This window comes from Mustela erminea, chromosome 3, assembly GCF_009829155.1.
Source record: "Mustela erminea isolate mMusErm1 chromosome 3, mMusErm1.Pri, whole genome shotgun sequence".
Classification (NCBI taxonomy): domain Eukaryota; kingdom Metazoa; phylum Chordata; class Mammalia; order Carnivora; family Mustelidae; genus Mustela; species Mustela erminea.
In genome coordinates this window covers 127,327,286-127,399,374 of record NC_045616.1, presented here as the reverse complement: position 1 = coordinate 127,399,374, position 72,089 = coordinate 127,327,286, and positions in this window count along the sequence as shown.

Sequence of the window (72,089 nt, the reverse complement as noted above, 5' to 3'; positions counted from 1 at the left end):
ATTAGCCTTCCTGGGAATATTAGTGGTTGCTAGAGTCTGAACTTATGTGGATGTTCATTACCATTGAATTTCTAATATATGCCTCAATAATTGTGAATAATAATAACAAAAGCTAAATAGACAGCCTTTGTTTATTTAGAATAGTATAGATTGGGGGGTATCTTCAAAGATGATCTTTGAGGCCCTAATGGCTCACGAATAAGTTCTCAGAAGATTTGTTTTGAATGTTGAAAACCTAGGTAAATATGGAAGGATTTTCTTTCTATCACAAAAAAATTTCTAGGGCATACTTAATTATAACACCTCCTTGTGTATTTATTTAAAGTTGGTTTTTACCTCCTTGACAGCATGATTGGCTGTTGAGAAATAAAAAATTTCAGTTTATAAACCTCTGTAATAAAGATCAGTCTGAAGTAACAATGAGAAAAATATGCTGACATTGACAAAAACTACATTAACGTGTATCTCTCAGAGCACATTTTCAGTTGAAGTTGGCTTTATCTGAACCTGCTGGTGGAGGAGGAGATGTTAAAAAAGTTATGGGGAGATTCTGGGTTATTGTGAGTCATCATATATTCTTTTCAAGTGAGGTGTACTTTTTTTCTTAATGTGATTCTTTCATGAGAAAATCTTCGGGGGGTTTCCAGCCTCTTCTGGTGTGTCTCTTTCATCTGCCATCCTATTACCACCAAATCATCATTCAAATAAAACAGCAGAACCATGATTCTTAATCTGTTTCTTAGCTCACACAAACTGTTGTTTCACCAATACTTCAAATCCATTAAATGCACAAAAATTAAATTATATATATATACACATACGTATATATGTATGGATATTGGTGTCACTTCACAAAGTCCCTGGAATTGGACACTAACTGCTGTGCAATGGAGCATTTTATCAGAGTGGTAGCAATTTGTCTTCATTGGCAATTATTATTATTATTACTCATTTCATTCCATCGTGTTCTGCTATCTTAGCCTAGACTCATTGGCTCCCAACATTACTTCTGATAATGAAATTTCTAATAATAGAAGATGCTCCCAAGATGTGAAATTCTCATGAATGAAGACTTGATTGTTCTTCTCAATGGAGCCTGATAGCTCTGTGCACCAGGTCTTCTGGAAAGTAAAAAGTTCTTTCTTTGTTCCTGCCCTAAATCCTCACAATCAATCAAAACTTTACACAGTTCCTAAAGACATTGTTCCTGCAGACAAACTTCCATATAAGATCACTAAGCAAAAACTTTTCTGCTTGCAAAGATGTCCAGTGGGCCTGGTGTGCCCAGAACTCTATTAGGAACAGGTCTTTGAGGGTGAGGCTAAGACTCAGTTACAACAGCTTTCAGCAGGCTGACTTTGTTTCCTTCCTACTTTGGAGTATAGATTTTCATCATTTTTAATAATTACATAGTCTCCCACACACTGATTATTTATTTATTTATTTGACTTCTCATTGTTGGGACATCTTTATACATAAACTACTTTGAGTAGTTTCGGCAAACTACTCTTATTATTTCCTTGAATTCTTTTCCAGACTTGTAGTTGCTGAGTCAAAGAATATAGTTGTAAGGTCTTTGGTTTATACTGTCAAACTGCCTTCTAGAAATGTATCAATTTATAGTTGTGCTAGTCATGATCGATCAGACAATATTCTGTATCTTGCTCTAAAACATATTTTTTTAACAGATTCACACTTAATAAACAATAAACTATTCACAATTGTTTCACAATAATTTAGTAAAGATTATGTCACCATATCTTTTCTTATTTGGAAGAAATCCAAAATTTATAGTAGACCTTATATGAAAACAAATGAAAAATTAACTACTTTTTGAAAAAGTGATATGCTCTGATTTCAGAATCGAAAAAGACAGCAGGAATCCTGGAAGAACCTGCCTTGTGGAAATTCTCGTGTTTTCAGTATTTGTTTCAGTTTCTCTATTTATTATGGGTGTCTCAAATTTTTAAAAATTTTTTATTTAAATTCCAGTCAGTTAACACGTAGTGTAATATTAGTTTCAGGTACACAATATAGTGGTTCAATACTTCCATACATCACCCCGTGTTCATCACAAGTGCCCTCCTTAATTCCCATCACCTATTCAATCCAAGCCCCCACCCACCTCCTTGGTAACCATCAGTTTGTTCTCCAGCATTAAGAGACTCTTTTTTTTCCTTCTCTTGTTTCTTTCGTTTCTTAGATTCCACCTGCGAGTGAAGTCATATGGTATTTGACTTTCTCTGACAGACTTATTTCGCTTAGCATAATATCCCTCCAGCACCAATTGTTGCAAATGGCAAGATTTCATTCATTTTTATGGCTGAACAATATTCCAGTGTGCATATATCCCACATCTTCTTTTTCCATTCTTCAATCAGTGGACACTTGAGCTGTTTCTATAATTTGGCTATTGTAGATAATGCTGCTATAAACATAGGGGTGCATGCCTCTCTTTGAATTTGTATTTTTTTTAGTCTTTGGATACATACCCAGTAGTTCAATTGCTGGATCATAGGGTGGTTCTTTTTTTTTTTTTTTTTTTTTTTTTAATATTTTTATTTATTTATTTGACAGAGATTACAAGTAAGCAGAGAAGGTAGGCAGAGAGAGAGGAGGAAACAGGCTCCCCGTCGAACAGAGAGCCTGATGTGGGGCTCGATCCCAGGACTCTGGGACCATGACCTGAGTCGAAGGCAGAGGCTCTAACCCACTGAGCCACCCAGGAGCCCCTACGGTGGTTCTATTTTTAACTTTTTGAGCAATCTTCATGCTGTTTTCCACAGTGTCTGCACCGGTTTGCATTTCCACCAACAGTGCAAGAGGGTTCCTCTTTCTCCACATCCTCGCCAACACTTGTTGTTTCTTGTGTTGTTGATTTTAGCCATTCTGAAAGGTGTGAGGTGATATCACACTATAGTTTTGATTTGCATTTTCCTTATGATAAGCGATATTGAGCATCTTTTCATGTGTTTATTGGTCATTCATATGTCGTCTTTGGTGGCATGTCTTTTCATGAACATTTTAAAACTGGGTTATTTGTTTTTTGGGTATTGAGTTTTGTAAGTTCTTTATACTTTCCTCTAAGAACTGCTTTTGCTACCAGAGGTTTTGGATGTGTTTTCATTTTCATTTGTTTCCATGTACTTTTTCTTTTCTATTTTTATTTCCTGGTTGACCCAGTCATTGTGTAGTTGCATGTTATCTAACTCCATATATTTGTGGTCTTTCCTTTTTTTTTTTTTTCTTGTGGTTGACTTCTAATTTCAAAGCATTGTGGTCAGAAAAAATCGTATTATCTTGATTTTCTTTACTTTGTTGAGGCTGGTTTTATGGGCTAATATGTGATTTATTCTGGAAATGTTCCATGTGCACCTGAAAAGAATGTGTATTCTGCTGCTTGGACAGAATATTCTGAATATATCTGTTAAATCCATCTGTTTCAGTATGTTATTCAAAGCCATTGTTTCTCTGTTGATTCTGTTTAGATGAGCCAACCATTGATGTAAGTGGGGTGTTGAAGACCCCTAGTATTATTGTATTATTATTTATTTGCTCTTTTGTTTGTTATTACCTCTTTTATGTATTTGGATATTCCTATATTGGGCACATACATATTTATAATTGTAATATCTTCTTGTTAGATGGTCCCTTTTATGATATAGTGTCCTTTGTCTCTTACAGTATCCCTCTTTGGCTCTTTGTTCTAAAGTCTGTTTTGTTTGATGTAAGTATTGCTACTCTGGCTTTCTCTTGACATTCATTTGCATGATAGATGTTTTTCCATCCTCACTTTCAATCTGTCTTTAGGTCTAAAAGGAGTCTCTTGTAGATAGCATATAGATGGGTCTTATTTTTTTATCCATTCTGTCACCTATGTCTTTTTATTGATTGGAGCATTTAGTCCATTTACTTTCAAAGTAATTATTGGTGTATATATGTATACACACACACACACATATATATATATGTGTGTGTATATATATATATATATATATATATATATATATACACCAATTTGTTCTCTTCTTTCCATATATATATAAAGCCATCTTATTACTTGTTTTGTGATTTTTTCTGAAGATTTTCTTTGATCCTTTCTTGTCTTTCATTCATGTTTTGCTAATTTTCTTTAGTGATATTTGGATATTCCTATGTGGTTCCCAAATATTCCTATTTGGGTTTCTTTCTCTTTATTATTTGCATGTTTATTAGTGATTTTTGATATATGGTCACCATTCAGTTTGGTAACCTTGTCTGCATATAGCAGTCTATATTAAGTTGATGATCATTTAAGTTTGAACTCGTTCTTTTTTTCCCCCTGAATAATCTCTATGCCCAACTTGGAGAATGAACATTTGACCCTGAGATCAAACATCACATGCTGTACTGACTGAGCCAGCCTCATGAACCCATTCTTTAGTCCTGCCTCCCTATGTTTTAAGTAGGTGTTAATATATTTTATACCCTTTTTCTTTAGTGAGTTCCTTGACTGGTTCTTTTCAGAAATATTAACTTTTACGGCTTTTATGTTTCCTCCCTTTATCCTGTCACTTTTGTTCTCTCCTTTCCATTCAGAGTGTCCCCTTTAACATTTCTTGCAGGGCTGGTTTCCTGGTCATGAACTCCTTTAGTTTTTGTCTGTCTGGAAAATTCTTTCTCTCATCCTTTATTCTGAATGATAGCCCTTCTGGATAGAATATTCTTGGCTATAGACTTTTCCCATTTAGCACTTTGAATATATCATGCCACTCCTTTCTGGCTAGCAAAATTTCTGTTAAAAAAAAAAAAAATCTGCTAGCCTTATGGGTTTTCTCTTGTAGTTTACTGACTTCTTTTGTTTTCCTGCTTTTAAGATTTTTAAATTTAATTACCATATGTCTTAGTGTGGGTCTGCCTTTGTTGATTTTGATGGGACTCCTCTGTGCCTCCTGAATATGGATATCATTTCATTCCACAGATTAGGAAAGTTTTAGGTATTTTTGTATTCAAATAAATTTTCTGTCCCTCTTTCCCCTCTTCTTCTTCTGGGACTCCTATAATGTCACTACATTTGATGGAGTCACTGAGTTCCCCTGTCTCTTCTCCTTTTGTGTAATTCTTTTTTCTCTCCATTGTTTAGTTCAATTAGTGTCTATTACTCTATCTTCTAGGTCACCAATGCGTTCCTCTGCCTCTTCCACCTGCTACTCATTCCTCCAAGTATGTTTCTCATTTTATTTATTGAATGCTTTATCTCTGGTATGTTATTCCTTATCTCTGTGTCAAAGGTCTCACTCATATCTTCTATTCTTTTCTCAAGTCCATTTAGTACCCTTATGATCATTGCTTTATATTCTGTCGCAAGCATGTTACTTATATCGGTTTTGCTTATATGGCTTTGTCTTATTCTTTAATTCGGGATAATTTTCTCTGTCTACTCAGTTTATCTGCCTCTCTGTGTTTGTGTCTGTGTGTTAACGAGGTCAGCTGTGTTTTCTGCTCTTGAGAGTAGTAACTTTATGCAGAGGAGGCTCAAGTGCCCTGCAGTGCAGTCTCCCCTGTTCACCAGAACCTGGTACCCCAGGAGAGTATCCTATGTGCATTGCTCAGGCCTTGCTGCTGTGTCTGAGTCACTTTTACTTTCAGTGCAGTTGTCTGCACTGACTCTCTGCCTGTTGTAGGCTGTGTTTGCTCTCTCTGGTATTTTTTTTTAATTTTATTTATTTATTTGATAGAGAGAGATTACAAGTAGGCAGAGAGACAGGCAGAAAGGGGGGGGGGGAGCAGGCTCCCTGCTGAGCAGAGAACCCAGTGCAGGACTCGATCCCAGGACCCTGAGATCAGGACCTGAGCTGAAGGCAGGGGCTTAACCCTCTGAGCCACACAGGTACCCTGCTCTCTCAGGTATTAGTGGGACCCAGGCAGGCCAGATCTGATGGGGGGGGGGTGTATCCTCTGTGGAATTTGTTACGGGGTGGCAGTTTTAGCAAAATTTGCATTGGGCCACTAGTCCTATACTAGATCCCCCAAAGCACTGTGGTGGCTGAAGGCTGTGCACCAGGATGGATGATAGCATGAGGCTAGGAGCAGCATGTGACCATGGCTGGGCATGTGGCTGGGTACTATGCTGCAGCTGGCTAGGGCATGCAGACGCATGTGTACCTGGCTGCTTGGTGGGGCAAGTGTACAGCTTTACTAACATTTTTCCTGAGCCCTGGGCCAAAGCTAAAAGTGACTGGGCATCCCTTCCTCCCACAGATGGTTCTGTGTTTATGCTGGGCTAGAGGAGAAGAATGGCACCTGACAGCTCCCTTGATTTCAAAGAAGTTCTCTAACACTCTCTGAAGTCAGTATGAAGAGATCTTTCTCCAGTTTGGCCCCAGTGCTGTGTAAATTATCATTTTCATGTTTCCTTTCCATACAGGCTCCTGTCTCTTTAAGGGTAATGACCCAGCTATCACTCACCCTCTTGGCTTGCTCAGTGGTGAGTCAGATGTCTTTTAAAGCTCCAGGTTCCAAGTCCTAATGGTTTTACAAACTCATGGAATTCAGTACTTCTGGTTTTTGTGTTTTTTGTTTAAGATTTATTTATTTATTTAAGAGAGAGAGAAAGAGAGTAAGAGGGAGAGAAACAGACTCCCCAGTGAGTGGGGAGCCCAACACAGGTCTTGATCTCACAACCCTGGATCTTGATCTCAAGACCCAGGGACCCTGACCTGAGCTAAAATCAAGAGTCAGTTGTTTAAACGACTGAGCCACCCAGGTATCCCAGACCTTTTGACTTTTAAAGCCAAATATTATGAGGATTGTCTTTCCTGTGTGAACTCACTGGTGTAAGGGCCCATTTCTCTGCCCTCTCTGAGCATATAGCTCCCTCCCTCTTGCAGGCAGCCTGCCCTCTGATTTTCTGAACTTTCTAACCTTTTTCTCTATATTTAATTTGGAGTTTGTTCTGCCAGTCTTCAGATCACTCTCTGGCTTATTGGCTTGAATGTGGATGATATCTAGGCATAAATGTAAAACGAGGTAAGCTCAGGGTCCTCCTACTCCACCATCTACCCAAGTGGTTTTCTTAATTCACCTTAGAAATTGCATTTCTTAAGTCAGTCTATTGAACATCATTATAATCTTTGTATATTAAGCTATGCCAGTTTCAGTGGCATACATTTTACTGAAGTAACTACAGTGCCTCCAAAGAACATCAATACATTGAAGTGAATTGCATCCTGAAAGCTGAAATATACCTGAGATTGACTGATCAGAATAGTCCTTTCAATGCATGCTGAACTCTTAAAGATATAAATGTTATTAATAAAATACTATTTTTGAAAAGTTAGAAAAGTCAATACATAAATTGTAGCCTTCAAGGATGACCCCCTGTTGTGCTAAAATCAGAGTTCCATATTAGATGTGTAATAGAAGACAAAGACAAAGTTCTGATGGGTTTACTTCTCTCCCGCTGGACACATAATTTCCATATATACATTGGAAATTTCATCTCCAACAAATGTGGAAAAACATCTTGAGCCAAATTGTGCATAAGAGAGACAAAAGGAAGTTTGGGCAACCATATAGTCAATGCAGATACCATCTCTACTTTGCTATGTGGCTAAATTATATAGATGATTCAATAAGACATATAGTGTTTTAATATTTTCTTTCTTTTTGCAACATTGTATATGGTTACGTAGACCTCCTATTATTACTGTATTATTTTCATTACTGTATTTTATTATAACTATGATGATGGATAATGAAGATATATCCTATAAAAATATACCTTATTCTCAGTGATAGGGAGCTGAAGAGGGGCAGCGATATGGTATAGAAATAAGTTGCTAAGAGAGACATTTTGAAACACACCATGATGGCAGAGTCACTTATCACTAGGAAGCAGCACAACAAGCAAACCATATTCAAACTGAAAGAAAATATTTTTGAGTCTGTGTGTGTATTTAAGAGAGAAGTTGATACTGAAGACCACACAGTCATAAAATATAGCAAATACTACATTAGTCTTGAATAAAATATTATAACCCTTGTGTTAGAATTATTTTTGCAGACTCAACTAGTAAGGTTGGTTCCTTCAATCATCATCTTTTGACAGGAAGAGCAATTTTAAAAATTCAGTACTTTTTCTTCATGCTATAGATTTAAAGTGAGTTTTATATTCTAAATATGAACAGATATAAGACCATATTTCATATGTGGTGTATTATTTAAATATTTAAATTTTATATATTTTAATATATATGCCACATAAAATAAAAAATCTTATTTTCTTATCATTTAATTGCACTTCCCATTTTCTATGAAAAGTACAAAGAAAAAGTCCCACTAATATCACTCTGCTTGGTACCAAAGCACAGTGCTTATGTGATATATGGGCCATGGTTCACTTGCTCTCTGCATTCTGAGCTAGTTTGGGTTTCCCACAATTTGAAGGATTATCTCAATGGGAGAGCACCACAGGAACCCATCATGCAGTGTCTAGGAGACATTAACTGAGCTGGAGTCATCCCAGACCCTATGGTTTTGTTCTTGGTGTCAATGTCCAAGAGCCAATATAAATATTTAGAGTCTCTCAAGATGACTTGACTCTCATGGTGGGTCTGTCAGCCAGAGAATCTGGGTTGTTGAAGTCTGATGCAAATCCAAATGTCATTGTCACTAACTAGATCTATTATCTCTCTCACTTGCTTTCTCTCTGTCTCCTTGGGTCTCTGTGGTTCTTTGGAGATTCATTGAGGGCTATCAGAAGTATGTGGGATAGGCCTGGCATCAGAATCTGATCACAGTTCTTGTTTGATGTGTTATTTCACTGGAAAATAAAATAAATTGAGAGAAATTACAAAAACCATAAAATTAGATGATATAAAAAACTTATCCAAGTTTTACCCTGTGGTAATTCCATAAGTTTCGGAGAATTTAGTCATTAACTCTTAAGGTTCCAAGGTTTTGAGGGGTGACCCTACTTGTTTTATACAGCAGTAGATGACTGGGAAAAAAAAAAAAAAGCCTTTTTAAAAAATGGATTGGTTCGGCCTTTGATTGGTAGTACAACTATACATGAGACATGTGATTTTGTTTTGCCATGACCTTTTATCCATATTCCTAACATCATAGATATTTGCAGTGTTATGTCGTCTAAGTGAATTCAACTAAGTAATAACAAAAATGTGTGCTTCCTTCAACTGATATATGATACATATAACTATAATATATGTTTGTCGCTTACCATGCCCTAAGCTTCTCTTCCATAGAGAGGAAGAAGGAAGTGATATTCTATTAGGCCTGTAATTTTCTTTGGAAAAACTTCATGTGTTTTTAACCATATATATTAATTTTCTATTAAATGAATCTTTTGTATTCAGAGACAATTTTTCAGGGAGTTACCACAGGGAAGGATGAATGCAATATTTGAGGTTTATTTCATCTGTTCCTAAACTAACCTTCCAAGTCAGGATGGGTTAAATATTAATACTTAAACACCTTGGGGAATTGGACAGAAAATAGAGAAAAACAGATCATTAAACACTAATTTTCAATCTTCCTTCCTCCAGGACTACAACTTGCCTATGCTAGGATCCATGTTCTCCTTTTTAATTTCTGTCACAATGGCGGAAAATTTTCTCCAGCCCCTACCTCAAGTTCTGCATTTCTTTGATGATACAACTATTCTTACATTATTTTCTTTCACTTCCTTCTGCATTATTACTACTAGCGTTCAATCATGTGGTAATATTTCCCAATGCCAAAAATATATTTTTTAAAGTCTCTCTCCTAGTCTGAATAAACTTCTCCAAAGAACTATCTACATGTCTGTATTTTTTTTTTTTACCTCTCATTCACTTCTTGTGATTTTAGTCACACTGAAACTGCTCTAGTCAACATCCCTAATAGCTTGCATGTTTCATATCTAGATTACTCTTCATTCTCAATTTAGTATTTTCCTATTTGATTTATCATCTTTTGTTGGGTTAGAGGGCATGCCTTATTGGATATGCCTCTCTCCTGGTTTTTCTTTTCCATAACTGACCCTTCTCTATCAGTTCCGTTTGCTAGTTTCTCCTTTACCAAAGTTATGAATATTGGCATCCATCTACGTTTATTGCTGGGTTCACTTTTCTACTCTACACTTCTACCATAGATGATCTCTTTAAGTCTGATATATCTGTTTGTTCTGATGACTCCTACATGTATTACTCTAGTCCTCACCTGTTCACATGCATTTTACTGTCTACTTAGCATCTCTTTTAGATGATTTATAGTCACCTCACCCATTTACTTCTCCTAGTCATTTCTGATTCGGTAAGTAGTATCGTCCTCCATTTTGTTGTTGAAACTAGATACAGGAGTCTATGTTGATTTCTTTCTTGTTTCATGCCCTTCTCATCTATTAACAATCTTGCTTATACTCTCTACAAAGCAGATATGGACCCATTCTCTTTTCTCTAGTTCTGCCACTATCACCTTAACGGAGGCCTCTCTTATTTCTCTCCTGAATGACTGCTATAGTCTAATATTGGGTGTCCTCCCCAAAGGCTTTTCCTCTCTTCCAACCCAATTCTGACTTGGTAGGAAAAGTGACTTTATCAAAATGAACATTTGACATTTCATTTTACAAGGAAATGAACATTTTACAAAATGTAAACGTCCTCCACTGATTTCCCACTGTACTTAGAATTACACTGAAACTTCTTACCAGGACTGAAAAATACCTATGTGATCCAACCTTTGCTTAAGAACACTCTCTTCCTCATTTGCCAGGTTGCAATCTAGCTAATCTTTTCCTTTGTTACAAGGTCTAAGCCCTTTCTCTCCAGAGCGTTTGGAGATGTCCTCACCTCTGCCAGGGAAATTGACCCTAGTGCTCATCACCTGAATAGATCTCTTTCTTCCTTCAGGTCTCTGTTTAAATGGTCTGCCTCTAGAGAACCTTCCTGACTACTCTCTATCATTCTTGCCCTCAGACTATTGCTTTTCCTTCACAGCACTTACAACAATGTATTTATTTTTTTCTAATTGTTCTAATTGTCTAAGCTCCATGAGGGTAGAAAAGACGTCTGTATAGTATATTGTTTTATCTTCAATGAGTAGCACATTTCTTTGTACATAGTAGTTGCTTAATAAATGTTGAATAAACAAATATAAGTCACTTTATTTTATTTGGGGATGCACAAAACATATATAATCATGTGAATTTTCTAATTAGAAAAGACTCTGACTCTGATAGAACTAAATGAAATGGGAAGTAGAAAAAAACACATTTCAAGAAGAATTTCAAGAAAAAATTTGCCTTTTTTATTCAGTCTGTCTTTCACTACAAAGCTAATGAATGGTGTTATATATTTGCCATAATTTTAGGAACTTTGAGGGTAAAAAGTATAATGTATATATGATCTATTATGATAAATATTTTATAATCTAGTTTTCTTCAACTAAGTTATTTGTTTTTTAAAAGATTTTATTTATTCATGAGAGAGGAGTGGAGAGAGAGAGCAAGAGAGAGCACAAGCACGGGGAGGGGCAAAAAGAGAGGGAGAAGCAGACTTTCTGCTGAGCAAGGAGCCCGATACAGGACTCATCCCAGGACCTTGGGATCATGACCTGAGCCAATGACAGGCACTTAACTGACTAAGCCATCCAAGGGCCCCATCTGAGTCATTTGTATAAGACGAGTCATTTTTGCTTAAATGGTGTAGGTAATAATTTCAATAAAATATTCATAGATAATCTTTCCATTGGCTTCTGTTTCTCTTTTATACTGGTGGTTTCATACTCTGCTAGGCAGAGGGTGAAGGAGAGTTTCCTGTTACTATAGACCACTCATTAGGTCAGGCACTTTCACTTTCTTTTCTTTCTTTCTTCTTTTTTAAAAAGATTTTATTTATTTTAAGATTTTATTTTATTTATTTATTTATTATTTAATTGAGAGAGAGAGATAGCAAGAGAGAGCACAAGTGGGGATGACAGGGAGAAGCAGGCTCCCTGCTTCTGATGCAAAGCTCCATTGGGATCATAACCCGAGCTGAAGGCAGATGCTTAACTGACTGAGCCACCCAGACACCCCCAGGCACTTTCATTTTCTACTTTAGAAATGTACTTCTGACCCACATCCGGTGGAATGTGGATTTCAAGTCTTTTGTTTGTTTGTTTTGTTTTGTTTTGTTTTTTAGTATAACCATATTTTATTATGGTTTCCATTTGTCCTTCAGTTAGTATTGAGAAGGTGTTGACTGGGGATAAAGTTGTCAGCAAAGGCTGTTATTGCTGCATTTTCCTCCCTGTAAAAATAACTGTATTTTCAACCATAGCACTGACTTTGTTAATAATATGCTCACAGAAACTTCTTTTTAAAGCCAGTCACCTGTATGCTATCCCTTTATTCTCTGTATCATCTGGGAATCAGATACCTCTTGGTGTTCCATCTTCAATGGCTGTAACAAAAGTGGGACTCCTTGAACTCATGAATAAAACAGGTAACTTGTGTTGTTTCTTTGCCATAGTAGGATTTTCAAAAAACATAATTGTGAATTTCATTTATGTGCCTTACATCAGGGAATTTTGGGGGCTTCCCTTATTTTTCCTGGAATTTAAGAGGTGAGTATTGATGGTTTTAAAAATTGCTTTAAATATACAATTATTTGTTCATCATATCACTGATGATAGAAACACCTTGCATGACCATATACTACTGTTCATTTAATGTGTGGCCCAAGGTAAAGAAATAATCCATTTCTATTTTGTTTATCTTTTGCATTTTTGAACAACCAGTCTCTTGAATCTTCTATATTTGTAGAAAAGCAAATATTAGAAAACATTATTTTATAAAATTCTAGGTTACTTTTTAAATGTCAACCTTTTGAGATAGAATTCCCATGCAATAAAATGTACCCATTTAAAAGTACAGTTTAGTGAATTTTGAAAAATGCATCTCACCATGTAACTACTACCATATCAAGATATAGAACATCATTATCCCAAAAAGTTTTTTTTAGCCTCTGCAGCAACCGCTGATCTGCTTTCTTTATGTATACCCATAGTTATTTTTGTTTTATTGCTGAATAGTATCGCATTGTAGGGATATACCACTCTTTGTTCATTCAACTCTTTCGAGTGTATTTTCAGGTTTTGGTTAATATGAATAAAGATTCTGTGGACATTGTGTATAACTCTTTGTGCGTGTATATTCAGAACATCTGGGTAATGCAGTTAGAGAGTAAAAGATATAAAGTGATGGTTTTAAGAACTTCACATTCAAGAAATGGAACTAGATTCAAAATAATTGGCAATAATGCAAACTAGTAAGTTCTCTGAGTATCCATAAAGTGTTGGAGAAGAATAGAGGAGGAAGCTATTAAATTATACAAAATCTTTTTGTGGATAATATTTTCATTTCTTTTGGGTAGATATTTATGATTGAAATGGCTGGGTCATGGCTGCCCTGAACCTGCTCTTCATGCCTCCTGTATAGTGACAGACAGTTCTAGTTGTCACCCTCTGCACGCACTACCAAGTTTGCACAGCAGCTATGTTCTTCAATGCCTTTCCAAGCTTCCTAGCCAGTGACTCATCACAACAGGGGAACTGCAGAGAAGTGGGACTCCTTGAACGCATGAATAAAACAGGTAACTTGTGTGTTTCTTTGCCATGTTAGGATTACATGTGCTTATATGTGGTGTAAGATGTGGGTCTTCTCCAACAGGGGAGTTTGACTTAAGTACTCTTGACTGCTTTTGTTTGGAATTGTACAGTGAGTCAATCCTTTCTTCCTTCCCCTTCTGTTTCGCAGGCATCAGACCTGCATCATGGTTTGAGGGCTCTCCCCACCTTCTATTGGTCCCACCCCTTCATTGTTCTGAGGTGTTTCCCAAACAAATTTCTTGCATCTCTAAACCTGGTTGCAACATCTGCTTCTTAGAGGATCTGAAGTTATACATGGGTCATATCAAAAGTTTATGTTTAATCCATCACAAGTTGCCAGACTCATTGTTGTCTTATCTTACATTTTTCTGGAAACAAATGAGTGCCAGTTGCTCCACATCTTGCCAACATGGAGTATTATCAATCTTTCTTTTATTCATTCTAGTAGTACGTAGTAGTATCTTGTAATGGTATTAAATTCACATGCATCTGATAACTGAAGATGTTAGGAAATGTTCTTCTCTTTGAATTTTATGTAATGTGTAGTGTGTATGTCTGTGAAATACTTTACTGAGAAGTAACAGACAGCAATAATGAGAGATTAAGTAAGAGATTTGTCCAGGGACGAACAGAGGTGGAGCAAAGGTGGAGAAAAGAAAACAGTAAATAATGAGGGTATTTATGGAGTTCCAGCCCCTAAATATTTTTTTTGTTTTCCTGTTGTTGTCTTGGGAAATCTAGAGATAGTCCTAGTTGCTGTGCTTTGTTGATTATGAATGAATGTAAACATTTGAGAAAGTGGTGTGTGTAAATTTCAATATGATGGAAACAAACAGTGCAGATTATTCATTGTGAGAATCTATTCACTGGATGTAAAAAAGAGAGAGCAGACTTCAGATTTCAAAAAGCTAAGCTGTTCCCCACCTCTCTTTAAAATATAAATTTTCATTTCAGTTTTCATAGAAAAATTGCCAATAAATATATTGGCTCTGAGATTAAATGTAGACATTTTGACTCTGACTTCATTTAACCCAGGTTCTGATCAACACTGAGCTTATGCTATTTGAACTTCTGTTAAATATGAATCGAGCAGATATTAAATAATAATATCAACATTTTGAGATACAGTAAAAGCTTGGAATTAAAGAAACATAAAAGAACCACATTGAATTATTGATATAAGATTTTATAATTTATTCTTAGCCAAATGTAGACCCAAATGGGGGGTAGAAATAATTAATGACTTTTAGAAATATCAGGTTTTCATTTTCTCTCCTTTAAGGGAGTATATAGAAAATCAAATGATACATTTTGATTGTAGCATATCTCCTGAGGAGCTTTCACATGTAGATCAATAGAAGAGAATTTCTGTCTACATTCCAGCGTGACATTATGTAGCTTTAGACACTATGTCCTGGCGATTACCACATAACTCAAGAGTCACATAAATTATCTTTATAAATAAAACTTTGCATACATATGCAACATCAGAATGGAGCAATAAATTGGTCATGACTCCTTGTCTCCTATGGCGCCACTTCAGCACTTCCTCTAGCAAGCTGGGACTGAGGGCACAATGGTGAACGCCTCTGTCTAATCTCCTATCATTATGCACCTCATATTTCAATATACAACTGGTATGGTTGGGCTTTGGAGGAAAGAAAGTTCAGTTTCCCGCATGTCAGTCTTTTCACCTTCCTGCCTACAGCAAACTTAAAAAAAAAAAATTACTTGGGAGAAATGTTAAGCAACCAAACCTTTTACAAAACATGTCAAGATTAATTGCTGGTTTCACTCATGAGCTGTGTAGACTGTTTCCTAAGATTCTCATCTTATTAGATACAATGATTCATATTCCCTTTCTTGGCAAAACATCTGCTTCTTTGCAGATACCCCCATCAATAATGTAGGCAGTGTGGGGTTCTGCCAGCACTGAACTCCGTCACAAATACAGAGAATAAAAACGTTTCAAGAATCTCTTTGCTCTTTGGTACCTTAGGCTTCAAATATTTAGTGTTTTGGTAAAATTTAGCGATCTCCTTCTACTTACCTAAATTACAGGAAATACTTGAATCCTTATACTTGTTTTTCATTCAGCCCAAGTGGGAATGATGTTAATATGAGTTACTGAGCATTCTTACCCGGATTCTTCTCTTCCATGACCTTGCAAAGCTAACTCTGAAGCTTCCATGTCTTGAAATTTTGTTCATGTGGTGTTACTGTGGCAGAGTCTTAAGATGGCCATTTTAACATCTATTCTCAATTCCCTTTTCTCTTCTGTGCCAACGCAGTGACAAACTTGAGAATGAGTGAAGTACTGGTTCTTATATCGCTGGGCCTCAGAGCCACGGCCAAGTGCCTCCACCATCTCTAGATTTCTTGTCCTGTGAGAAAAATGCTCACCTATGTGTTCAAGCCTTTCTCTGGCAAGTTTTCTTATCTTTGCAGCTGCAAATTAACTGATATGAATACTATTGGATACATTTGGCCCCCAAATGTCCCACTGAATTGAGAGGGAATCTTTCATCTGAGAATCAGATCTAAAGAGCAGTGAAACAATAAAATAGGTTTTATTTTTAACATTCTTCACACAAAACTTTATGATAGCTGATACTGCATTAGTGCTAAAACCAGACCTCATATTTGCAACTATGATAAAAGCTTATTAAAATCCAAACTTTAGATGGATATTAAAGGTTTTCCCTCCAGTACAGGGTATCTATAGTTTCCTAGAAAAAAAAATATGGATTTTGATTCCTACCTTTTCCTCATGATTTCGTTTTATTTGCTTTGCTCTTATTTCTTCCTTTCATTTAAAACTACTCAAGTCCTACCTCACCTGTCAAGGAGGACTCACACGAGACACAAATTACAATAACCGCTTCCTCTCTTCATGTAGACCTTGCTTACTTAACCATTCACTTAGTGTTTTTCATACTTCATCTCTTATTGCTCTTTATTCTGTTATGTTTTTAATATTCAACTAGATTAGATATTTCCCAGAGCAGAGAATGTGTTTTTAATGGATGTGGCATGAATAGTCCCTTCCTCATTGTAGACACACTATATATGTTTGTTGAATTTATGTGCATTAAATTCTCATTTTATTCATTCAAGCTTTTTATAACAACAACGTTATGCATTTGCCTGCTCTTAAGACATCTCCTGCCTATTAATACGAGCAATATGTAACGTGCTCTTAGAAATATCAATATAAAAATCACTAAATCCAAATAGAAAAGTGAAAAGAACTTGATTAGGCGATTCACAAATAAATTAAGATGACCAAAAAAACTATGAAAAAATCAACCTTATTGATATAAAAAAAAAGTTAAAAAGACAACATGTCATTTTTCACTTAGGAAATTATAAACAGTTTTTACTTCTCATATATTATTGGCAGTGGTGCTGGAAGGGGGTCACTCTCATGCACTACATTAGGAATGTCACTCTCCTTCTGCAAAACATTCTGGAAAGCATTTTGGCAATATATTCATTCAATAGTTTAAAAGAATTTGTAGTACTTGACCCATTTTTTAGGAAATAATGAGAGACAAGTAAAAATTAACTGAAGGATTTTTGAAATAAAAACAAATTATTGAAAGAAGAAATTCTTATCTAAAAATAGTGAATTTTTAAAAACTTTTTATTTAAATTCAGTTTTGTGCACATTTGGTGAATTATTAGTTTCAGGGGTAGAATTTAGTGATTCATAAGTTGCATATAACACCCAGTGCTCCTTACATCAAGTGCCCTCTTTAATGTCCACAACCCAGTTACTCCACCTGCTGTCCAATAACCTTCAGTTTGTTTCCTAAAGAGTCTCTGATGGTTTGCTTCCCTCTCTGGTTTTTTTTTTTTTAAAGATTTATTTATTTATTTATTTATTTGCTAGAGAGATAAAGAGAGAGCACAAATAGGCAGAGCGGCAGTTAGAGGGAGAGGGAGAAGCAGGCTCTCCATTGAGCAGGGAGCCCAATGCAGGGCTCAGTCCCAGGACCCCGGGATCATGACCCAAGTGGAACCTAAGGCAGCCACTTATCCGCAACTGACTGAGCCACTTAGGTGCCCACCCGCCCAACTCACCCACTCCCCCCCATCTCTCTCTTTTCCCTTCCCTTCCCCTATGTTTGTCTTTTTTTTTTCCCTTAAATTCTACATATGAATGAAATTGTTAATTGAGAATAGGTCAGGATGACAAAACAATTTTCCTAGAAGCTCTAGTAAAGAACAGGAAAAGAGAATGTTTCTTAAAGACAAATGGTTAGGAGTGGGAGATACAAGCTTCCAGTTATGGAATGAATAAGTCACAGGAGTAAAAGGCACATAAGGACTATAGTCAGTGATACTGTAATAATGATGTAAAGGGACAGATGGTGGCTGCACTTGTGCTGAACAGAGCATGAGGTATCAACTTGTCAAATCACTAAGCTGTACACCTGAAACAAATGTAACATGTGTGTCAACTATACTAGAAAAAAAAATAAAATAAAATAAAAAAGAAAGAAAGAAAAGAAAAAGAAAAAAAGAAAAATGTAAAGTAAAATGTAAGAAAAAAAATCTAAGAAAAAAAATCCTGGTTATTAAAGAAAAAAAAAAAGTTAAAATCAGATGTATTAACATCAAGGTAGGGAAGAAACCAAAGATAATGTCACTGCTTTTCTGAGTATCTCACAAATCAGCTTATAATAAATAAAAGATCTTAACATTTGTTATTTTGATATTAAATATATTTTAATCAGATGTTATCACACCCATAATAAACATTATGATCTCTAGTATTTATTGCGTGCGTAGGTTCCAGATCCTGTACTGAACACTTTATACTTATTTCTCATTTAATTCTCTCCACATCTGAATAAAATCCTGAAGCAGGTTCCAAAACTACCATTTTATAAATGAGAAACTGAAGCTTCAGAGATGAAATAACTTTGCCAAAGCAACACGGTTACTGAATGATGATGCCAGGATTTGGACTTGCATCTATCTGATTCCAGATTCCAAGTTCTTGCCCAGTTTTGGGTTAATCTCATTTGTATATTTGCCTGTGTACATCTTTGAGTTATCACTTAGAAGTACATACTTCTATCTATGTGGGAACCTCACATGTAGTAGAGAATGCAATTTCTTTGATTCAGTTCTGCCTCAAGGTTTTGGGCAAGTTACTTACTCTCTCTAAGCCCTGGATTTCCCTGTAAAATGTGGATGATAATTTCTTCTTTGAAAGAGTATTGTGAAGGTATACATGTCCATCAGACATGGACCTGACACATGAGTTCAAATGGTAATCTTGAGTAGTATCATCCTATCAATAATATGTCAGGTTAAGAAGTACTGGGAAGAGGCATCATTGGCTATAAAGTATACATAGATGGGAACAAGCTTTTAAAAATGAAGATATATTTTATTTATAACATTGTGTAAGTTTCAGGTAAATAGCATGTTATCCTGCTACATTTTTATATTGCAGTATGATTGCCACTGTAGCATTAGCTAGCATGTCTAATACATCACATAATTATCATTTCCTTTTTCTTTCTTTCTTTTTTTTTTTTTTTTGAGGGGCGGTGGGAATAATTAAGATCTACTGTCTTAGCAAGTTTGATGTTTGTAGTTGATACCAAAAGTGACCCTCCAGCCTGTGTCTACTCGGGTACCTGTCCACTCTCTGCTTCTCCCACATGAATTGAGGCCACTCATCTTCATAGCTTCCTGAAGCAGACCAATGGGGAAGGTTTTTGGTTCAGCAAAATGGGAGAGATCCCTGTAAATCTGCATGTTAGGCTCATTGGGCATAACGGATATGACTGGAATTAGAAATAAATGACTGTGTGTCCCATTTACCATAGCCTTCGGAAGCTCCTGAACAGAAGATGGGGTGGGAGTTGTGCATTCCTTGGTCCTTGCCAATCACTGTCTAAAACCAGCAAAACTCTATGAGTAACTCTTAAGGATGGATTAACCAATATCTGAGAATAAGGATACTGATGATTTAACAACCTTCCTTGAGAGTAGTTGAATGGTAAATGACTGAAAAAACACTTCATAATTTAAATATACATGTATACACATTGGTTTTTTCAAGTGAGAATTGATGTGCGAAGAGTTAGAATCAAGTAACCCTTTATAATTTTATAAAATAGTGAACCCTATTTTTAGAATTTTTATCTTTTTTTAATGGCATGATTAAAATAACCTGAAAATTTACCAAGAAGTTCTGTTTCCTAATTCTTAAAAATACTTAAATACTCATCCTAAGACTCATACATTCAGATCAGCAGTAATATATCATCTATTTAGATACTGTAAGATTTTTTCAAGAAAAATAAAAAAGAAAGAAAACACCTTTCATAACTCTATTCTATTAGTTGTGTATTAGCTTGTGAGATTTTAGGAAAGAAATGAGCATGGAGATATAAAAGTGGACAAAATTCCCCTTTTTACTCTAAGAATGCAGTAGGCATAAATGAACTTCCTACTGCTCCATGCATATCTGTGAACAGTAGGGTAAAAATGAATACTTTAGAGATGCTTTTCCAGATGAATTCTTTAGAATTCAGCAGTAGTACTCTATGTACAAAACAATCAAGGGGTAAAGAAACTGCTTTTTTCTTTTTCAAAAAAAAAAAAAATACAATGGATTTTGTATTTTGGAGACCTCCTCCTGAAGTTTTTCATTTGACATTTTCCAGTACTTGGAACTCTATCTTCCTTCTGAAATGACCGACTTGTGATAACTACAATATTCCCTTTTAGTGTCTGCAGTTACTGAGTAAAGAATCCCCTATTTTCTCAATCCATGTATTAAGTAAGTAAAACTAAAATATAGAATTTATATGGGATAGATTTAAAATACTATTTAGCTCTCTTTGGTTCTACAAATGACTTGGGGTAGACATTGTATGGCAGATAAAAGCATGGTCTCTAAGATCAGCAAGATTATGAGAAGTTAGAGCTAAGCCCCCCAAGGCTAAGCTTTTCATCTGTAAAATGAAAAAATAATAATTCACATTTTATCAGGATTTTATGAAGACTAGTACTTTCATCAAAGTCATCAGTGACCTAAAACTTGTCTAAGCCTCATTAGTCTTAATACCTTAGCTGTGTTTGACTTCTTGCTTCTTGAAATGGTTTTTGCCCTCAGATTCTGAGATACTCATTGACCTGATTTTAGTTATCCTGTCCACTTTCTCTAGCAGATTCTTGTTCTGGGAAACTATAGGTGGTCTCCTTTGGTCTTTTAGAAATTCATATACTACCTCTAGCCTGGCTATATGTTGATAGGACTCAAATTTCTACCACTAGCCTAGAACTTTCTGTTATGTTCCAGAATCATGTATCTAACTCCCTAGCTCACATCCAGAGATCTAACAGACATTACAGCCTTAATGTGATTAAAACAAAAGTCCAAATCATCCCTCTAAGGCTTTTTCATCTTAGTCAATGGTACCATCCTCTGTCTAGTTGTTCGGACCAAATTCCTAGGAGTCACTGTTAATTCCTTTCTTCCCATCCCACCCCCCAGCCCGATCCCTCAGTAAGTTCAATAAGCTCTAGCTCCAAAATACAACCTTGACCCATCCACTTCTTTTTTTTTCCATTAAAAAAAAATCCAATTATACAACATATAGTAGTACATCATTAATTTTAGAGCGTTCAGTTGCATACAACACCCACTACCTCTTACCATTTCCACGACTGTGATCCTCCTCCAAGGCACCACTGTCACTTGCCTGTTAACCACAACCAGTTTCTCTACTTTCGCACTCTCCCTGCTGCAGTCCATTTTCCACCTAATAGCAAAAGTGACTTTCTTCATGCACTAAACATGTTCTATCTTGCTTAGAGCCCTTGAGCAGTTGGTTTACCATTACAATTAAATTTATATCCAGACTCCTCACAAGGCTCCTCATGATCTCCCCAAGACCTCCTTGTCTACCTGACAAGTCTTATGCTCCTTCTCTCATTGATTCTGCTCTAGGACCCTGGTTTTGTTCTGTCTCTCAAATATGTCATGACTGCTGTAATCCAGGAGCTTTTACCATATATGTGGAAGCTTGATCCTGGGTTTGTTATGGCCGCCTTCCGCTCCTTCCTTCAGTGTTCACGCCAGTGTTGCCTTCTCAGAGAAGTCATCCCTAAGTTCATCAATGAAAACAAATCTTCAACTACTCTTTAGTATTTTTTAAAACACTTATCAATACTTAAATTTTTTTTTTTTTTTTAGTTACACTTCCATTTACTGCCTGCATCCCCTACTCTTGCCACTAGACTATAAGTTTCTTGTGGTTAAAACAATTTAGTTACCTACAGATTGCTGTAAACCCAGTGGTTAGTGCCACGCCAGCACATTGTTACAGTGGATGAAATAATTATTGGAGTTGTATCACTACTTCAGCTGAAGTTCACTCACTCACTAATGTGTGTGTTAGTGATGACCTTGTGATAATTTCTACTTTGTTAGTCTCTTTTATTCTCCAAAGGTGCTACATCTCGATTAGAGTTGTTAACATGTGGAGTATTGGATCACTATGACTTTATTGGGAAAGGAAGGACTGTAACTACAAGGTTTTGTGTTATTTACAAACTGGCAGTTACCATCAATGCATATAGTCTTGGAACCACAGAAATTCCAGTTAAGATGAACTAGTTTTACCACCTCATATTAAAAGAAATAAAGTAGGTAGAACTTTCCCCCTAAAAAAAATTTTATTAATTACTTAGATTACAATTAATTGCATCACTGATTATTTTCCCCTACTTATAAACATTCACCAGTTTTTGTTCTTCAGTTAACTCCTCTTGCCTGCCCCATCCTCTCCTGTTTCCCCTGTTTAACTTTTTAAAATGTTTGAGTTTATTCATTTGAATTTTTGGTTCTTCTTGTTCGTTGAAAAATGTGTTGAATGAGTCTATTGATTATATAATTTTTTATATAATGTTGAAATTCAGTTTCCTTGAGATGATTGTAGTCCTACTAAGGATTTTACATATGTTTACAATACCCAAGTTTATTTAAATAAACTTTTACTGGCCTGAAACTTTTGAGTAGAAGCTAACAGACTTTTATTTTCGAATTTAGTTTCAAAGTTTAATCCACTCTGTTTGACAAGCTGAATTCAGATTCATTATGAATGCCAAGTTTTCTTTTGAAATTTGATAGTTATTTCCAGGTGTTTAATTCCATACACTAGATACTCGGCATCTATGAGCCCCTTGCAAGTACTGTGGTCGATTGACAGTCTGGCTGTTCGTGCAGTACTGCTCTTGCTCCATCTTGTTTTTACCTTTATATCAGACTAATTCAGTAAGTGGGTCCATATATAAATAAAGCTAATGAACCTAAGAATTCATACTTTATATATTTTAATATAAATAAAGCTAATGAACCTAAGAATTCATACTTTATTTTTAATATCCTCTTAAAATTTATGGCTTAGGTATTGTTTTGTTAAAATTCTTTAGTTTTTTAAAAAAGATATTCAAAGGGAGATGAAAAGAAATTTTGACTATAGAAACAAACAAACTAAGCAACCCATGAGAAATGTCAAGGAGGGAGAAAAAAAAAGGAAAAGCTGTTGTTCTGGAGTCCCACTTGGATTAACTATATGAGAATAAAGAATAAGCTATAATGGGCATTTGCTACTGGCTCCTAGGATGGTAGGAAAGCGAGAATAAAATAAGAATTGCTGGGTCAACTGCTCAGGAATTTGAAACCGCAGGATATTGTAGTCCTTTGGGATTCTAAATATTCAGGCATCTGTTAGGTAGCAAATTCAGCTAAATATGGATCATCAAAGGAATACCAAAATTATATTGAGGACAAGTTTATAATCTATAAAGAAGGAAATCAGTCACTGGGAAAGTTACCCTGGAAGAAGATAACAATAATAGTTGTGCTACTAAGTAGAAGTTCTTAGAAAAATGTATTTCCAAAAATTAAACCCCTTCACTTTTTCTTCCCATTCTCACCTTGCAAAAAAAAAAAAAAAGAATACTGGCTAGGGGGAAGGAGGCAGGCTCTGGGAAAATCAAGTTGGGCTCCATAGCCAAAAATATAACACTCATCACTAGATGCTATCCCAATGGACTATCCCAAATGAAGTGTAATTTAGGATGGTTACCCCAATTATTTTCTAGCTTTGCTTTATAGTCACAAAGGGAAAGTGGTTTCCATGTTCTTTATAAGTATTTTATTTCCTTAAATTATGCTTTGAACAGTCAGTTTCTAGAAGGAGAAATTGAAATAGGAAACCTAACGTTAAAAAAAATTTAATGTAGACCAGAATTCCAAACTATGGAAATTTAAAGTAAGGCGGACTCTATTATCACTCTATCATCTCAGTAATAGTAGGAACATTCATTTTTTCATTCAACAAGTATTTGTTAAGTGCTGACTCTGGGTACTAGGTTTTAAGAATACAGTACTGAAGAAAAACAGGCACAAATTCCTGTTCCCATGGAACTTCCCTTCTTTCTTACAGGAGAGAGAGAGTTTGGAATCACAGAATTACAGAGGAAGAAGACTCCCGGAGAAGGTTGATGTTATGGGTGTGTCCCATCAACCTATCTGCCACTCTTCACTTTAATGCCAGGGATTCTCACCACAAAATGACTTTTTACACTACATTATTTTAAGCTTGTTTTTGTACTTACCAGTTTTTATCAAATAATAAACCAGCAATAAATTTATGAGCCTCCACATATTTGATAAAATGGGAAACAACTGGAAAATGTACACACCTATCTTTTTATTTCCTTGCTTGTGGGCTTATATAGTCATTGAGCCTTTGATCTTTACATTGTGGATAGGATCCATGAAACCCAGAGAGTAAAGAGAAACCAAATAGATTTTGAAGATGCTTTGGTGAATGATCAGGAGGAGGGGAAAAAAAAATCAGTTATAACATCATAGGTCAAAAGTCAGGATTTAAACCAGCTCTATCATTAGGATTCTCATTAACCCATAGCCCGCGTTCTCCTTTCTCTCTGGTTTAGATATCCTTTTTATCTGCATTGACCAATATGAGGTCCCCATCTATAAAACCACCCATATCAGAAGAATGACTTGTGTATTGGAAACCAAAACATGGCTCAAACAAACACTTGATGTGCCTGAAGATGATAAATTACAATAATGTCAATATTTTTTTAAAGATCTTTTTTTTAAAAGATTTTATTTATTTATTTGACAGGGAGAGAGAGAGAAATCACAAGCACAAGTAGGCAGAGAGGCAGGCGGAGAGAGGGGGGGGAAGCACGCTCCCTGCTGAGCAGAGAACCCGATGTGGGGGTTCGATCCCAGGACCTTGAGATCATGACGGGAGCTGAAGGCAGGGGCTTAACCCACTGAGCCATCCAGGCACCACTATTTTTTTTTAAAGATCTTATTTATCCATTTGACAGAGAGAAATAGACAGAGAGGAAGCATAAGAGAGAGGGAGAAGCAGGTTTTCTGCTGAGCAGGGAGAATTGATGTGGGGCTGGATCACAGGATCCTGGGATCATGACCTGAGCCAAAGGCAAACGCTTAACGATTGAGCCATCCAGGCGCCCCTAATAGTGTTAACTGACATTAAAAAATTTCTCTTGGCTGCGCTCATTTTTTTTTTTTTTTACCACTGGTTGCTATTGTACACAGGTTGAGAATTATTTAGGCCCTTTGATTCTTTTTTGTCCAGTTAATACCTTTACTCCTGGTTTTCTTATTGACCCCTGACAGCTCTATTAGCTATTCCTCAAATTAATCAATTCTGGTAATTGTCTGATATAGTTCAGTGTCTGACATAGGTTTGAGAGCCTATCCTTTAATTTTGACATTGGGGACTTGCAACAAATTTGGCACAGGTAAAAGACATTCAATCTCTAACCCTTCTGAAAATTCCCAGGGCTTGTTTTAATGGCTTAGGCATAGTTCCACTGTATAGCTCAGATGGAGCTTTCATATTTACTTTTACATCTCACCTCTTTAAGAAAGAACCTTTACAATGGAAAACAGCAGCAAGAATTGGAAGACTTTAAAATGGAAGCTGTTAGTGCAGCAGTAAAATTTGGCCATGTAAATTTTTTTCTCTTTCCCTCATTAGGTTTCAGTATTTTTTAGTATTATGACTTATCCAAAACAGACTAGCCTTGAATTGGAGCTTTCCGTTTTTCAAAAATTATGACATATTTACCTAAGTTCTAATTTAACCTGGATCAGTGTTTTCTGGGCTTGAATTTCAACAATTCTTTTATTAAAATGTTCAGAATAAGGACTGCAGAAGTAAATGCTTGAACTATGTCATTATATAGGTCTTCCAGAGGTTTATTTAACTTAATAGAATCTCTTTAATTGTTCCATCAGTATAGAAATATGATCTCTTATGTTTATGTATTTTTCTTTAAAAAAATTTATTAGGAAACTTTCCAAACATAATGAAAAGTGGAAAGTATAATAAATTTCCATTTACCCATCACCTGATTTAAACAACCTTCTATATTTTGCCATTCATGTTTATGTTTTAATAATCAAGATTGCTAGATATTAATAGGGAAGGTCATGATCTGCTATTATTAAAAATGCTAGTAAAATTACTCAGTTTGCAAAACTATGATTTTAGGTGAATTTCATTTTAAAAATTAGAAGAGTAATTGAAGAACAGTGACCAGATATGCTATATTGAGTTAAAAAAATTCGTTCTTATTTCTGCTTTTTGCAGCTAGTATTTAAAATATTGATGGAGTATGAAGTTTTGTTTTCCAAATGTCAGCTGTTCCTTTCTCTATTCCTGGTTCAAAGCCAGCATTGTCAAAAGGGAGACAAGTTGGCAACTAGCCTAAATACCAGTGGGAATACATCGTCTCTTTTGGACTTATATTCTTAAATACCACCTTAAAAATCTGTAGATAATTAGTGCAGCAATCTTGAAAATATTAATTAAGAAAAGAGCTAATAATTACCATGTTTCAAATTGAAAGTGATATAATGAGACTTAAACTGTGAGGTTTTTATTTGAAATTGATTAAGACCTTCAATGAATTACTTGGCAAAGAGAAATCTCCCATTTCTGTTCTTTACTAGTTCATAGGAATATAAACAGTCTCAATATTTGTTTACTTATAGATTCTCTTGTCTAATTCCATTTCATTTTAATTATTTGTGAGTAAAATGCTCTATTTCCAATAATGAGATTGAGCAGAACCGGTCAAATAATCTTGACAAAAAGTGAAGAGATTTGATTCTGCATTTAAAAAGCTGTACAGCTCGAGCATACAATTTCCTTTACTGAAATTTTAGAAGATTTTTCTATAAATCTACTCTAAGTTTTTCCCAAATCATTGTTTATGTATGTGAAATAATGCATTGAGGTGGGTTTTTTTTTTTCCCTCCCTCTCAAGAAACCTGAAATGGTGAATTAGAACAAAGTTTGAGGCTGAATGATGCTATTTTGAATATCTTGGTGTTGACAGTCTGGGTGATAGTTTAGGAGCTTTGACTGCAGACACTCCTCTTGCTCTTGTGGATGATGATATCCCTGTGAAATACACTGCCCTGATCTGCCTTCAGAAATCTTAACCGCATCAGTCAACCCCTGTTGCCCGAACCTATGAGGTCATCATTATTACTTCATTTTTTATTCCTATATAATCCTAGCTGAACTTCAGAAGTGTTTCTGGTTTTCCCATCAAGGTATTACTCTGAAATATGGAAATAATCTGAGAGATCTTTTATGAAATGTATACTCCTCTATTTATCCTAAATATGCCATTGAAGCAACGAGATAATTTTCTGAGCAACAGATTCACCAAATCTAAATAAACTTCAGGTGAATCAAATAATTTCCCTCGATGCAAATAATACTCTGGGCAAGAAAGACAATGATGTAATACGAATGGAACAAGGATGACAGTGCTGTGGAGAAGGAAGATAGAGTTTGATGAGAATGAAAAGAAATTTGAACAAAAACAACGAATGAACCAGTGAAAAAGTGCCAGAGATTATTGACATTACTAATTCAAGCAATCTATTAAAAAACAGTGGATTTCCTCTAAGTGGGAAGAAAAGTCCGTAAGTAGAAAGAATAAATTAGTAAAAAATTTCACAAGTAAAGCTGACATATATAAAATATGACTGGATTAATGACTTATAAAACCAGTATGTAGGTTAAAACATTAAGGCAGTAGAATCAATTATATCTACAAAAATTAGTCAAGGGATACACAGAATAAAGAGATGTGGAATATGACATCATATACATAAAATGTGGAGGAAGGTAAAACTTTAGTGCTTTTAAAATGTGTTCAAGCTTAAGGAAACATCAACATAATATTAGACTGCTATACACATAGAAAGTTATATATGAACCCAATGATAACCACAAATCAAAAACCTCTAATAGTTAAACAAAAAATAAAGAGAAAGTAGTGCAAGCATAACACTGAAGAAAGTCATCAAACCACAGTGGAAGACAAGAAAAAAGGAATAGAGAACTAGACGTATGAGAAAGCAATCAATAAAATGACAATAATTACATGTCTTTAAATGTAAATAGACTAAATGCACTAATGAAAAGATACAGGGTTACTGACTGGATGAAAAAAACAAGACTTATCTATATGCTGCCTACAAGAGTCTCACTTCAGACCTAAAGACACATACACACTGAAAGTAAAGGAGTAAAAAAAGATATTCCATGCAAATAGAAAGAAAGAAGAAAAAGCCAGGGTAGCAATACTTATAATAGACAAAATAGACTTTAAAATAAAGACTGTAGCAAGAAACAAAGAAGGACATTATGTAATGATAAAGGAATTGATCCAACAGGAGAATATAACATCTGTAAATATCTCTGCACCCAGAACAGGGGTACCTAAATACATAAAACAAGTATTAACAAACATAAAGGGAGCAACTGATAGTAATAAAATGATAGGAGGAGACTTTAACACTCCACTTACATCAGTGGACTAGATCATCCAGACAGAAAATCAACAAAGAAACATTGCCTTTGCACAACACAGTAGACCATATGGACTTAACAGATTTTTACAGAATATTCCATCCAAAAACAAGAGAATATACATTCTTTTTTCATAATAAGTCTGGCTAAAACATGTGACATTCTCCAGACATTCTCCAGACTAAAACATGTTAGGCCACAAAACATGTCTCAATAAATTTAAGAAGACTGAAATCATATCAAGCATCTTTTCTGACCATAATGGAATGAAACTAGAAGTCCATCAGAAGAAGAAAAAAAAAAGAACTGGAAAAAACATATCCACACACGGAAGTTAAATAACATGCTACCAAATAACAAATTCGTTGATGAAGAAATCAAAATGAAAATTTAAAAAAATACTTGGAGAAAAATGAGAATGAAACACAATGACCCAGAATCTTTGAAATGGAGCAAAAGCAGTTCTAAGATGGGAATGTACAGTGATACAGACTTGCCTTAAGAACAAAAACTATTTCAAATAAACAACCTGAACTTACATCTGAAGGACTTAGAAAAAGAATAACAAAGCCTGAAACTAGCAGGTGGGAAATAATAAATATTACAGCAGAAATAAGTGAAATAGAAACAAACAAACAAACAAACAAACAAAAACCAATAGAAAAGATCAATGAAGGCAAGGGCTGGTTCTTCAAAAAAATATATAAAATTGAAAACCTTTAGCCAGACTTATTATGAAAAAATAGAGAGAACTCAAATCAATAAAATCAGAAATAAAGAGGATAAATAATAATAAAAAACATAGAAACTAAAAATATATAAGAGAATACTATGAAAAAGCATATGCCAATAAATTAGATAACCAATAAGAAATGGTTAAATTCCTAGACAATACAAGCTTCCAAAACTGTATCAGAAAGAAATAGAAAATTGGAACAGAGCAATTATTACTAATAAAATTGAATCAGTAATCAAAAACTCCAAAGAAACAAATGTCTGAGACCAGATGGTTTCACAGGTGAACTCTACCAAAGATTTAAAGAAGAATTAATTCTTTATTTTTAATTAAACTATTGCAAAAAAAAAAAAAAAGGAAAATTTCCATATTCATTCTTTCAGGCCAGGATTACCCAGATATTAAACCAGAGAAAGTCACTACTAAAAAAGAGAAAAAAAAAAAAAGAAGAAAGAAAGAAAGAAATCTACAGGTCAATATCCCTGATGTACATACATGCAAAAATTCTCAGAAAAGTATTAGCAACCTGAATTCAATTCAACAATGCATTGAAAGGAATCATTACTCAATAATCAAGTAGGATTTATTCCAGGGATATAAGTGTGGTTCAGTATTTGCAAATCAATCAGTGTGATACATCACATTAACAAGAAGGATAAAAACCATTTGATTATTTAAACAGATGCAAAAAAATGTTTGATGAAATGAAATATCTATTCATGATAAAAATGCTCAACAAAGTGAGTGGAGAGGGAACATATCTCAACATATTAAAGGCCATACATGCAAAACACACAGCTGACATCTTATGCAATGGTGAAAAACTGAAAGCTTTTCCTCTTTGGTCAGAAAAAAGACAGGGATGTCTACTTTCACCACTTTTATTCAACATAGTACTGGAAGTCCTAGCCACAGCAATGAGACAAGAAAAAGAAATAAAAGACATCTAAATTGGTAGGGAAGAATTAAAACTGCCAGTGTTTGCAGATGGTATGACTCTATATAGAGAAAGTTCTCTAGATTCCATCAAAAAACTATTAGAACTAATAAATTGAATTCAGTAAAAATAAATGAATTCAATAAAGTTGCAAGATAAAAAATTAATATACAGAAATCTGTTGCATTTCCATGCATTAATAACAAAGTAACAGAAACAGAAATTAAGAAAACAACTCCAGGGTGCCTGGGTGGCTCAGTGGGTTAAGCCGCTGCCTTCGGCTCAGGTCATGATCTCAGGGTCCTGGGATCAAGTCCCACGTCGGGCTCTCTGCTCGGCAGGGGGCTTGCTTCCCTTCCTCTCTCTCTGCCTGCCTCTCTGCCTACTTGTGATCTCTGTCAAATAAATAAATAAAATCTTTAAAAAAAAAAAAAAGGAAAACAACTCCATTTACAACTGAACCAAAAAGAATAAACTACCTAAGAATAAAATTAACCAAGGAGATGAAAGACCTATAATCCTAAAAACTATAAGATATTGATGAAAGAAATTTAAGACAACATAAACAAATGGAAAGATATTCCATGTTCATGGATTGGAAGAATTAATACTGTTAAAATGTCCATACTACACAAAGCAATCTATAGATTCAAAGCAATACTTATCAAAATACCAATAACATTTTCAGAGAACCAGAATAGCTCTAAAGTTTGTATCAACTACAAAAGGTCTTGAATTTCCAGAACAATATTGAGAAAGAAGAACAAAGATGGAGGTGTCAGAATCTTAGATTTCAAGACATGCTACAAAACTATAGTATTCTAAACAGTATGTTACTGGCACAAAAATAGATATGTAGATCAATGGAACAGGGTAGAGAGTCCAGAAATAAACACACATTTTTATGGTCAATTAATCTATGATAAAGGAAGCAAGAATATACAATGGGGAAAACAGCCTTTTCAATAAATGGGGTTGGGAAAACTGGACAGCAACATGCAAAAGAATGAAACTGGACCAGTGCTCCTGGGTGGCTCAGTTGGTTAAGCGTCTAACTCTTGGTTTCAGCTCAGGTTATGAGCTCAGGGTTTTGAGATCGAGGCCTGCATAGGGCTCCTTGCTCAGTGCAGAGTCTGCTTGAGATTCTCTCCTTCTGCCCCTGCCCCCATCAAATAAATATACAAATCCTAAAAAAGAGAAAAGAAAAAAAAAGGAAAAGAAACTGACCACTGTTTTATACCATACCCAAAAATGAACTCAAAATAGATTAAAAACCTAAATGTGAGACTTGCAATCTTCAAACTCCTGAAAGAAAATATAGACAGTAATCTTCTGGACATCAGCTATAACAACGTATTTATAGATATGTCTCCTCAGACAAGTGCTACAAACATAAAAAAAATTATTGAGACTATACCAAAATAAAAAGTCTTAGCACAGGAAAGGAAACTATGGACAAAACAAAATGACAAATTTATGAATGGAAGAAGATATTTGCAAATGGTGTATCCAATAAAGGACTAATATCCAAAATGTATCAAGAACTAACATAACTCCACACCAAAAACAAACAAACAAACAATTGGATTAAAAAATGGATATTTTTCCAAAGAAGACATTCAGATGGCCAACAGACCCATGAAAAATGCTCAACATCACTAATCATCAGGGAAATGCAAATCAAAATGAGATATCTCAGACTAGTCAGAATGGTTAGTATCAGAAAGACAAACAATAACAAGTGTTGGCCAGGATGTGGAGAAAAGGGAACCCTTGTGCACCATTGTTGGGAGCATAAATTGGTTCAGACACTGTGGAAAACAGTATGGAGTTTCAAAAAAACTAAAAAATAGAAATACCATATGATCCAGTAATTCCACTGCTGGGTATTTAGCCAAAGAAAATGAAAACCTTAATACAAAAAGATATATGCATCCCTGTGTTTATTTCAGCATTATTTGCAATAGCTAGATAATAGAAGCAACCTAAGTGTCCGTTAATAGATGAATGGATAAAGAAGACGTGGTAAACATATGCAGTGGAATATTACTCAACCACAGAAAAGAATGAAATCTTACTATTTGCAACAACCTGGAGGGACCTAGAGGGTATTATGCTAAGTGAAATAAGTCAGAGAAAGACAAATACCATATGATTTCACTTACTGTGGGAATCTGAAAAACAAAGTAAATGAAGAAACAAACAAAACAACACAGACTCTGAAATAGAGGGAGAAAACTGCTGACTGTCAGAGGGGAGGTGAGTAAGGGGTGGGTGAGTTAGGTGAAGAGGATTAAGAGGTACAAACTGCCAGTTATAAGATAAATAAGTCACAGAGATGGAAAAAACAGCATAACGAATATAGTTAATCACACCTTCATGTGGTGTAAGTGACTACACTTACAGTGTTGAGCACTGAATATGGCATAGAATTGTCAAATCACCGTTTGGTAATCTGAAATTAATATAACATTGTATGCCAAATGCAATTATTATAAGAAAGTGAATTTCTGCATCTTTTAGAAATGGTCAAGAATGTGAACTCATATCTGAATAAAGTTTGACCTGCGTGTGAAGCCCAACACTAACACGTGCTAGCTAAGTAACCTAGATCTTGCTTCCATCTATGACAGGGATTGGCAATTTTTTATTGAGATATAATTGACCTAAAACGTTATATTAGTTTCAGGTGTATAACAAAATGATTCGATATATGTGTGAACTGTGAAATGATCACCACTGCAGGTCTAGATAACGCTGATCATCACACAGTTAAAATCTCTGTGTGTGTGTGTGTGTGTGTGATGAGAACTTTCAAGATCTACTCTCTTACTGTCTTTCAAATATATGATACAATATTATTAACTATAGTCACCGTGCTGTACGGGATTGGCAATTTTTTTTTTAAGATTTTATTTATTTATTTGTCAGAGAGGGAGAGTGACTGAGAGAGCACAAGCAGGGGGAGCAGTGGGCAGAAAGAAAATCAGACTCCCTGCTGAGCAAGGAGCCCGATGGGGGACTGATCCCAGGACCCCAGGATCATGATCTGAGCAGAAGGCAGGCGCTTAATTGACTGAGCAACACAGGCATCCTGGGATTGACAAGTTTTCCTAGGAAGGGCCGGATAGGCTTTGTAGGCCATACTGTGTCTTTCACAAATACTCAACTCGGCTGTTGTATTATGGAAGTCGCTATAGACAATATATAATGAATGAGCATGTTGTAGTTGAATAAAATATTGTTTATGGATACTGAAATCTGACTTGCATGTGATTTTTTTTGTGTGTCACAAAATATTCTTTTAATTTTTTTTTCACTATTTTAAAAAAGATTTTATCTATTTGACAGAGAGAGAGCACAAGCAGGGGGAGTGGGAGAGGGAGAAGCAAGCTCCTGCAGAACGGGGAGCCCAGTGTGGGGCTTGATCCCAGGACCCAGGATCATGACCTGAGCCGAAGGCAGATGCTTAACTGACTGAGCCACCCAGGTGTTACTGGATTTTTTTCACTATTCAAAACTAAAACCAGTCTTAGCTTGCGGACTGAACAAGAAAAAGCCCTGTTGGCTGGATTTGGCCTGTGGGCCATGGTACTTTGAAACCGGATCTGTAACAGTGGTTTCAAAGTGTGGTCCACACAGCATAATCTCTTCCAGTCCCGTCCATGTTGCTACAAAAGTTGGGTATTCATCCTTTCTGATGGAGGCATAATACTCTATCCCCAGGGGTACAGGTCTGTGAATCACCAGGTTTACACACTTCACAGTACTCACCAAAGCACATACCCTCCCCAATGTCCATAATCCCACCCCCTTCTCCCAAACCCCCTCCCCCCAGCAACCCTCAGTTTGTTTTGTGAGATTAAAAGTCACTTATGGTTTGTCTCCCTCCCAATCCCATCTTGTTTCATTTATTCTTCTCCTACTCACTTAAGCCCCCATGTTGCATCACCACTTCCTCATATCAGGGAGATCATATGATAGTTGTCTTTCTCTGCTTGACTTATTTCGCTAAGCATGATACGCTCTAGTTCCATCCATGTTGTCGCAAATGGCAAGATTTCATTTCTTTTGATGGCTGCATAGTATTCCATTGTGTATATATACCACATCTTCTTGATCCATTCATCTGTTGATGGACATCTAGGTTCTTGGATGGGACTGGAAGAGATTATGCTGAGTGAAATAAGTCAAGCAGAGAGAGTCAATTATCATATGGTTTCACTTATTTGTGGAGCATAACAAATAGCATGGAGGACATGGGGACTTAGAGTGGAGAAGGGAGTTGGGGGAAATTGGAAGGGGAGGTGAACCATGAGAGACTATGGACTCTGAAAAACAATCTGAGGGTTTTGAAGGGACGGGGGGTGGGAGGTTGGGGTACCAGGTGGTGGGTATTATAGAGGGCACGGATTGCATGGAGCACGGGGTGTGGTGCAAAAATAATGAATACTGTTATGCTGGAAAAAAAAAATTTAGAAGATTAAAAAAAAATTTTAAAGTGCGCCTGGGTAGCTCAGTGGGTTATAAGCCTCTGCCTTCAGCTTGGGTCATGATCCCAGGGTCCTGGGATCAAGCCCCATATTGGACTCTCTGCTCTGCAGGGAGCCTGCTTTCTCCTCTCTCTCAGCCTGCCTCTCTGCCTACTTGTGATCTCTGTCAAATAAATAAAATATAAAAAACAATTAAAAAAAAAAAAAAGTGTGGTCCACATACCAGCAGCACCAGCACTGCTGGAGAACCTCCTCAAAATGCGAATTCTCATGCCTTAAGCTAGACCGACTGGTATCAGAAACTCTCTGGGTGGAATGCAGCAAGTATTTTAACACGTAGTTTGAACTCCACATAATTCTAACGCACACTTAGGTTTGAGAACCACTGATCCATAGAAACTGCTACTTAACAGCTTTGAGTTCTTGTGAGAATTAACGAGATATTCAATTAACAGTGCCTAGCATGATCTTGAACGGCGTCAGTAGTGCTAAACACCTGTTCGTTATTATAAGCAAGGTCAAAGTAAGTTGGCTTTAATTTTGGCTTTAATATTACTCTCTTCTTTTTAAAAAGATGACTGTGTACAATAGACTTTTGCAAGAATGCTGTAACCAAACTAATGTGAGGGATGTTAAGAATGGGATCATTCAAATCTTATTTGATTTTGTTGATAAAAACATAAGGATCAAGAAAATCAACTCTGGACAAGTGACAGACTCTGGTTTTCTTGGAAAACAAGATGCCCTTAATGCTAATACCTTATTGGGCTCTTAGTAATTAGAAAATGATAGAAACAGAATTTGTGGTGTCACAAATCATGTAGCAGAATACATTCTTGCAAAAAGGAAAAAGAAAAGAAAAATATGAATTTGTACTTACAGAACAAAAGCACTTACTACACGGCATTTCTTGTCTTTTAATTCTCCATGGACATATAAGCATAAAGGATGTAGCTGGTCATTTCTCTACAGGTTATGAGAGTCACATGCTGACAGTCTGATTTATCATAGATTCTTGTTCAAAAAGGATTGAGTAGGTGAATGGCAAAGGCAAAAATAATATTGCCTCACAAAATAATTTATTTGTGCCTTTGTAAAGCTGATGTCATGGAAACCTGCTTTCTTATGGAAACCTCCAAGATTATTGAGCTGAACATTTTGAAATATAAATAACTAAAAGAATATGAAAGAAGACTTAGAAGAAAAAGACCATTTACATTTCTTTGACTTGAAGCTTAATACTGACTATAAATGTTCCTAAATAATCACAGGTGAACAGAAAACATAATGAAGTTGAGTTGACATTTTTCACGAATATGGACTTCATGGCAAGCCTCACGTAACGCAATGTAGAGAAGAAAGGGTGATTCTGCCTTTCTCACAACCACCTGGATAAATTTTTTAAAAATTAAAATTCCCCCACAAAACATCCTGGACATCTATTTTGCTTTGATATGTGCATAGTTTATGGATGCTCACAGAAATTTCTTAACAGCTGCCCTCTTAATGTCCTCATCATGGCCTGTGAATTTGCAAAAGCAGATGAAGCCCTTCTATAAACTCAAGTAAACTAGAAAGTTAAAAAAAAGAAAAAACAAAAACAAACAAACAAAAAGGCTTGGGCAAGCCCCTGAAACGAAATGTTTTGTTAAAAAGTTTTCCTGTGTTTTGGCATTTTAATAAAGACCACACAATATAAAGCTTATTTTTTGGTTATTAACTTTGATTGCCATTTCCATGATGGTATCCAAAGATCAGAATTTTTTTGTCATTGTGGCCAGGATTTGCTAGAAAAGCAACATTCATATTGGCAACACATTGATGCATTCTGACCGTGGATTAATTCTGATCAAGAGAATATTAGATTTCATTTTGTATATTATGTAACATTTGATACTTTATTATATTCTTTATTCAGTAACCTATTAGTGACATCTGCAAAGACAGCCTTAGCAGGACATTTCCAAAAAATTTTGTCAAGACTTTCTTGAGAACAAACATTAAATCGTCATAGCTCTCAAGCATCATGTTTGGTTTGATCCCAAATATAAACAGCTACAATCCAGATGTTTCCTATTTTTCATATCTGCAAGTTTCCTATGGTCATCCTTAACTTTCGTATCTAAATCAAATGCCTTGAACTCTACTGTGGGAAGGCCGGAATCCTCCCCAGTCTCTGGAGTTTTTCTGGAATGCGTGTGCTCCCATGCCAGCGCCCGTTGGTGAGGCACACACGCTGCTGCCCACTCCTGACCAGCGTCCGCTCTCCCTGCCTGTGCTGGCCTGGTGAGGGTACCGCTCGTCTTCCTGCGCCCTCGCAGAGCACCACAAACTGGGTGGTGGTGCCACTAAGAGTGGCAGTCTTTCACCACAGACGCGAGGGTTGCAGAAGGTAATTACAGGTCTGAAAATACCGCAACTTTAATGTCAGCTACAGATACGAACGTTCCCAGTAATTTGTCAACCATCCCTTCCATCGGAAGTTTTTCATGGCTGTGCGCCCTTGTGTGCTCCCGCCTCCAGCTCTGAGCCAGCAACCCTCTTTATTATTTTCCTGGATCTTTCTGGCAACAACCCCTTCTCCTCTTTCCCAGGCCCCTCTCCCAGGCTGCCTGCTGCACAGCCAAATTCTTCCCACTTACTGTGCGGAGTAAGAGTACAGCTTTGATTTCCAGCTCACCCATCCAGCCCCAAACATCTAGGTCCGGGACCTGACCTTTCCCAACGAAAGGAAACAGCTTCCACCATGAAGGTGTTTTTCTAAAACAAAACAAAACAAAACAAAACAAAGACAAAAACAAAACAAAACAAAACAAAAAAAGAGCCTTCTTCCCAGAGACGAATTATGCCATATCTCTGGAAGGCAGAATCAACTCATCAACTAGGTTTTTTCTTCCAGGAATGATTGCTTCTCTTTTTCTCTTTCCGAGGTATACAGTCTTTCCACCCAAGCAAACCACAGGGCTCTTTCACAGGTATATTATTTTTACTGCCTTGGAAAAATACTTCAGTCAGATGATCTCTCTAAAAGGTAATCCCATCCTGCCATTCTTTCGGTTAAACTGTGGGTAGCTTCTCAACACTCTCAGGACCAAGTTTCTGATCGGTAACAGACCCTACAGGACTCTATGACCCCGTACCCACTCCCATCCTTGTATCTCACCAATCTTGACTTGTCCGACTCTCCTTTTTCCCTGTCTTCTCTCTCTCAGAAGGTACTAGCCTTTTGACTTCTGGAACAGAGCATGCTCCTTCCTACCTTAAGCTCTGTATGTTTGCTCTTCTCTCTGCCTGAAGTCCCTCCCCCTTCATCTGGTGATTTCTTATTATGCAAATTTCAGCTTAAATGTTTCTCCTTCTTCTTCTTTTTTTTTTTTTTGAGATTTTATTTATTTATTTGGCAGACAGATCACAAGTAGGCAGAGAGGCAGGCAGAGGGGAGGGGGGAAGCAGGCTCCCTGTTGAGCAGAGAGGCCAACGTGGGGCTTGATCCCAGGACCCTGAGATCATGACCTGAGCCAAAGGCAGAGGCTTAACCCACTGAGCCACCCAGACGCCCATTAAAGGTTTCTTCTTAAGTTTCCCTGACACCCAGCTAAGTTTAGGGCTTCCTATGTGTATTGTCTTTGCATGCTGTACTTCTCTGTCATGGCACTAAGCCAAACTATAATTCATTCATTTTGAAATTAATCCACTGTGCTATGGCTGTTTCCATGCAGAGTTGCCCAGGACTGTTTGTGTCCTTCTACTTGAGTTAGCTACAACTAACTTTTTTTTCTATCCTGTTAACTGTCCCATGCCCTTCTATGCACCTCCAAACTTGGGGTTTGACCTCCATTGGCCAACCCAAGGTGCATACTGTTCAATGGCATCAGTCACCTTGTTCCCTGCATTTCCTGTCTGCATTCCAGTTAGCACACTCCTAACTCTTACCATCTCTTCCAATGTCTTGTGTAACTGCTTAACCATTGGTGTTTGTCTCTTGCCAGACATCCCCTTACTCTCACAGTCTCAGCTCAGACCTCACTTAATTTTTTCTTACATCTTCCCATGTTCTCTGTACCTCCCGGGTCCCTCCACATGCTGTTGCTATAATCAAAACAGAGAAGGCCCCCCAGCCCTGTTAAATCTTCCTTTGATCTATCTAAATTCTACTTATCCTTCAAGAATTATGTTACATGTTAGCCCTGTAAGAAGTCTTTCCTCACACTGTATCCTTCTCATTCCAAACTGCTACAATAGGTAGAAAAACAGCCCCCAATGAGGTCCACTTTCTAGTCCTAATCCCTAGACCCATGTACATGTTACGCTACCAGGAAAGGCTGGAGTAAGATTGTAGATGACATATAGATTGTTAATCAGGTGACCTTGAAATGGAGAGACTATCGTGGATTATCTAGGTGGGCCCGATGCAGTTGTAAGAGTCCTGATAAGTGGAATGGGGAGCCAGAAGATTCAGTGTCGAAGAGACGCAATGTGAAAAGAAAGCCAAGAAAACAAAAAATTCCATTGGCCAAGATAACTTTAAACGTGGCAAGGCAGGGGCAAACTCTAGAGGGAGGCAGGCAGCTCTAGAGTCTGGACAAAGCAAAAGAAAACAAAAAATTCTTTCCAGAACCTCCAGAAGGAACATAGTCCTGCTGGCCCCTTCATGTCAGCCCAGTGAGACGCATTTCAGATTTCTGACCCCTGGAATTATAATATAATACAATTATATTGTTTTAAACCACTAAGTTTTGACAGTTTGGTACAAGCAGTCACGGGAAACTAATATAGTGCTCTTCCCAGGGGCTTCAAAATTCTGTACTTTGTCATAACTTTTATCATGCTGTGTTATAATGGCTTATTTGCTCATCTGACTTTATTATTATTGTTGTTGTTGTTGAGAGAGTATGAGAGAGGCTGGGAGAAAGGTGGAGGGAGAGGAAGAGAGAGAATCGTAAGCAGGCTCCACGCCCAGCACAGAGACCCTGAGATCATGACCTGAACAAAGATCAAGATCAGACACTTTTCTGACTGAGCCACACAGGCGTCCCGTCTGACTATTTTAACAGCCTCAAAAGTTCACAAGACAAGAGTGGTGACTTTCTTACTTATTGTTGTATATCCAGTGATAACTATAGTGTCTGGAAGATGCTAAGTTTTCAATAGGTATTTGTGAGTAAATTAATGGCAGAGCTAGAACTCAAACATAGACCTTCGACACGATGCAGTAGCCCTTTGGACCAGAAACAGACACTACTTGAGATTGTCTTCCTCTTGGAAATCTGCCTAGAGGTCATCTGAAATCAGAGGTAGGTTGGCCAAATTTATTATTTGAGAAACATTTCCCAAATATATATGGATCCAAGATGCTGTGGCATCTCAGTTACCATCGAGAAGGAAAATATTTATAAAAGAATTTATTGGATCCCATTAACTTTCTTAAGCGGGGAGATGGAGCATTTCTCATTTGCCCTTAAAATTTGTTACATACATATGTTTCCATGATACATTGTTGGGAAATGACCAGAAGCAGCTTGGTAGAAAAAGGAAGGACCACACACTATGTCTCAGATTGCTTGGTTCACTGTGTCTGACCCAGGGCAAACTTAGTCTCTTTCAAGGTTATTTCCTCAGGTGACATAAACACAGTTTCAACTGTTTGAACCATTTGCACAACAAAACTTGGAACATTTTAGCTTTTGCGAGCAAATGCTGTGGGAAGCCTCTCTGTACCTTGCAAGGTCCCGCTTACCACCTACATGATAAAAGAGGGAAAAAAAACCACACACAAAAAAACTAGGAGTTTTCATATGATAAAAAACAGACATTTTATTCTTTCCTTTTTGGTATTTCTCTTTAATGAACAACTTGGTGGGTGACTATCAAAAGCTATTGGAACTCAGTACATTATCACTCTCTATGTCTTATGTTTTTAAGATGGAATGAAAGGAGGGGAAAAAAAACCCTCTTAAATGATTCTTTTTATCTTTTCCAAATACAGTAACACTACCAACTAAAATCACTGAGAAATTAAACCTGATTAAGGAACATTAGAAAAGCTGTCAATGCATTTTAAAAATCAGGCTAAAAGTTGCAGCGTTCATTAAGCCCTCAGGGGAGGAAGATAAGTTCTTCCAAATCACAACAACTGAAATGTATTGCTATTATTTTTTGCGCTAGACTTTTCCAGCACTTATCCTAAATTTTAGAGTGTTTCAACAATTTCAAACTGATAGTTAAATGCCCTGAGGAAGGATAGTGTGTGAGCCAGAGAAGGAGAAACATTCTGGACTTCTAGCTAGCCGGCAGGTTATTTCGCAGGATAGAATTTTGGTAATGTCGAATCTAGAGGACCCTAAAAATTTACATGCGTTTTCTTTTGTACTAAAGAAAGAAACATTTTGTTATAATTCTGTGGGTTATGTTTTTTAAAAACCTCCTGAAAAAAACCTGGATTTTTATTTCCAATAGAAAGAATCTAAATTGTGCAAAATTAGGAGATTTAAAAAGTAGTCAATTAAAAAAAATTAAAATTTAAAAAAAGTTACTCCCTTAGATCACAGGAAAACGTCATCAGAAAGTTCTCCACTGCAGCTTCTGCAAAGACTATTTTGTGAGAGGAGCCAGAGACTGAGCTGCTTTGTGGATGTGTAAAAACCCAAGCATCAAAGGAACTGCATGGACTCATTGCAGCCCTCCTGAACTCATCCCGGGTGTGAGCCGAAACCTAAGATCGAATTCAAGGACAGAATGCACATGTCTGGGTCTATCAGAAAATACATCGGCAACTTCAGATCGGTTGAAAGATTTGGAAAATCTTTGAAAGTTCGAAAATGAAAGATTTTATAAAATGGTATGGGAAGCAATCCAGAGTAAAACAGGGGGGAAAAAAGAAAACAACCGTGAACCCACACAAAATTGGTTTCTGTGTAGGAATTGACAAGGCAAATATTCCTCTGATCTCTGTCTTGCATCTATTAGCTTGTTTCTACCTCCGGTCAGGCAGTTCCAGGGATTTATAAGCATATATACCAGAATAAAACCGTGATTCTCAAAGCCCTCATTTCATCTCCACCCAACTAAAATGAATTTGAGTTGATTGTTTTCAGATATTAGTGCAATGAAGCAGTGGCGACTTTGTCAGAGGCTGGGTTTTCCATGAATGCACGAAAAACCTTCACTTCCAAGCCTTCGTCTCCGCTTCCATCGACGTCAGAACTGACCACCGACCACAACATACTTCACAGGTTTTGCTGGATGGAACCAGCTCGCTGTGGCACGTGTGTCTCATAAAGGGGCCACATAAAAATGCAGTGTGCTCGTCATGGAGAAATAATGTAATCTTCAGTGCTCTGAAAACAGATAACTTGAATTTTCTTTGATGCTAGTGAAAATCAAGAGAATTCGTGTAAAGAAGCTCTGATAAAGCAACATGTTTGTAGAGAAGACAAGAAACACACAGCTTGTGATGTCAACCCACCAGGACTTAAATTTATCACAAAATTGGGGAAGTTATTTTGGAAGCTGCTTTCCTTGGAAAATAGAGGTCCTTTCTTAAACACGGGAAAATTTTTTTTAAAAAATGAATTTGTATTAGAGATATATAAGAAGAAAGTATATTGTTACAGCAAAAAAGAATCTTACAATAAATTAAATATTAGTTCTACGAGGAAGCACTTGTGAAAATCCTCGCGTGATGTATTTGCTAGGTCATCAAATATTGGCTGAATTCGGCAACACTTCGGCATTTCTGTTAGTGTTTTTCACGGTAGGAAATTTCCTAATTAACAAAAGCGAATGTTAATGAAGAATGTAAGACTGTTTCCCTCTACCTAACTAAAGCCACAGACTGTCAAGTCTTGAGTTCTTGCCTTTTCGGTCTCATCCCCTGATACTAGAATGACAATGTGTTTTTGTCTGACAACTTCCTTTAAAATGGCATAGATATTTGCCCTTTTGGATTTCTTTGTGGGCTGCTCAAATTGCAACCTATCTGTTAATGGTGTGCCTGAGCGTTAGGACTGCATTCTTTAATTTGAAAAAAAATTTTTTTTTTTAATATTTCCTGAGAATATACACCTCCAGTTTATGAGTAGGGTTTGTTGTAAAAAAAAGTATACATTGGCGGGAACTCAGACTATAGCTTTCTATGGTGGAGGGAGTTTTCTAATGACGGTTTTTTATCCTTCAAAGATTATTCAACCACTTTGTCCCATTGTAACAAACAATATTCATTAAACCTTAAGGCCAAGCTGGTAGAGCGCCGGGGCCTTGAGTCCTGCTCCAACCACCCCCACCACCCCCAAATTTTACTTCCCCCTTGTTGAGCTTCTTGAATCTGAGGGAGGCAAGGGTGAAGGTAGTTGGTGGGAAGTGGTGAAGGAGCCTGGGGCTGGACAAATGAGGTTCCAATGAAGCTACAAAGGTCTTCCCTGGCTCAGAATTAAGGAACACATGGGGCTGGCTTAGAACCCGGGAGGCGGAGACTCAGCATAAGGAAATCTGCAGCTAGCTAATGCACTCATTTCTCTGTGATGAGAAAACTTTGTCATTGACTGTTACTTAATTAAATCTTAATAAACGACTGAGCTTTCCCCTAGTCAAATCAGAATGGCTTAAGAAGTCACGTGTAATTTTGAATATCCTTTGAGCATATGTGATTTTCACTATAGTCACTGTGAGAGTTGAGTTATGTACAGGACAGATGTGCTCAAAGTCTCAGCATTTCAGGCAATTGCTTGTGACATAGAGACCCCATTGCAGTAGTCAGTAAACATGTGGCCCCCTGTTCTAGATGAAGGTTTAATGAGAATCAGCCCATACGAATAAAACAAATTTAGGCTCTCCCAAGCAAATAATTTGACAATTGTGAAAGGAAAGAGGCATGATCAGTTTGGGAAACAGAGAAAGTGAAATATAATTTATTTAATAAAAATTACGGAAATGATTTAAGGAAAGAAAAAATTAAATGCATACTTGGAATCCAATTAGTAAATAAAAACTAATATTCAATTTTTTATCCATTTCTAAAACAAATTTAAAGTGAGAAGTCTTTATTTAGTATGACTAACAGTAAGAAACATGATTTCCTATTTCCTGTGAATGGCAACAGTATTGAGATACGTAAGAATTTTTGGTGGCAGAAGTAAAAGACCTCTAAGTGAGAGAAGGACTTTTTCAGGGGCTGCTACCTAATTTTAAAACCCCATTTTGAAATTTATTAATGGAACATTTAATAAAATAATTTATTTGGCTTTGACAAAGGTGATGTATATACTGTCTCTTGATTTCTATAACGACATAATAAAAGATAATATAACATTAACAATAATAGGTGATTTTTGAATGTGATTAAGAAATATGACGAAGCTTTCTCACTGAAAAAGTGAATGTAATTGCATACAGGCCGTTCATACAAGGTTTCATACTAAAGAATGATCCATTGAAATAGATGACACTTCGTTACTTTTACTAGATGACTGGAAATGCAATCAAATGACAAAATGTATACAGAATATCTGACTATATTTGATTTAAAGAAAACTATTATAAAATCATGATTATGATTCATTTTAGCAACTTAGCAAGATTATTAAAGCAGCTATTAATCAAATGATTCCATGATGATCTACACAACAAATGGATATAAGAACAAAAGGTGACAGTTAAAGAACTTAAGAGTATGACTTAAAAATGCTTTGACTGGTGTACACTTGATTTTAATGTATCAAAAATAACGTGAATGTTAATTTTAGTCCTGTGTTACTTACCGTGATTTACCAAAGTACAAACTGCACCTCTGCAGTTTTTACATTTCTAAAATTGTAGTTTTTATATCTGTATTCTCTCTGTACACTATTTTGAAAAGTGTCAAAATAGTTGTCTGTTTAATAGTATAATATGAAGAGTGTATCACTAAAATATATCTAATCGGAATTTATATAAATATAAATTTACACCCCTCCATAACACACAGCTTGAGGTACTTTCCTGACCATAATAATAAAATTAAATATTATAATTAGTATACTCTGAAACTAATGAAGATGAGAATCATAGATAATAACATTATTATTAGACTATTACTGATCAAGAAGTTCAGTCATCTGGTTTTTGATCTTTTGGAAGCACACTGAAAAATATTTCTTGAGCCTTAGAAAATATGTTAAATTTATTTTGGTGTAATTTAATTATAAATGATAAAAATCCAAACCAGGCATTTTGGGGACTTTATTTTCTAGAGCACGTCTGTGAGTAACTAAGGTTATTTCACCAGATTTTAAAACTGAACATGTTTGAACAAGCTACTTCTCATCTTAATTTTCAAACTACAATAATGGCATGTCTTGCAAATCTTAATGCCAATTATTTCTGTCTGAATTAACTTGCAATCTTTATTGACACACGGGAAACCAGGAGGTTCTTTTCTCACTGATGATTACATTGTTCTGGTTGTTAGAATTATAGTGTCTCTGTTTTGTCCAAAGCCAGTCAGAGCAAGTTTTTTGAAGTTGGATTTACGACTCCCTCATTGTCACCAGTCTACCACGACCTCAACAGTTATGACCAAAGACTCTTCAACTTACATTTTTAGCGTAGTAAAAGGAAAGGAACATCAATGGGGGACCCTTGGTACAAACAAGGTCTAGGAATATTTATTTGTAGGAGAGAAACTGTGCTTTGTTGCTATGTGCCATTTATTTAAAAATTTTTAAAAAAAAGTAGACTTGCTTTAGCTTTCAGTTTTCTCAAACAGAAGAAGTAGAGAAAGTATGTCTCCCGAATTTTATGGTAATATTATGCCAAAGAAAACGAGCCTGTCCATTTTAGGGGATAAAAATTAGACTATTTTTGAGCCAATTTTTTCTGTAATAGTTGTCCCCTCTAATCTTTAAGTCACTGCTTCTTTTCTTACACATGGATACTTTTCCATTGTGACTTTACCTGTCTCTCTTCCCTCCCCCACCCTTCTCTCGTTCTCTTTCAAAGCATTTTTTCAATCAGCACATGAGGTTCTGAAAGAAAATTATTTAGTCTTGGCTTTTCCCTCAACTTTATTCAGCAAAGCTACTGACTTGAACAAAAGCAGTACTGTACCTGCTCCTGGCCGCCAGAAACAATGACGAGCGCCTTGATAAGATTAGATGTAATTTTAAATGCAGCAGGGACAAAGCCTCCTTCCCACTAACCCCACTCGCAATCCCCTACTGTAATTCCACCACAGTGAGCAGTTGAAAAATCCCTGACCAGAGCCAGACTGCTTGGTAAGCGCCACCTAACAGACATAGAAACATGATCTGCATCATTTTCAGGCTTGGCAGACATTTTGTGCATTAAAAAAAAAAAAAAAAGAAAGAAAGAAAAGAAAAGAAAAGGGGGGGGGAAGCCCATCTCTGAAACCAGACACAAGCAAACTTTATATATTCCCAGGTTTAGAGTTTTAAGAAGAACTTAAATCTGAAATATCAAACAGGAAAAGAGAGAAAAATATGTTGAAAACATGTATCAAATCAGTTTTAAAATTAGTTTTCTGTTTAAACAGCAGCTATCCCTGTATGTCTAAGTTTGTCCCGTGGATTGTGGAGTGTTTTGAGTGACTGAAGTAAGCACAATTGTTTGTGTATGGATCCAAGAAGCTAGGTGCCCACTGGGCATTTTTTTAACTCATAAAAATTAACTTTTTAATTCTGCAGTGTTAGAGTTCTTTCCTTTTTCTTCTGTCCTTGGGTATGAAATTTGACCGAATATATTCTTTATGTGTAGGTATTCTATTTGTTCTGGCCACAAAATCCTGTTGATTCTTCTTTCCTTGTACCGGTATGCAAATAATAATGTTAATCATTGTTGTCTTACACTGTATCTATCTATCTATCATCTATCTCTATCTATCTACTCTTTTCATAAGTACAAAACACTAATTATTAGATTTTAGGAGGAAAAGTATACAGACAACAGTAAAATGTATTTGTTTCATTAATTGTACAGACACAACTCATGTGCCCCACACAAATGCTTTTAGAACAATATAGTATTTCAATTTTTATGAAACAAATCATTTAAACTGCATTATATAAACTGTTTTTAATCAAAGCTGACCCCGCCATTTCATAATGTGGATAAGATCTCCTTAATTTGTCAGTTCAAATGCATTTTTTTGTGCGTTAAATGTTCTTTATAGGGGGCATGACTGCATGCTGAAGAAAAGTCAGATGTTGAAACTGGATAAAGAGTCTTAACTGACTAAATTTGAGAGGCTTACTAATCTCTGAACTTCTGATCCCTTAGTAGTAGGTATTTTTGAGTTAATACAAGAGGACAAATCTCTACACTCGCCTAGTTATGGAAATTAGTGGTGCTCTGAGCACGGAGCCTACCCATTAACCTGACAAATACACTGTATGTGTGTGCCGTGATTGTCCTTGTTTTTTTGTCATAAAACTTTAGAAATCTGAGAAAATATAGTTAGAATCTCAATTTCTATTCCAAGCCCTCCTAAACTCATATGCTGTTTTCCTATGAGAGAAAAGGAAACCTAAATGGTAAGAATTTTCACAAGACTTCATTTAATTAGATTCCACTAAATATTACTGAAATGTGTTATTATTCTTGAATGTAATGGACTGTATTGATTTTTTAAATTGTTTTGGCTGGAAAGAATTTTTTTTTGTTGTTTGTTTGTTTGTTTTCCTTTGTCTCTTTTCTTTTCTTTCTTTGCTCCTTGTTTTTGTTTTTGGGTTTTGTTGTTGTTTATTGTTTGTTTGGGTTTCTGTTTTGTATTTTTTGATCAGCCAGTAGTGGAACCAAATACTTTCTGTGCTCTTCTGTCTCTCTTTTGTGTCCTCCTCCATCTGTTCCTGGAAAGGTGTGGCTAGAAGTAGCCAACCACGTTAATGTTGAGAAAAATGGTAAAGATTATTTTCCTTCTGGCCAGGGATTAACGAGGCATGAGTAGGACATAGTTCCTGCTCTCAAGTTGCTCACAGCCTGGTGATGAGAGACTCAAGAAAAGACCCAGTGGCTGCTTCCAGCTTTACCTTCTTACCTGCCCCTGATCAGAAGCAAAGCTTCCCATTTTCCCGTTCCTTCTATCCCCCAGGCAGTTGGGAAACAAATGCAAGCTAACTTAACCTTTGAAACTTGACCTTTAAACGTGTTCTCATCTCAGACAGCTTTTGCATTTTAACTTGGGCCTGCAAAAGTTGGGTGACTGCTAAGGATTGATAAAAGGGAGCCATCTTTTGTGTTAGAGAACCTTCCTCAAAAATCTCTTGATTTTGACCAAAATGTATTTATACTAGGGTGGACCTCATCTTCTTAGTCCAGGTTTATACAAATCCATCAGGATTTCAACTCAGAGAAATTCATCACAATAGAATGAATTTACTATTTTTTCATATTTATCATGTACAGTATACACTTTGTATAAAAGAAAAAGAAGCAAAGTTACTATTTACGCCAACACATTTTTATCATAAACACTTTTAGACATATATTGAAATAATTGTTTTCTGTACTACAACATATCTTTGTAAAATTAGAGATGACTTCCAGTTTCAGAAAGCCAATACCTAGCAACTTTCTGACTCTTTCTAGTGTATTCCTGCTAGCATTATTTTAAATCCATAATTAATACATGTTTGTTGACATAAGATCACACTATCCATATAAACAACAGGAACAAAAAATAAGAGAAAACAATACATTTTTATTATGTTCTTAGTACTGCAAGACAGCAATTCTTAACATCTGCTTTCAACTTCTTTCTATCCAAATATTTTCATATTTTTCCACAACTGAGATCATAGTGTTCATAGAAGTTTTAAACCATTTTAACTTACCAGTATGTCACAAATATTTAAAGTTCACTGAAGGATTATGCTTACTATCTCTAAATATGTTTCATTTTTAAAATATCTGCATTGCGTGGATGTAGAATTTATTCAAGATTACCTTTTGTTTTTTTGTCTTCTTTCCCCTTTTATTATACGAACACATTCTCTTCTGGCTCCCTAACGACCAGCCTCCAACTTTTTTTTTTTTTTTTTTCCCCATCCTGTCCCTTCCAAATGGTTAAGTTTTCCCTTCCTTTATCTGCTTGTCTGGAAATTGTGTTCACCCTACGTGACTCAAGTGATAGGCCTTTTTCTCAACAAAGTCTCTGGTTCAGCCTTATCCTCTGCATACCTATCATGCCTTATGTATACTTGCATTGTGGAATTTATCACACACAATATGGAATGGCATTGTCAGAGATCGGACTTGGTAAGGCAGGCTTGTGTCCTAACAGTACATTCTCTTATGGGTCTATGTCGAATGTTCTGGGCAGAGCAGCCTTTGATGGCAAAGACTGTTTGGAGAGCTCCTTACTTGTCGTGGATAACAGAGCATTCTGAAGCAGTGGCCTAAATTCTATAATCTGGCTAAATTCTATAATCTGCATGTGTCCATTGAGCCTCATGTGATAGACTCTGAACCCAAATCATAGCAGGGGTCCAGGCAAGTGCAAATCTGATGGAAGGATTTTGGGTTTTTCCGAAGAGACTCTCTTAGAGGAAGAATGCAGCTCCCCAAGAGAAAAGTCATTTATTAGTAGAAAGAGCCTGATTACTGGGATCGAAATGTTAGAAGGAGCAGTGGGGCTGGTGGGCCATGAGCCGTGGCTAACATGGCTGTGCCTGGCCATCTCTCCTATGTGCCGGGAAGCAGATGGCTATGAAAATAAAATAACTTGCGCCACTAAGGACCTAACGCTTTTGTTCTGGAAACTGCCCTGAAGGGGTGAGTCAGATTCACAGATAAAAGCTCACAAGCGGGGGGCGCGTGGGTGGCTCAGTGGGTTAAAGCCTCTGCCTTCGTCTCAGGTCATGATCCCAGGGTCCTGGGATCGAGCCCCACATCGGGGTCTCTGCTCAGCGGGGAGCCTGCTTCCTCCTCTCTATCTGCCTCTACTGTGACCTCTGTCAAATAAATAAATAAAAATATTTAAAAAAAAAAAAAAGGATCACAAGCGTGGGTGCAGCCTGTGCTGTGTTGAGGTCCCAGTGCAGTTCGCTCTGGCAGGTGGGAGCAGTGGTGAGACGCAGCTGAAGTCAACTGGACAGAAGGAAGGGGCAGGTGCAAAGCCGGAACAGTGAGAGCCTCCAGAAGAGGGCCCCTCCCACTCCCCCACTGGCCCACTGACTCCTGGAGGGATCCCAAGTGAAGATGGTTCTTCCTCTCACTAGAGCGGAGGGGTTCAGAATATGGCATTTGGTATGATACACAGATAAACATAGAAAATACATCTTTTTTTTTTAACTGTTTTAGATATTTTATTTATTCATTTGAGAGAGAGAGAGAGCACAAGCAGAGGGAGAGGCAAAAGGAGAGGGAGAAGCAGATTCTCCGTTGAGTAGGGAGCCCGATGCGGGACTCTATCCCATGATCCTGGGATCATGGCCTGAGCTGAAGACAGACGCTTAACTGTCTGAGCCACCCAGGCCCCCATCTTTTTTACCCTTGCCTATTTCTAGCACTTAATTCAGTGTCTTATAGATACGCCATAAATTCACTTATTTATTGAACCCACAGACCTAATACATATCTGGCATTATTCTAGGTACTAGGACAGAAATGATCAGCAAAAAACAGTTGTGGTTATTGTCTTGGAACTAAACATTCCTTGAACTGGAATTTAAGCAAACAGATGAACATTTCATTACTTTCCTATCTTTTCATGCAGTCTGTTTTGAATGATAGTATCTTAAGCTTTAATGTCATTTTCATAATACACTCTTTTTTTTTTTTTTAAAGATTTTATTATTTATTTGACAAAGAGAGATCATAAATAGGCAGAGAGGCAGGCAGAGAGAGAGAGAGAGAGAGAGGAGGAAGCAGGCTCCCTGCCCAGCAGAGAGCCCGACACGGGACTCGATCCTAGAACCCCTAGGCCCAAATGACTTGCTCTGGAACCCTAAGCTGTAAGGAAAATGTCTATGTTGTGTATCTACAACACAACTTATTTGGAACTGTCATCCTAAATCTCTTTATTTTGACCAGACAATGAAGTATAAAATGAAGATGGATAATTATTTTGAACTGGATTCTTTAATCATTGCTATTGATTTCTTAATGTGTTCAAGATAGAATGCTTTGCCTTGCAAAAGAAGAAAAGTTGAACAAAAGATTGTTTCTAATGTCACTGTAGTGTAAAATTAGTAGATTCGGCTAAAGATGGAGTTTTTCAAAACGAGTGAACTGCAGATTGTTACTGTTGCCCTTCTGTGGACAGATCACAATCGTGCTCCACAGGGCTCCACCCACAGGAGATGGGGACATGCATGTCGTCCTGGACACAGGCAGCAAATGGGGTTGTCCAGACAGCACAGACAGCGCGCAGCGGACTGAGCCCTCTCGGGCTCTCATTTGTGCATACCGAATGATTCCAAAGTGTCTCTCTTCGTTTCTCACTTGAGTTCTGACGCTTAACTGTCTGAGCCAGTTCTAAAGTCAATGAATTTAAAGTTCTAAAGTCAATGAATTTTCTGTAATCATAATTATAAAATGGACAATAGTTAGAAAATGAAGGAAAGCTACCTCTTTTCAAAAGTCTTCTTCACTCCTGAAGGTGGCTTAATCACAAAAGTAGCATGTATAGCATTTCGTATTTTATAAGGAATAGTCACACTTAATTTTTATAGCAACGCCATGAACCCAGTCATATTATCTTCACTTTATAGGTGACAAAACCAGGCCAAAGATATTTGGTAATTTGTCCAATGTGACTAAGACAGGGCAAGAATATTTTAGTAATCAGAAACACATTAAAAAAAAAACACTTATTTTACTCCCACATTGGGCAAAATGTGATATACTTCTGGGTGGTTTGGGGATATGCCTGTGACATGAATGGCATGACTTCTGTACACTAAGACTCTATTTGAATAGAGGTAAAGAAACTACTTATGTCAGACATAGAGCATCATATTAACAGTGCAAAATAATACAGTGCAAGTTGTAGGCATCACTTCGGAGGTCTCATCGAGTAGTGCCATAGCTCACTAATGTTAATGCTATTAATACTAGAGATACTGATTTCTCAAAGTGCAGGAAAGGCGTGGGGTGATCACCTTTGAGTCACTATAATTTTATCATAACGTAATAGCAGAGGAACCAGAAAAAGGAAAAAGGCTGTCTCTGAGCACTAGAAGGGTTTCGTGGAGAGGCTTTTTCCTTTATCATTTCTAATTTCATCATTATGATATGAAAAGGACAAGAAATTAAACACCACTAAAGGCAGAGAGAGGAAAGAGAGAGAGAAGGGGAAGAGACAGAGAGGGAAATAGACTCCTCGCTAGAGAGAACAAATTGATGGTTAACAGAGGGGGACGTGGGTGGGGGGTGGATGAAATGAGTTAAGGGGGTGAAGGCGTGTCCTTGTCACGATGAGCATGGGTTACGTTTGGAAGTGTTGAATCACTGTATTGTACATCTCACACTGATATTACTCTGTTACGTTGTTCACTATACTGGCATTAGAAAATTTTTCTTAAACCACTCAAGTTTTACTAAGGAGATGATGTTTTCCATATGAAAAATCCATGTGCGTGCGTGCGTGTGTGTGTGTGTGTGTGTGTGTGTGTGTATTTTATAAATAAGTATGAAAGTTATATAAATACATCAGATATTAAGGCAGAATCTTTCCCAGTGTACACTTATGAAGCCAGGGTAAAAAGACGAACTCCGTGTACCATGCCTTCTATCCTCCCTCAGAAGGAGCTTGGAATAAATAATCTAAGGGTGCATTTTCCCTTCGAGGAAAACCTTGAAGAAAGAGAGAATGTAATAGCTCACTTCCATGTAATGCAAAGTGATACTTCTTCAAATAGAGGTTTTATTTTACAGCAGACCTACAGCATCTATTTCCCGCAGGTATAACACTGACCTACACTGAGAGGCTCTGAGATATCTACTAATTAGGGACTAAAGTTTTTGAAGAGAAAAAGATTAGTGAAGGAAAAAAGTTACCTACATCTTTCAAGCCCTGGGGCAGCTCCTGTGTACATGGACAGTGATGAGTTATGCAGGCCAAAGTGTCTTTGCTTGCCGTTCTTAGGGAAATAATGAAAGTGAGTTTTGCTGCGATAAATTTATTTGCATTTAGACTTTCTTCTTCACAACTTCAGTTGAAAGAAATCTTCATGAAGGTTTTAACAAGGAAGCATGTTTACATTTAGACAGTTGATGTGTGACATTTTTTTCTTTCCTTTATTTTTGTAGAGAACCATCGCACAGACTGATATTGCTTACAAGGTCAGTTGATTGATTCATTCTTCAGATATTTTGTCCAGATTCTAGCTGGTAAGCCCCAGGGTAAGAATTTGTTCAAGTAAAACAGGAATTTCTCTAAGCCAACATTTGAAACAATTATTTGCTTGAATCCCACCGGTATTCTGAATTACAACCGTAGAAATGAGATATTTTGGATGATGTCATTGTATCAGTATTTTAAAAGTTTTTGAAATGTTAATGTTTTCAACAAGCATCACCTTTTTAGTTAATCTTAAGATTCCATGGTATTTTACATTATTTACAACCACTAGGTTGTCTTTAAAAAAAGCTGGCACTATGTTAAGTGAAAGTCAGCAGGGAAACTCAATCTGACCTTCCCACTTGAGTTAGTCTGCGTGTGAGTTCTCCCAGGCCCCTTCACTACTTCATCTTTCGGTTTTCTTCATGTGCCTAGTGACCTAAATCAAACTCCTTTTCGAAGCCATGACATTTGGAAGGACATATGAGATATACTATTTGTAAAAGAATTCTGAAAAAGATGAACCCTTCATATATAAGTGATATAATTATGAGATATTCAGTTCAGCTGTTGGTATTAACCAGACTGTAATATGTAATGTTATTGATGCTATCAATATTAGGTATTTATTTAAAACTAAAAATATACTTAGAGTATGGAGGTCCCATGAAACAAGATGGCATAGTCCAAAATGCATAGACCTCATGTCAGGGAGAATATGGTTGAAATCCTGGTTGCTAATTACTAGTGGAGTGATCTCAAACAAACTATCTTCTCCAAGCCGCAGTTTGGGAAGGAAGTGGGGTTCACTGTTGGCCATAATAAATTTTGACTACTCCCAGGGATAGGTACTTTTAGGAAGTTGGTTAATGTATGAGCACAGCAGTTATTTAACTAATATCAGGTAATGTTTGTTTCTTAAAAACAAACAAACAAACAAACAAACAAACAAACTATGACTATTACAGTAATCTGAAAGAATTTATGCACCTCAATGTATTTGAAATAACTAGGAGTGCAGTAATATATGGCTTTTATTTTCCCTAAGAAAAAATTTTAGGGTTTTAAATTCCCTCAGAAAGATTTTAGGGTTGACATATCCAGATATTAGCCGAATTGCAAAGTTTTTAAAAATAAGATATTTAGCCAGACAAAGGAGTACAGGATTGCCACAGAGGAATGGCTGTAGTGTTTTCCTGGAGGTGAATTAAACTGTTTCTGGTGTTCCATACTAATTTGTACACAGAATACGTTTTCAGTCCCTGAGATTTTTAGGATAAGGGTTTTTAAGTATTTACTCTTTAGGATAAGGGTTTTTATGTATTTACTCTTTACATAAATTCTACATATAATTATGTAGAATTATATGCTACATTAAATTATTATTGACTATCATTAGTTTATTGTGAGTAGCTGGTCTGACTCATTCGTCACTGGCTAACTTTAATAAGTTTTTCTTAAATTATTAAATTTATTATTAAACTTCTGTAAAAAATTTTAAGTGTTTGATGTATTTTTTCATTGTTAGATTTCTGAAGAAATGAGGCAAAAATCTCTTTCTGATAATAAAAGTGATCTCGTGTGTTATGTACCAGTGTCATAAAGGTGGTAGAATTCTTACATATTTTTATTATTTTTGGATATTTTGGGCCTTTTAAAAATTTCATTTCTATACACTTGATTTAAAACTCAGAATCAAAAATAATGACCTGTATTATTGAATGTCGTTACATTCTTAGAAATGGAACAAAAGTCATGCATCTTCATCACCTTAGAATAAGGCATTTGGGGATTCTCAGTTGTCCTGACTATTTGGAGATTATTTATTTTTGAAGAGGCTCACTGAAGCTCTATGCTAGGTTTTGTGAAATATGAAACAAGCATTTAGTGCAGTTTTACAAATAGATTTTTAGAAAAAGGGACTCAGCTGTGAAAGCTAGTTCTAATGGATAAGCATTCCCATAGTAATTTTGGTGATTGTAGATGAAGTTTAAAAAAAGAATGTAGAAAACTAATTTTGGGGTGGGGAATCACTTTATACACTTATTCAGTGTGTCCATATTAGATAATGAAGTAATAGAGGTAATGGAAATGTCAAATGTAATCTTAGTTAGGTTGTTCATTGGGTACAGAGAAAAATTTTAGCATTTGTATAGGAATTATAACAACAATGGACTCAGTTAAAGATGAAAGGATTTCCCTTGAATTGGTAATAAAGAATATGATGCTGCATCTACTTTTTGAAGGTTTGGAGTTAGTTACTGTCAAAGGCTCAGTGATTCAAGCAAACAGTGGAGTAATGGCATTTTGGTCCATAGCTCTTTCTGAGAAAATGCAATAAGATACTGTTTTACTGATGCTTTCTTAAAATGTGATATCATTCCATGGATATGCTTTTTGTAGGAAGTAATGATTTATACTGGAAATGAGCGGACCCAAAAAGAAGATCTTCATGACTCGAAAGATGAATTCTCTGAATAGATGCTATGCAATATTTTTAATGAAAAAGGAGCCATTATCTTGCTGATCAGATTCAGGGTAAAGATGTGGCTAACATAAATTCACAGGGGAAGCTGAGTTAAAGCAAGCACGTTTCTGGGGGTTGGCATTGCAGGGTTGTTGTTTTCTTCCCTATTGGGCAACCAGAAAGAGGGTTTACTTCCACCTATGACTCTGGAGGACATATTCTTACAAAAAGAAATCGAAACATGCCTGGAAATCTTAAAGAGAATTAGACAACTTGACCTTTTCTTTTTCTTCATTTTTTTTTTGGTTTGTTTTGTTTCTTTTTTTGTTGTTATTTTTGTTTTTAATCAGCTTTAATATTGTGGGCATATTCTCTGGGCTATTCATGTACTAGACACTTTAAACTATCTCTTGAAAGGATGTTAAATGAGAGTAAATAATACACAACAGTCAGGACTCTGGATTATTTTTACTGTGGTAAAAGGCTAAAGTTAAAAATCCCCAATCATCCTTTCAATAGTGAATTGTTGATACACTCTTAAATTTGGCTACAGAAAATTAATACTTGCTGTTAAAGTTAAGCTCAAATAGCAAAGAAATATCGATGTTAAACTTAGAGATACCTAAGTTTATACCTAATATTAGAGTCCAATCAACCCAGGAATAAACCTAAAATTATATGCTCAATTAATCTTTGACAAAGCAGGAAAGAATACCTGATGGGAAAGAGGCAGTCTCTTCAATGAGTGGTGTTGGGAAAACTGGACAGCAACGTGCAAAAGAATGAGACTGGACCACTTTATTATACCATATACAAAAATAAATTCTAAATGGATTAAAGATCTAGATGTGAGACCTGAAACCATAAAAATTCCAGAAGCACAGATAGTAACTTCTTTGACATCAGTCATAGCAGCTTCTTTCTAGATATGCCTCCCAAGGCAGGGGAAACAAAGGCAAAAATTAACTATGAGACTACATCAAAATAAAAACTTTCTGCACAATCAACAAAATTAAAAGCAACCTATGGAATAGAAGTTATCTGCAAATGACATATCTGATAGAGAGTATGCAAAAATCATATGTCAATATTTAAAAGCTAAATATTTAAAAGATGGTGACTTACAAAACTGAACACCCAAAAAACAAATAATCCGATTAAAAATGTGCAGAAAAGATGAGCCGACAGTTCTCTAAAGAAGACATCCAGATGGCCAACAGACACATGAAAAGACGTTCATCACCCCTCATCATCAGGGAAATGTAAATCAAAACTATAATGAGCTGTCATCTCACACCTGTCAGAATGGCTAACATCAACAAAAAACAACAGGTGTTGGCAAGGGTGTGGGAAAAAAGAACAATTATGCACTGTTGGTGGGAAGGCAAACTGGTGAAGCCACCATGGAGAACAGTATGGAGGTTCCTCAAAAAGTTAAAAATTCAACTACCACATTACTGGGTATTTACCCAAAAATACAAGAACACTAATTCAAATGGTAACATGCACTATTATGTTTATAGCGCATTATTTACAATAGTCAAGATAAGGAAGCAATATAAGTGTCCAGTGATGAATGAATGAATGGATAAGGAAGATGTGGAATATACACAATGGAATATTACTCAGCCATAAAAAAATGAAGGCTTGCCATTTGCAATGACATGGATGGAGCTAGAGAATATAATGCTAAGTGAAGTCAGTCAGGGAAAGACAAATACCATATGATTTTACTCATATATAGAATTTAAGAAACAGAACAAACAAGCAAAGGAAAAAATAAGAGAGAGACAGATCAAGGAACAAATTAATTATAAAGAACAAACTGATGGCGGTTAGAGGGGAGAGGGGTGGGGGAATGGACGAAATAGGTGATGGGGATGAAGGAATACATTTGATGAATCACTATGCTGTACTTGGGAAACTAATATAATAATGTATCTTAACTAACTGAAATTAAAGTAAAACTTAGGAAAAAATAGAGTCAAATCACCTTTTTCTAAAATAAATGAACATTGTTTTAATGAATATGCCTATTTTACAAAAATAACTGATCCAGAAAAAGTGAACGATGCATATGTGCCTTTCTAATCATTTTAATTGAATTTTAAACTATTTTAATTCACTAATGGAAAGAGACAAGGTGGCATATTGGCATGTTTTGTCTTCCTAGTTATTAACAGAGCAATTTCCAATAAATTTATTAAAGCAAACTTTAATTATTTTTGAAAAATATATTGTTACAAAATAATCTTAGTCGTCATACACTGAACTTAAAATTGAAGTTTGTTTTTATAAAAAATCCAGACCTTCACATTTCAGAATGACAAGAGGTGACCAGGTCCGGTAAATGACTATCATTTATGAGAGATGACTTGAGGATGTAAACCTTTAAATCTAAGTCAGGCATAAAAAATATTTTGATATATAACCTGGTTCATTTTTTTTTTTACTTCAATTTTCAGAAATTAAAGACATCACTGCAAAGAGTAAAAAGCATTTTGAGTATACAAATAAAAATAGAAAAAGACAAGCTAACAACAGGGTGCATAAAAATCTACTTACACACACAGAGGCACACAAATCTCTTTGACTAGTTATTTAGGTAGCTGAGGCTTACTCGTTCATTTTTTAACCTAACGATAAACATTAGCTTCAGGGACTATTATATTCAGGGACCTTCCCCTCAGGCTGCTAGTTGTGACACAGTTATTAAACTAAACCCATTTGTTCTTTTTAGAAGAGCTTCTAAATATCTGTGAGTGCTGGTTAAGTACTTTCCAAGTGTAAGTGAGGCACGTCAAAAGACAGTGGTAGAACTAAGAGGGACAAAGGTTAGTATCTAACTTAAGGTAACTAAGCTAGTATATATTTTTAGCTCAATAAGTACTTTGACCTTCACTTTACAATAGCTTACATATTTTTTACCTAGAGAATAAGCTCATTCTGCATGCATATAATCTTGCCCCCGTGGATAAACTAGTCTTGTGCATAAATGATTCCCACACTGCAGCAGTTTTAAGAGTTCAAATGGCCAGAGAAATTAACAGTGCTGTTAGTACTAAGTTACGCATTTAAACGTGACACCTTTGTCCTTTGCTATCATTTCCCAACGAGGTTATCATGGAAACTTTTTCATTTGAAAGAATTATATTTCTATCAGCTAAAGTAGCTAACAACACAGTGTGAGCTGACATGCAACTCTGGGTCCTTCCATTCCTCCCTTCCTTCCTTTCTTTCTTTCTCCACCCCCCCCCCCCCATTTTGGAGTTCTCCTAAAAGATTTTAGCTATCTGTCATCAGGCACAAGTTTAGATTCTACCGAGCCAAAGCAGCTTGGAATGTGTTGGTGAAGAGGACACTCCAGACAGGACAATATGCTTGTCCACGGGGTGAGCGTGAAGAAGAATGCTAAGAGGCTGTAGCGGGATTGCTTTGGCTGGTGTGAGCCTTGGAAGGGAGAGTGGAGCCACTGGGAACGAATCCTGGTGCTGAAAGGGTGCACTTCAACCTTTCAGTTTGTACACAAGCCTCAGAGCAACAGCACTCTCTGGCAATTGGCCTTCTTATGCCTAATTTCCAACCCACAAGTAGGAGTGAGGTTGTTGAGGATATCCTCACCTTAGAGTTATTCACTTTGCATAATGACTCTACTTAGCACATTAGGAGGGAGTGCTGATGTCTAAGTGCCCATCTGCTTCCATAGTCGTTACTGTGCACCCTTCAATTAAGCAGTCCAGATACGAGTTCTTTCAAGATAAACTGAAAGTGATTATGGTGGTGGCTACACGACTCTGTGTGTACAGTTGTCAAAACTCATCTAACACTTAAAATAGGGGAATTTTATTGTATGTAAATTATACCTCAATAGACTAGATTTAAAAAAAAAAAGTTTAGGAATCTGAAAGTGTGAAGAACTGTTAGATAAAATAAGAAAGCTGCTGTCAACAGGGACATGGTAATATCTGCTATTGTTACAGAAATAAACTTTTCTGAGTGAAGACTACATTAACCATTTGCAAGAAATAACAAAACCAGCCCATTATTGATGTATTTTATAATAATTTTGTAAAACAGCATGGCTCCCTTTGTCGTCGTGGATTGTCTGGTGCACAGCACATAGTAGATACTCAATAAATACCAGTGGAATTGTTGATATCTGAATCGATGTTATGTAAGTCTCAGGTGTTTTGAACAATTCAGGGAAGCATGCTGAAGGAAAGATTATGTCTTGATTCATGAAAAAGCCTTTGCCGATTTGGTTGCCTTCACAAAACATTTATTTTAAGTCATTTAAATTATGAAAACTAAAGAGGAAAAACAAGGTAGTTAAAAGGGATATGTGGATCTCCTCTTTAGTGGAGGGAAGATGGTGGATCACAACATTTGGAGGAAAATATTTTGGGACGTGTGTTTGAGGCTGTTCTACTCATTTTGCAGCTCAAAGCAATAGTTAGGTTTGGCCAATCAGCTGAGTACCTGACAATTCAAAACATAGGCCTGGATACTATGCATATGAGGAAAGCAATGCCTTTTGCCTTCTGCACTATGTTTAGCTCTCACTTAAACCAGTGTAGGGAAGGACTGGAGCCATCCGTTTGAAATGCTATGTTTGAAACCCTGCACCAATGGAGCTAAATATTTAACAGAATTAACTGACAGTATTTCTGAAAATATTTTCAAATTAAGCCTTGTGCCCAGAATGTTTCCACACCGATGTTACTTACAATATATTTATCTTGTTTTCTTATAATGAACTCTTATTTAAAAAAGTTAAATCACTTTACTTAATTGTTATGTGAAAGCCATGTAGACAGAAAGGAAGGGAATGAGAATAGATAAGAATTGTACTCGTGGCAAGCCCTCCATAGCTTCAAGTTTGGACTTACTGTTCTCTCCTACTAATTATGTTAACTTTCATCAAAGACTCATTTCATTTCTACAGTTTTCTCCATTATGCTATAAGCTGCTTCATGGCTTTCTGCACCACCCACAATATATAGCACATAATATGATGCTCATTGGATATTTCTGAAATGACTGAATGCATCTATTAACAAATAAACATGTGCATATGTACAAATACTCTAGTTCAACACATCAACTCTTTCCATTTTCTCGTTTATCTTTGTGTTACTAGAACCCTCTAAGTTTACACTGAGCACACGACTTTTCACATAGTTTCCATTTCTCAAATTTTTCTTGCAGCTAATTTTGACCATAATAATAAATTCAGGCCACTCTGGTATTACAGAAAAGATGTCTGCAAAGTTTGATATTTCCAACTGTAGACAAACCATTGGCCTTGGGTTTCAGCTTTTTTCTCATGAACTGGATCCCTAACTTGAGTGTGAGTCAACTCCAAACATGCAGAGGAGGATTATGTTCTACAAAATGACAGAACATGAAGATGGAAGGAATCTGAACCCTTGCATGACAACTTACAATGATCTTTAACCTGGACCATGCAAGTTGGGACAAGAAAGAGAAGTAAGCATCTCATTCGTTTAAATTATTTTATTTGGGATTCTTTGTTGTAGCAGCTTCACCTACATACTAACTAGTATATATAATTTATTAGTATGTATGGGTGACTATGTAATATGTACATGTAATTATATGCCTATGAATTGAGTTAAAAGAGAAAGGAAAAAAAACTATCTATACAAACTTCCTTAAAAAAAAAAACACCAAAACCCCCCTCCTTTGTTATTACTTACTTCACACATGAATACATAATGCTTACATAATAATTTGGTACTTTCTAGACTTAAAAATAGACTACTGTATAAGAAAAAGTTGAAAGTCAATTCCTTGACTTTGAATTTGTGACTTAATCTTTCTGGGCTTCATTTTCAAAATCTGTGCTTTGAGCTCTAAAATTTTGTTTATCTTTGAAATTCTATGAATTCTTCTTAATATAAAGTAAAAAACTTTTTTAAGAACTCCAATGAGATAACTTCTCAATGATCCTAGACACAGCTGAAGCATTTCCAAACTTCACCGGAGGACTCATTGGAAAGAACTGCGTGATTGCTTAGAGTATTTCCTCTGTGGTCAATCATGGACATGCAACCCCTATTCCATTATTTAGGAAGATGAATAAGAAGATTCCTAATGGTTATGTTAACAAGGTTTTTGCCTTTGCGATTTTGTTTTTGGATTTCCATCTATCTGTAAGACCAACCCAAGAGAACTTACAGTAGTATAGATGTAAGAAAGGCAGGAATTAAACTCTTCACTATTCTCGTCTACATTTTGCTACTTGAAAATGATCACATCTGGATTGAGAATATTTATTATACTAGTGAAAGTACCAAAGATTTACATTCTTTGTTTTTAGTTCACTTAATATTTTTCATTCCAAAATTATTATAAATTTATAAAATTTATAATTTTATCCAAGGCCACTGTGGCATTTCAGTGGGTAATGCAAAGAGATTTCAGACATGCTTTCTATCTTTAAGGTATCTGCAGACATGAGAAAATAGAATACATACGAACCCACAAACATACAGATAAAAATGGAAGATCATATTACAGATCTTTTTACTTGAGGAGCTCAGATCTGAGAGAGATATAAGTGACATGGAGGAGTTTGTGGTTTAATAGTCAACATGGATTTGAAATGGACCTTGTGGTATGAATAAGCCCTAACCAAGAGCCTTACAGTGTGGAACTAAGTGTGGACAAGGTGGAGATGGTTACATCATATTTGCAAAGCCAGAAGTAACCTGGTTTAATTGAAGAAGTCAGCTTGAGTAGGGCATATGTGAAAGATAGGCTTTGGGGATCATTTTGGGCTATATCAATTTAGTTCTGGAAATGAATTTTAAAAGTATGGATTTTTACTTAAATTTTTTTTTTAAAGATCTTATTTATTTATTTATTTGACAGAGAGAGACACAGCTAGAGAGAGAACACAAGCAGGGGAGTGGAAGAGAGAGAAACAGGCTCCCTGCAGATCAGGGAGCCCAGTCTGGGGCTCAATCCCAAGACTCTGGGATCTTGACCTGAGCCAAAGGCAGATGCTTAAAGACTGAGCCACCAGATGCCCATGATTTTGCTTAATTTTTTTAAAGAAGGAAAAATACATGAAAATCAGCTTCTTAGGAAGATTATTTTCAGACCATTATGTTAAAAGGATTAGAGAAGTCAAACTGAAGCCCAAGAATTAAACTGAGCAAAAATTGCAGTCACTTAGGCAAGAGAAGTAATTTTAATCTAGAAGAAGTGGCAGAATGCATGACTTTGAAAACCCTATTCTGTTGACAAAAAATTTGAACTTCTTCCTTCCTTCAGTTTGTCCTTCCTTCCTTCTTTCCTTCTTTCGTTCTTTTTCCTTTTTCCTTCCTTCCCTCCTTCCTTTCTGTTTCTTCCAGGACAACTTTTTCTTCAGTCTTTTCACTGTTAATTCTGAATCCATCATAAGTCTTTCACATTGAGAATTCTTATTTTAGTCATACCAGTAAAAGTAGTAGTCGTCGCTATCATTTGATAATAACTTTTGTTTGATCACTTACATGTGCCATGTTCCATCTTAAGCAATTTACATGTAGTACCAAATGTAAATTGCATGATAAAACATATGAAATTGCCATTTTTACAAGTTTAAAATTATTGGAGAGTAGCAGTTTCCTATGGCTCACTTAATCCTCACACAACCATATGAGTTAGTTACTATTATTATTTTCATTTCCGTTCAAGGAAATGGAGATATACAATGTAAAATTTGTGTAATGTTGTAAAACTAGTATATGGCAGAGCTAGGATTCAAGCATAAGCAGTGTTACTCCAGAACTTGTGGTCTAAACCACTTGTTATCTGCTTACACTATATGCTTATATAATCCTCCCAACAATCTTAGGAAATACACACATTCTTATTTTACAGATGAGAAGAACGAGACCACAAAAGAGTAACTTGCCCATGTTATCCACATTAAAAAAAAAAAAGAAAAAAGAAAAAGTTCAAAATTTGAAGCTCGTTCTGTCTGACTCTAGAATGTTAATGTTCAACCTCTTTATGAGGAGACAGGAGGCAAGATGAAGTCCCTGTTGACTCCCTATTGATACTTTTTTTTAAAATTTTTTATTTTTTATAAACATATATTTTTATCCCCAGGGGTACAGGTCTGTGAATCACCAGGTTTACACACTTCACAGCACTCATCAAAGCACATACCCTCCCCAATGTCCATAATCCCACCCTCCTTCTCCCAACCCCCCTCCCCCCAGCAACCCTCAGTTTGTTTTGTGAGATTAAGAGTCACTTATGGTTTGTCTCCCTCCCAATTCCATGTTGTTTCATTGATTCTTCTTCTACCCACTTAAGCCCCCATGTTGCATCACCACTTCCTCATATCAGGGAGATCATATGATAGTTGTCTTTCTCCGCTTGACTTATTTCGCTAAGCATGATACGCTCTAGTTCCATCCACGTCCAGAATCTATAAAGAACTTAGCAAACTCAACACCCAAAGAACAAATAATCCAATCAAGATATGGGCAGAGGACATGAACAGACATTTCTGCAAAGAAGACATCCAGATGGCCAACAGACACATGAAAAAGTGCTCCATATCACTCGGCATCAGGGAAATACAAATCAAAACCACAATGAGATATCACCTCACACCAGTCAGAATGGCTAAAATCAACAAGTCAGGAAATGACAGATGCTGGCGAGGATGCGGAGAAAGGGGAACCCTCCTACACTGTTGGTGGGAATGCAAGCTGGTGCAGCCACTCTGGAAAACAGCATGGAGGTTCCTCAAAATGTTGAAAATAGAACTGCCCTATGACCCAGCAATTGCACTACTGGGTATTTACCCTAAAGATACAAACGTAGTGATCCAAAGGGGCATGTGCACCCGAATGTTTATAGCAGCAATGTCCACAATAGCCAAACTATGGAAAGAACCTAGATGTCCATCAACAGATGAATGGATCAAGAAGATGTGGTATATATACACAATGGAATCCTATTGATACTTTTAAGAGATTATTCTAAACCCTTCATATTATTCTACTTCCCTGCTTAATTTTGAATTTTGTCAATAACTCAAAATCTTTTACATCTGTAATCTTTCTTGATAATGCAACTTGCTATCACTCTGTCTTTTTTGTGTTTACTAAACACTGCTTTTGACTTTAAACTAACATCAATTCTTTTATTTTCCCCCTAAAGAATTTATTTATTTATTTGACAGACAGAGATCACAAGTAGGCAGAAAGGGAGGCAGAGAGAGAGGAGGAAGCAGGCTCCCTGTTGTGCAGACAGCCCGATGAGGGACTCGATCCCAGGACCCTGGGATCATGACATCAATTCTTTAATCACGTTTTATTTTACTTGTCTCTTGGTTCCTTTCTTGTTTCACTTTATATCCAAATCATAATGGGTGCTACAGTTATTTCATATCTACCTTACTTATAATTTTCAATTTCCTCACCCATTGACACATTTGTTTCAGTTTGCCAGTGAATCCCCACCCTGGCTCAACCAAACTATCAATTTTCTCTAATTCTGTTCTCAAGCAATTTGGATATAGCTGGAGAAAATTACAGAACCATGTGGATTGACTTCAATATAAATATATGATTTACAATCTAAGTTGGGCCCTTCGTACTACACAGTAATCATTTTTTAAAAAAGTCATTTAACTTATCTCATTTGTATTCAAATTTCCAAAAACACATTGAAGTTGGCTTAAGTAATTTCTTCTCTTCTCAAATTGCCAATTCTTTTTCCATTCTTTTCAGTGTCAGTGTCTAATTCAGTGAAAAATGAGAACTTTATATTTGTTCAGTCTTATGATCATGCCTGTTTACCTCTTTTTCCAACCTAATAATATTTCCTCAAAAGGTTTTCCAATCTTCCCCTCCCTGCAAAGATAACCCTTCTCCCAAAGTTTCATCCTCTCCTAGGACTTCGAGCATTAGATTATCCTTTCTTTTTTGAATCATCAACTCCCACTCATTTTTCACAAATCTCTTGTTGCTACTTAAAAACATACTCAAGGCTTCAGGCACTCCTTCCTAAAAAGAAAAACAAAGCAGTCCTCGATCAGGATTCTATAATGACTTCTATGACTAAAGTTGCCAGCTCTGCCTCAGAGCCGTAAAGTATTTTCCAATTTATTCCTGACCCACATTTCTTAGCTCTTCTCACAAAATGCTTCCTAGGTTTCAAATATTTCCCATCCCTTATCTGGTGCTCTGCTCTATTTTCAGCCTCATTTTGCTCTGGTTCCTTGTACCATGAACTCAGCTTTGCTTCAACTTAATCTATGGTGTGTGTGTGTGTATGTATGTGTGTGTGTATGTATGTGTGTGTGTGTGTGTGTGTGTGTGTGTGTGTGTGTTTAGACTCCTTACTGGAGAACTGACCCAGCCATATGAATGGAACACAGATAACTTTGACTACCTTCCACCCTAACTCCTTTCTAAATGAAGCTCTCAAATCCATCCTAAGTGTGATCTGCCTGGGTTGCCTACTCTTAGTCCATCTTTGATGTTTTATTCTCTTGCAATCTAGTTTTCCTACCGTTATCAATGAACTTCCAGTTGAATTCCCAAATCAAGTTCTCCCATTTCATTTCTTTCTTCTCTTCCTGCTCTGTAGTCAAGCCATCCTCCATTTCTCTTTTCTGGATTCTTTGATAATTCTCTCATTTGTTACTCAATACTGTAAAAAATTGGAGCATGTTTTATATTTTGGACAACAAACTAGATTCCAGGGATGCAGAGTTGAACCAGGTACATTTCTTGTCCTCAAGAAACCCTGTTCTAATGAGGGAGAGAGCTAGGAAAGTGAGCATTACAAATAACATATTGCTATAATAGGGCATGAAGAGTCCTAAAGTGAATATGGTAATACATAAAGGATGAAAGGACAGTTTTTTGGGTTGAGAAGGCTTCTTATATTTCTTCTTTCATCCACATCCACTAATTTATCTTCTCTTTCTGCTAGTTAATTATCAGCACTCTCCGAAGTTACCTTTTCAACTTTATGCCCCCTTCTTTCCTAACACTACCTTATCTTTTCTTTTTAAATGTCATCCATGTGCCTATGTTACCTCACTTTAATGTCTAATTCAATATTAGTAACTTACTTCTATCTGCCAAGTTCAAGACCTTTTGTTGCCTCTTGCAATCTTTTCAGTATCTTAAAAATATACTTATTGATTGCCTATAAAATATGTTTTTCCTCCTGACATGCTTTCCCTGGATAATAATAGCCTTATCTATTTAATCCCAAAGTTACCGACCTCATATTCATCTGGAATAACACACGTTGTTTATGTATTTGGATCCCCAATTAGGTAATGTATTATTTAAATACAGATTCCCTTCATGTTTGACTGAATTCTGGTTGGAGTATTCAGGGCTTAATGATGTTTATAAATGACTATATAAAAATGAGGAAACACATCAAGAATTGTCAACAACATATTAGAAATCTCAGATGAGATTTAGGTTTGAGTCTTTGTAATGGAGGAAAAGTCATGTCATCAATATTGACTGAGGGAAAGGCGGAATATTATTTTTAGGTTTGATATATTGGTGAGGTTTGCAGGTAGAGAGATTCATGTTGTATTTGGAAATACTGTTCTGGAATTGCAAAGAAGTTTAAGAACAATCACTGAAGAAAAGGATGGGAATGGCACCTTTAGAACTTGTATGCAGGGAAATAGAAAAGGATAAATGGCTCAAAATTTTAAAAAATGATTAATAGCAACGTTTTGGTACCGTTAGGGACATAGAGACTTTTGGAGGGATTTTACATATATAGTGTTCGGAGTCAAAGTTGACTATCCAAATGAGAAAGGCCCTGAAGGTTTGTTTAAACAACTCAAAAGAAGCAAAGAGACAACTGTTGAACTGGAATAGTGTCTTGTCACAAAAATCAGAGCTGATAGGAGAATGGTGTTTGGTTCTGACTAATCTGGCAAATCATAGTGATGTCCCCTCCTGACTGTTACGTATAACAGCTAAGACAGTAGGCTTTGGTAAGGAGATAATTAACCACATTGAAAGAAATTAGCTCAATCTGGATGAGGTGGAAAAGAAACACCAACTGAATGTCCATTTGATTGAGTGGTCTTGTAGAACAAAATTACAGTAGAATGATAGGGGTAAGAGTTAGGTAACAGGTGGTAAAGGAGAGAACAATGCTGGAAGTAGTGAACGTAGAGCACAGAATTTTTGCAGAAAATTCTGCAGAATATGGAGGGAGAATACAAGATATTACCTTGAACAGTAACAATGTCAAATATTTTAATTTTATTTTAACTTCTTTTGTTTCTTTCCTTTTTCTTTCCCCCTTTTCTTTCTTTACTTTTATTTAGTGGGTAGAAAAGGGAATCCTACTGTGTTCACAAGTAGATAGAAAGTAAGGAAGAGAAAGGTGAAAAGAGGTAGCTAAGCAGGAACCAAATATTAGTGAGTAGCTATCTTGGAAGGTGCTGTTGGGTTAAACGTAGCCCAGTTGGTGTTGGGTAAGTCTATTCATAGTGCCAGGCTGCAAATAATTCTTTCTTGAGGGCATAATGCTACCTTGGTGACCTGAGTCTGGGATTCTAAGGTGATTTTTTTTCTTACACGAGGGATGTTCAAACATGTAAGAGATCTAATCCTACTGCTGAACTTTACATATCTTACTTTGTGGTTTTAAGGAAAACGAGCCAAGGCAATGAATAATAATATGGGTTTCACAGTTTGAATGCTGGCTATGCACATAAACATGTTTGCAATTTTGACAATTTTAGCATTTATTTGCTAACAATTTGTTTTGGGAACACGAAGTTAATATTTGCTCAGGGGCAAACCATTGGGATTTTATTAAGTGTAATAAAATAATTAAAATCTTCTGCAGAAATCGAAAGAATTACATTTATATTTTATTGTGAATTGCCCTTTTAAATACTAATTCATTGATGCTAATATTATCTATCAGCTTTTCCATGTGAAAACCCTCTTAAAAAACAGAGAATTGACTGATAGTATGTTTTCTTGTATTGGCAGCATTCCTGAATTTGAGTTTAGGAGAAAGTTTTTAAAAATTCTTTAGTCAACATACATTTGAATGTCTCCCCCACCCCCCGAGGATTTCACAAATTCATTCTAGGATTTACATTTATTTAAAAATACCCCTTGTTAAGTTATAATTTCATTGAATTTTTAACTGATTCCCCCAAGTACAATATATTTGAGTTCAGGCGTCTTCAAACCTATAAAATGTTTATGATTGATTTAAGCAGTTTCCCATAAAAAGTTAACATAATGATACCAAATAATGATTCACATCCTCAAATTTGGTTATAAATGAAGAAATTACAAGTTTTTCATTACTTAGAAATATGTGCATTTCTGACCCAGAAAAATGCCTGAACTTCGTACAAACATTCAATTCTTAGATAAAAGTAGTTTTTTCTTGGTACTGTCATCATTTGTAAAGAGATTAATAGAAGCTGACAACATGTGCCATTTATGTGTCAGGCTGGTTAGCAGAATCTTTTGATACGCAGAATTATTTGTCAGGTAATACATTCCTAGTATGCTCTTCACCTTTAAGTGGATCTATCCAGTTTGTGTCTTTCCTACCTGTTTCTCCCAACAGTGCTCTAACATAGTCCAGCCCCAAGAAATTTGTATTCCTCTTATTCTCCTTTCTAAACACACTGAATAAATCCTACTTCTTTTTAAAAGACTTGTTTATTTACTTTAGAGAGAAACTTAATTATGCAGACTCCACACAGAGCAAGCCCCCTGAGCTGGGGTTCGATCTCATGACCCTGGGACCACAACCTGGGCTGCAACCAGGAGTTGGTCACTTAACCAGCTCCACCGCCCAGGATTTCCTGAACAGATCCTCTTTTTCAAATACCTGTTAATCCTTTCGCTACAGTGACACAGCCAAAATGAGATAAGAGATGCCACAAAGGACAGATTCCAGTCTCCACTGTGAATATTTGGGTAGTTAACCTCAATCACTTGTATAATTCTTTTAGTTTGGTATTTCCTCTTATTTCAGTTGAAATATTATATATATATTTAGTATCAAATGTATAATATATAATGTAATATTAAAAATTTAAAAGCTAACTTACCACAGACATTTTACCGATGTCAGCTTCCAATTTTGTATGGGTAACTGAACGAAGATGGTTTAAAAGCTCAACATTTGACCAACTAAACAAATCTAACAAATCAGCAAACGGAAAACAGAAAGATGGATTTCTTTTCACTGATTCCAGTTTTCTCATTTGCTGTATGTTCATTGTCTTGAAGGTTTTTATGATTGTGCCATTTTCTTAGGAGAAGTAGAAGGTAAATCCATGAATCGAAGAGTAATTTCTTCAGATACATTGCTTTTTTATTCTTTTTTGGTGTGTTCTCAGCGAATCAAATCCTTGTTTTCTGAGATTTGTAAGAGTTAATGTAATAGTTCCTGCTCATCATGAATATCACTGCACTGATATTTTGATGAAGTGCAAAATTAATATTTTACTGGTTTTTAGAAGCCTATACTGAGTGAGATAAGAAGTCAGAGCGGAAAACCCATTTTTAGATTCTATTTCTTTGGTATAACTGTTTATTTGGAGAACTGTGTTCCTAATATTCTAATTCTAATTTATATACCCAAAGCATTATTTCTTTTGTTACTTTTTTTTTTTTTTTGAAAATGGATAGGTCATTTCCTATTTGGGAATGACCGCCTCTTAATATTTCTGTAACGATTTGTCATGCAATTTTTTTTTTTGATTGGGTAAAACTAAATTGTTCTTATATTATTTCAATCCCATAAATTTCTAAAGCAGTTAGGGTACAAACTTTTGTATGAAAAGAAAAGCAGATTTTCTGTGTACGATAATATTGCAATTTTTAGAGTAGTTCAGAAAATTCAGAGGAAAAATAAAACCATATACTTTATACCAGTGATTAAATATATTCACCAGCTTCTCAGATTCAACCTTCAGTCCTTTTTATTACTTCATCTAATTTTGCATTCAATTTAATTTTGATATATTTTATAAGATACGGTACATCAGTTTTTAAAAAGAATTCTTTTATGTTTATAGCATAGGAAAAACACTTTTAAGTTACATTGGTTAAAAGATAGCTTTCTTTTCCCTTTGCCAAACCCATCATCTCAAACTGGCAATTAAAGGGTTATTTAATTGGAGAAGTCAGAGTCGGATCAGCGTTTCCCAGTGGCACATATCTTTAGCAGTAAGTGTGGAAGCCAACTCGGAAGAAACACGTTTGAAGTGGCAGAACTAATCATGCAGAAGCAATTTGCGATTTTCTCTCTCAGCCTAGATAAAGCAGAGCATTATGACATTGGCTGTGCTGAGCAAGGTCAATTTACTGTGAAAAGCCAGCTATAGACTCCAACTTCAAATAGACTTTTATCCTGCATAGCTAAAAACAGGATTTACTCTATTGCTTACACTACAGAATGGGCAAAATGAAGTGGACAATTCAATTAGGATGCATCTGTATTTGTTACTACTTAAAAACAACAACAACAACAAAAAAAACAAAACAAAAACAAAACTGTTTCAGATAATCCGCTTGTAACTATAGCTCAAGACTTCTCCCACTCCTGGGAGTTAAGTATAAATGCTTGCAATAAAGTTTATTTTTTAGTGTTTTTAAACTGAACCATTAAGAGCCGACCAATTACCTTTAAAAAATACAACACAAACTCTCTTTTATTCCATTTAATTACATTTTGGCTTTAAAATGAAAGATTCCCCTCAGAAATATACATGAAACTTTCATTATAAAAATATAGCATATTAAAAACATGAAAGACCTTTTCTGGTTTAGCATTTATACAATATGCTATCTGAATGTTTAGCTTATTCCTAATATGGGAGACACTACCTACAGATGATCTTACTTCTGTTGGCCTAGATATAAAATTTGCTTATATTTTTGGGAGCAATCATATAAATCGTTTGGCTACTCACAGTGAATAAACACAGTCTATTCTCTAAGCCATGGGGAAAAATGTTCTCCTACCTTCTTTTCTGGCTGATGTCCAGAGTACATTATTCTTATGAAAAATGAAACAAGAGTGTACCTTAATTAGCTGTTCAAGGATTCAGTCATCAGAGATATTTGTGTTTTAGTGCATTTAACTTTATTGGTGCATCTGATAGACTCCTTTGGTTACAATTTGTATTTATAATGGTGCCAATAATCAATTATATTCAAAATATCATGAAAGTGGGATGGAAGGTGTTCCCAGAAGCTGAGCCAGAACGCAAATGAAAATATGATTAAATGTTATTATTTTTATAGTTCATAATAAAAAAATATATATCTATGCTTAGGGCACAATAGCTCTACAAATTAATGTACTAGTCAACAGTTTTCTGGACCATATTCCGGTGCTCTTGTTAAAAGTTTGGCAGCTGATGGAACTCCACAGTGCTGACATTCGCTCCTGGAACATTGTAGAAGCCAGTCTTTTAATATTTTCATTGGCTTACTGAGATGCTGAGGTCATGCAGAGCACACTGGTCTCCTGCTTTTGCTGACCCAATGATTGACAGAAATGTAATGTTCTTTTAGAATTTATGACTCTGGGTAAAGGACA